General features: G+C 42.3%; 2 protein-coding genes and 1 non-coding gene across 4 annotated transcripts in view; 2 read left to right on the top strand and 1 right to left on the bottom strand.

The window, feature by feature from the left end:
- Positions 1 to 25,814: 25,814 nt before the first annotated feature.
- TRNAD-GUC (transfer RNA aspartic acid (anticodon GUC)) lies at positions 25,815 to 25,886 on the bottom strand. The gene has a single exon. It is a non-coding gene; the product is annotated as a tRNA-Asp (tRNA).
- Positions 25,887 to 26,323: 437 nt separating this feature from the next.
- LTA4H (leukotriene A4 hydrolase) lies at positions 26,324 to 54,773 on the top strand. Of its 2 annotated transcripts, XM_030856342.3 has the most exons (19): positions 26,324 to 26,563; positions 30,943 to 31,073; positions 32,506 to 32,626; positions 34,923 to 34,991; positions 37,272 to 37,376; positions 39,033 to 39,085; positions 41,758 to 41,830; positions 42,101 to 42,241; positions 43,319 to 43,342; positions 43,836 to 43,906; positions 44,361 to 44,472; positions 45,027 to 45,171; positions 46,132 to 46,235; positions 46,665 to 46,735; positions 48,734 to 48,788; positions 50,826 to 50,921; positions 52,971 to 53,053; positions 53,707 to 53,811; positions 54,484 to 54,773. In XM_030856342.3, the coding sequence occupies exons 1-19, from the start codon at positions 26,405 to 26,407 to the stop codon at positions 54,599 to 54,601; spliced, it is 1,836 nt and encodes a 611-aa protein (XP_030712202.1). In that variant the 5' UTR covers positions 26,324 to 26,404; the 3' UTR covers positions 54,602 to 54,773. The 2 variants fall into 2 exon arrangements, with proteins under 2 accessions (XP_030712202.1, XP_030712204.1); XM_030856344.2 differs by lacking the exon at positions 52,971 to 53,053 and having other exon boundaries at positions 54,484 to 54,623.
- Positions 54,774 to 58,881: 4,108 nt separating this feature from the next.
- Positions 58,882 to 71,308, top strand: part of HAL (histidine ammonia-lyase) — a 21,068-nt gene continuing 8,641 nt past the window's right edge. Inside the window, exons 1-16 of the mRNA XM_030856341.2 lie at positions 58,882 to 59,128; positions 60,018 to 60,078; positions 60,185 to 60,212; positions 60,554 to 60,628; positions 60,721 to 60,793; positions 60,886 to 60,952; positions 61,245 to 61,282; positions 62,123 to 62,248; positions 63,299 to 63,438; positions 65,342 to 65,389; positions 66,041 to 66,188; positions 66,951 to 67,046; positions 67,144 to 67,202; positions 68,070 to 68,150; positions 70,562 to 70,627; positions 70,704 to 70,869. Of these exons, the coding sequence (XP_030712201.1) occupies positions 58,882 to 59,128; positions 60,018 to 60,078; positions 60,185 to 60,212; positions 60,554 to 60,628; positions 60,721 to 60,793; positions 60,886 to 60,952; positions 61,245 to 61,282; positions 62,123 to 62,248; positions 63,299 to 63,438; positions 65,342 to 65,389; positions 66,041 to 66,188; positions 66,951 to 67,046; positions 67,144 to 67,202; positions 68,070 to 68,150; positions 70,562 to 70,627; positions 70,704 to 70,869 (1,519 nt within the window). The remainder of the gene's footprint in view (positions 59,129 to 60,017; positions 60,079 to 60,184; positions 60,213 to 60,553; positions 60,629 to 60,720; positions 60,794 to 60,885; positions 60,953 to 61,244; positions 61,283 to 62,122; positions 62,249 to 63,298; positions 63,439 to 65,341; positions 65,390 to 66,040; positions 66,189 to 66,950; positions 67,047 to 67,143; positions 67,203 to 68,069; positions 68,151 to 70,561; positions 70,628 to 70,703; positions 70,870 to 71,308) is intronic.

Below are 71,308 nucleotides of genomic sequence, written 5' to 3' on the forward strand. Positions count from 1 at the left end.
GTCAGGGGAGCGTCACCAGGCTGTGCTGAGTTCCTAACTATTTATAAGAACTTTCCAGCGTGGTTAGACTTCTTCCTGACATCACCTAGCACTCATGGCCTAAGCATAACCAAGGAGGACAAAAGCAGGAGGAGAGTGTCAAAATCCAGGGTGCCCAAGTTGCAGCAACTTTCTGGGAAGTTTTCCACCAGAAACTGGTTGGGCTAGCACAGAGGTCTTCTTAGGAGCTGCGTTGCTGCTTAGAAGTGGGTTGAGCTTGACCCCCTTCACATCCCACCTGATCACAGCTTATTTCCATTTGGGAGGTTCGTTGCTGCTGGCAGCTTCCACCTGGTGCAAATCGTAGGGGCTATTGCCGCCAGCCATTTGTTACAAATTTGAGGCTTGTGGTACTTGAAGCTGCATAATCACTGGGGAGCCTGAGCTGGTGGGGAGATTGCGTGTCCCTGGAGGAGACGGTCCATTTTCTGAACACACAGCCTGGGTCGTCTGTAATCCCATCAGTTGGACTTAGCAGATTTAGCAAATAAAACTGCAGAACGTCCCATTAAATTTGAAATTCAAATAAATAATGAGCACTTTTTTTTTTTTTAGTATAATTATGTCCCAAATACTGAACTGGAGATACTTGCACTTAAAAAGTATTTTTTCTTGACCTGAAATTCAGATTTGACGGACACCCTGTATCTTCTCTGGCAACTTGAACCAGATGCAGGATACCTCCAGAAGCTTCCACGGAAGGCAGAAGTGGAAGGCAATCCTCTCTGAATTCTGCCTTCTTATTTGATAAGCAGCCTTTAAACTCTTCTAGGGGCTGGTTCTCAGACTCCAGTGTTTGTTTATGGGATGAACGATTTAATGTAGGGAACCCTAATGGCTGGTCATCACCAACCCAAAGGGACTCTTCACAAAAAAGAAATGCTGTTGTCATTCTATAATGATGAAACCTTCAGGTAGCATTATCTCAACAGCAAGCTGATGCCTGAGGGATGAAACACGCAGCCCAGCCCAGCCCTTTCTACACCACGGGGCTATACGTATGCCTGGCAGGCAGCCGGCTGTGTTTTCTCTGCTTTCCTTGCCCTCTTAGCCTCTGCCTTGGAGCCTGAGACGGGCAAGCCCCTCTAGCTCCCCGTTCCTCCATTTACAGTATTTCCCTGAACCTGTTTGCCTGAGAATCTGGGCCAATATTTGGTGGGAAAAGCAATTTAATTTTTTATTGAGGTGAAATTCACATAACATAAAACTAGTCTTTTTTTTGTTTTGTTTTTGTTTGTTTGTTTTTGCGGTACGCGGGCCTCTCACTGTTGTGGCCTCTCCCGTTGCGGAGCACAGGCTTCAGACGCGCAGGCTCAGCGGCCATGGCTCACGGGCCCAGCCGCCCAGCCGCTCCGCGGCATGTGGGATTTTCCCAGACCGGGGCACGAACCCGTGTCCCCTGCATCGGCAGGCGGACTCTCAACCACTGCGCCACCAGGGAAGCCCAAAACTAGTCTTTTTAAAGTGTACAACTCAGTGGTATTTAGCATATTCACAATACTCTGCAACCACCACCTCTATCTGGTTCCAAAGCATTTTCATCACCCCCAAAGAAAACCCCAAACCCATTAAACAACCTTGGCAACTTACTTTTGGTCTCTTCAAAAATGGTGCGCTTCCCCCGTGAGGCTTGGGTGAGGGGAAGGAGGGAAATGCGAGAGCCGTGCACAGAACCGGCTTACGAGCCTGCTCGCACGCTTTTAATTGGCTTGCGCAATGGAAGGCTTCACAATTAAAGGGCTCTAGAGAGACAGGTGTGAGGATGAATGTGTCTCCAGGTGATGGAAGAGGCTGCACATTAGGCCAGGGCTCACCAGGTAGGAGGCAGGAGCTGCCAGGCTGTGAATCGGTCGGGAAAGGAGTCACCGGGCACCAAAGGGCGTCTTGCAAAAGGTGTAGACGTGCTTCTTGGGGAGAAGGGGAAGGGAAGGCCTCCCAGGAAGGTACCCACCTTCCGTGTTCAGTGGGAGCAAATAAATCACTCTGGGGAGGTACTGGGCCTCCCCTTGGCCAGTGACTGCTTTGAGGTTTCCTGATTTACAGAGGGAGTTAGTTCCTTCTCAAAGGAACCCTTGACTCTCCTCTCTAGAGGGACTGACCCTCTTTATTGTTTAGAAAATCTGGTGCAACTGCATTTTTGGAGACAGCTGCTATTTCCTGCAGTGACTTGCGGCAGTTTTATTTTCCAGCTGGTTCCCGCTTCCTTTATTCTTTTGCTGCCAACAGGGGTCCCCAGCTCACCGCTAAACTAGAAGCTTCCCAGCTTTGAACAGAGGTGGGAGGGTTGGCCCCTTTGTTCAAGATTTGGGGGTCAGGTGTTGAGCTAATGCCCCTTACAGTAAAGGACGCAAGAAAAAGAATGAATAAGAGGAAGATTCTCCTGAGACTGTTGGAGCTGCCAGGGTGGCACAGAGTTTAACAGTCACTCATTCAGCAAATGTGCATTGAGTGCGTGTTTGCAAGGAGGCACTGCACTAGAATGCAGGTGGTAACCGCTGAGCTTTGGGCATCGCATCCTATGTACCAGGCACTGTTTTAATGGCCTCACTTTTACTAACTCACTGAAGTACAACAGTCCTGAGATTTTATTTGTGTGAAAATGGGCTTGCCTCAGGGTGGACTTGTCTACAGTGTGGTTCATCCTGGGTCAAGGTCTAATCCACCACCCCAACTGAAGCCGAGTCCCCCCAGAACCAAGTTCCCTTACTGAGTTTATGATTAATCTCTCTATCCCAAACTTTATTCCCTTTCTTGCCCCACCCTTGTTCCCCTCAGGATTGAGAAGTATCAAAGAAAACGGGGGTTTGAAACCCAACAGGACCCTATGGGGCCTTCCTGGGTACAAAAGCACCTCCGTGTTCCCCATTTCTTGTTTTCAGAAAAAAAAGGCTTTAGTCTCCTAGGCCTTGCCTGAGTTGCAAAGAGCAGGTTCAAGCAGTTAATGATTAGGACAATAGAGTCACGGGACTCCTAATTCCTCCTGCAGGGATATAGATGACAATTGGACGCACATCTCTGAGTTGTTCTGCAGAAACTAAGACCCCCCCCCACCACCGCCCCTCAGGTGGAGGATGGTGACGACATGCTGACCACAAGCCTGTAGACCCCACACTGGTTGGAACCAGAAGGTTGATGATTGAGATTCCCGGAAACATCACCCTGTTACCTCCCCACCACCCCATCAGAAGAAGGTCCACGAATTGATCACTCATCCTAAAACTGTCTTTAAAAACCCTTGCCTGAAAGCCATCAAGAAGTTCAGGTCTTTTAAGCATGAGCTGCCCGTTCTCCGTTTGGTGCCCTGCAAATGAACCTTAACTTTGCTGCAAACACCCGCTGTCAGAGTTTGGCTTTCTGAGTCTCGGCACACGAGCCGCTGCTCTGCTCGGTAACATAACCATCAAGGGGAATTCAACCTCCCTTCACTCTTCCCCATAAACACTAATCATAGAATGCAAAGAAGTTGTGGTCGTGACAGCAGAGAAGTGGTGGAACACAAATACACTCACCGCTCTGTGCACAGAGCCCGCCCCACAGAAACCTTCACCCTCCAAACACCTCTCCATTGCCCACAGGGTCCACGGAGTTGGAGCATCTGTCCACTCGGCCCAGCCTATGCTATGGACATTTTGCTCAGGGTATCAGAGAAGACACAGCATTCAAATGGATATCCTGAACAAATACATCTACTTCAGCCATCAGGCAGATGTAAAGGTGAAAAACCCTAGTACAAATCACAAGGTTGTGTTTCCATAAACAGAACTGGCCCAGCCTGAAGGTAATCATTCATCCTGGGTTTGGGGGATGAAGGATCTCACAATGTAATTATACTCCTTTCTAATAAAGATAATTTGTTAAATTAACAATTGGTTAACTTAACAATTTGATTTTATGCTCATGAGATTTCTTTCATCCTAACAAATCCATAAATTATAAAAAAGTCTTTATTGTGTCCTGCAGTGAGGATCAGGAAATATAGGTACTGTGTTTTTCCTTTCACGCTGTACTTAAATAGAATTGTGTTCTCTTTAAATTAGAATCCATCTGAAATTATGTCTCACTTTTAAGTGCATTCTTGAATACTGCATCCTCTCACCTTGTTTCCTCTCTTGGATCAGGTTGTAAATGGGGTGTGTGTGTATGAGTGAGTGTGTGTGTGTGTGTGTGTGTGTAATGGAAGTCTTTCAAGGAAGGGTTAAAGAGTCATGTGCAAATTAGTTTCTCCCCCAGGCGGGCACTTAGAATCACAGAGTTTAGAAGAAGTGGGATAATGAGGGGGTCACTGGTTGTGACATTGCTTCCCTGAAAAGTTTCAGGAAGGGTGAGGAGACTAATTGGCTGGTCTGGCAAACAATTCGAGATGAGTCCAAAAGGAGGAGCCAGCAGCTGGCAGGAAGTGAATGGAACTTCACCTCCGCACTTGCCCTTCAGTGGTTGGTGCACAGATGGTGAAAAGCAGAACCCCTGGGGAGAGAGCAGAGGCCTTTCTCTAAATCATCTGTCCAGAGGGGAGCAAAGGGATTTGCCTTCCCCTCCAGGGAACAGCCTTTGCTCTCCTTTCAAGATCATCTAAGGAGTTTGCCCACCTCGCAAACCTGTTAGTATAAACTTAATGGCTTCAGGGAGTGTCCAGGCAGTGCAAATGAAGGGCTATGGGTGAGGCTTTAGTGGCAGCAAAGTAAATGGAAATAACTAGTTTTAGACGCTGTGTGGGCACCCTCTAATCTGGGATGACCCAAATTCTTGTTATGCCACTTATTACGTATGTAACCCTGGGCAAGTTACTTTCAACCCTCTGAGTTTCATTTTTCTTATCTATTAAGTGAAGCTATTAATACTATCCACCTCTTAGGGTTATTTTGAGGATTAAATGAGGTATACTCCTTAGCTACGCACCAAACACATAATTGTCTCTAAATAAGTGTTAGCTGTGTTACAGCAAAAAGCGCTGGACAGCGAGTCAGAAGTTTTTCATTCAAGAAACATTCGTTGCGCATATACTATGTGCCAAGCTCAGTTCTAGATACTGGGCATTCTGGAGAGTCAGATAACTAAGACATACACTCTGTCCTTAAAGGGACAAGTTGAAAGGGGTGGCCCTGGGGTGCAGTGGGGGGGAGTGGGAAGATGAATATAACCTGGGTACAAGTCCTGGTTTAAGCCTACAGTTTTCTTTTCAGCTTTTGGATCGATGCCTGGCACATAGTAGATGCTCAATAAAATATTTGTTGAATGAATGTCTCTATATAGTGAGAATAAAAATTTTGACTCACAAAAATGTTTTGAACTACAAAATCCTATGTAAATGTCAGTGAAGTCAGGAACACTGATAATCATTTGTCATTATCAAAATAATTGCTTTATATGCAAATTAACACTATCAAAGTTTCTTCAAGTGCTTGGATGCCGTTTGACTTCTTAAATAGATTGAAATCTTATTTACATTATTTTCCTACTAAACTCATTCCCCCATGGACTGGAAAAGAAAACTTTGAACCAATTAATATCCAAATCATGGCAGATATAGGTAGGCTCCAAATGAACAGGATTCCACTAGGTAATTTTTCTGTGTTTTAAATTTCTTTAAAGTTATGTTAAATTCATTGATTTCATCTACAAAAACAGAGTCAAATTTGTTAGAACTTGTTTTGGCTGAAAAAGTGGAAGCAGAGTAATAACACATGACAGTCTAACAAATTCTAAAAATTATTGGTGACAAAATTGAGTCTGTTCTCCCAATTTCCTTGTAATTATGTTATTCTGACTTTTACTATATATTTTTTTTAGAGAATCAAGCTGTTTCCACTTAAGTTACCTCTAAATCTTCAAATGTAGCTGCATTTAATATAAATCAGGGGGCAATTGAAAGTTTGAGAGAAAACAGAGGCCCAAATTAATGTCATGCTGTAGGGGAGGGCTGCAGGGACTATTATCACATGCCTTGTTTCTCTAAAATGTTTAATTTAAATCTGGGAAAATAAAAAAGTAAAGTGTTGTTGAATGCCCAAGGCCAGAAGTGGAAAAAGCAAAGGTAAGCTATACAGAGAACTAAAGTTGGCAGGAAATTGCAAGATGAGATTTGGCTTGAAAATGTAAGTTTATTTACCGAGAAGGAAACTACGAAAAGATCAAAGCACCCATTCCCCCTTGCACATTCTCCCAGTTGATTCTGGGTATGATTTGTGAGATTAGGGTAACCACTACTATATTAAAACTAGAGGAACTTTGAATTTTCCCCTTGCTACTTTGCCTGAAATATGGGTCACTGTCCCGAGGTGTACGGCAGTGCTCAGTTTATAGCTTCTGCCAATTAGATGGGTTTTTGCATGCATGGATAACTGCATTTCTTTTTTTGCCCTATGCTCCATTTATATGTTTTTTATTCCATTAAAAAGATCTGTTGAAAGAAGAAGCATAAATCGTAATCACTAAGAGTTTTTTACATATTCAAAACAAAGTAAAAGCTAGATCAAGGGTTAAAGTCACACAAATAAACAAGTCTAATGGAGTTCCTTCCTCATTAAGTCAACTGTTAACATTATCTGGTTGGGCCTCAGAGGATGAGTTAGGAATTCATTGTGAATCTCTGGGACAGAAGTCTTTTATGAGGAATTCTTCACCATCAGAGATTATTATATATAACAGAAACCTTTGGAGGATTTGCCACCCATAGCCCCACCTTTGTGGCCACAGCTTCTGTTGGGCGGCCTCTTTGTGACCCCAGCTCTCAGTGGTCTCCAGTGACACCTTGTCCTTCAGGCCTCACGATGGTACCAGCTTCCTGCTATTATTAATCCCTTAAAGCGTCCTCATCCCTTTTTTGTGCTCTTACCCCTGCCCATACCAACATAAAATATAATCTTTAAACTTTTGTTACTTAAGCCCTATATGTATGCCACTTGTTTCCAGCAGGGACTCTGACAACCACATTCCTTGTAGTATTTCCTACTGCTGTTCTAACAAATTCCCACTCTTTTGGGTTCCTGGACCCAATTTCAATGTGTGTATACCGGAGGGAGGGTCATTCTCCCACACCAACAAGCCATTCTCCAGACACCTGCTGGGTGTCCTACAATTCAACTCAATTCTGACACTATCTACCCAGAAATAGAATCAGGTCCCACAGGTTAAGGGCTCAGTCCCACAATACTGACCACCCCTCTTCAGATACCAGTGGCAAGCTCAGGTTATCACCTGTGCTTCTGACCCACCGGCTACAAATTAGAGATTCCAACGGCTCCCTTCTTGGATTTGATTAATTTGCTAGAGAGCCTCACAGAACTCAGAGAAACATTTTTCTTACTACATCACAGGTTTATTATAAAAAGATATAACATAGGAAAAGCTAGATGGAAGAGATGCATGGGGTCAGGCATGGGGAAAGGGTGTGGAACTTCCATGCCCTCTGCAAGCACACTGCCCTCCCCAGTCTCCCACGTGTTCACCAACACAGAAGCTCTCTGAATCACACCCTTTTGGATTTTTATTTTTATGGAGGCTTCATTACATAGTTGTGATTGATTAAACCATTTGCTGTTGGTGATCCATTCACCCTCCAGCTCCTCTCCCCTCCCCAGAGGTAGGGTGGGACTGAAAGTTCTCACCCTCTGATCACAGGATTGGCACCACTGGCTCATCCACAGGTAGAAAGCCGCTCATTAACACAACAAAAGACACCTTTATCGCAACACTTGGGCAATTCCTAGGGTTTGGGGAGCTGTGAGCCAGGAACTGTGGAGGAAGACCACAAGTATGTGAGAAATATATTTTGCTGATCTGAATGACCAAATATACATTTTTCTTGTAAATCTCAATATCACAACCATAAAGTTGGTGGAATTTATTATCTTACAGTTCTGGAGGTCATAAGTCCAAAATGGGTTTGACTGGGTTAAAATCAAGGTGTTTTATTCCTCTGGAGGATCTAAGGGAGAATCTATTTCCTTGCCTTTTCCAGCTTCCAGAGACTGCCCACATCCTCACCTCACGGCCCGTTCCTCCCTTTTCAAACAGCAGTGTAGCATCTTCAAATCTCTCTCCCTCTCTCTCTTGACGTCTGCCTCTGTTGTCATATTGCCTTCCCTGACTCCCATTCTTTTGCTTTCCTCTTTCCCTTATAATGTTAGGTAGCTAGTCAGACATGTGCGTGTCCTGCCCGCCCCATCCTGGATGGGGTCATCTTTCCCTCCCCCACCTGGACACTGGTGATCAGAACATGCCCAGAGATCCTCCCTCTCGTGGTCAAGGACCACCGCTAGGTTTCCAGCCGTATCAGCACCAAGCAAGATAAAACCACCAGCACAGGCTGGTGCAGGCGCATCAAGACCTAAAACGTGACTCAGAGTGACCCGGGGTTCATTATGCCATACTTATAATAAATTAGCATTGCAGTTATGTGCCTCCCACCCCCGTGGGTTTCACTTGGATGCTTATGGGTGAGCGCCTGTGCACTAGGAGAAAAGTTACGTAACTTAAAGCTGTCAATCAACTTGTCAGTCAAATGACGCAGGATACAGGGAGGGACCACCACTCTGAAAAACCCACCTCTACCCCATTGCAGGGCTACTTCTGGTTTCCAGACAGCTCACTCTCATCCTTTCTCAGGAGTGTACTTTTGCTCTGCTTAATAAAACTCTTGCTACTTAAAACTGCTCTATGTCTCTCTACTGAATTCTTTCTCTTTGAGAGGACAAGAACCAAGGAATCGCCGTTCTGCTGGTGACAATAAGGCTCACTGAGATTAGGTTGAGTCTGTCCAAATAATCCAGGATAGTCACCCCATCTCAAGATCCTTAATCTGCAAAGTCCCTTTTGTCATGTCAAGTAACATATTCACAGTCTGGGGATTAGGACATTGCCATCTTTGAGGTGGGAGCAGTATGATTCTATCTACCACACCTTCCTTCAAGGCAAAGTTTCTCTCTGTTTTCTTTCCCAGTAATCTGTTCCCCCATACTCTATTTTACCTATCTCTCTCACAGCATTCCACCAAATTTTATCTGTCCCGTGTCTTAGTGCCTCAATGAAGAGAACAATAATGGGGCTTTCAGGTAGTCAGCGAGGAGATTATACAAATGGTGTTTTAGAGCCCACTTGACTGTCCTTCAAAGCCCAACATAGGATGTTGTCTTCCTGGAGATTATGAACTTTTGCAGGAATATGACATTATTGTCCAGTTACTGGTTAGGAGTTTGGGCTCTGGATTCAAATCCTACCTGAGTTTAAATCCTTTTATTGCCACTTACTAGCTGTGTGGTCTTGGGCATGTTTCTTAACCTCTCCATATTAGTAACAATATAGGCTAAGCTGCTGTAACGAAGACACCCCAAATACATTGGTTCAAGTAAGATAGAAGGTTATTTCTCATTCACATAATAATCTAAAGGTAGCTTTAGGGTAGGCATGTGGCTTTGTCCCATAAAGTCACCCAGGGACCAGGTTCCTTTTATGCTCTTCCCAGCCTTGCTCTCATGGGCAAAGCTGGCTCACTACTGCCCCATCCTTGTCCAAGCCTGGGAACAAAGAAAAGAGGACGCAGAGAGCAACCAGCTTCTTTGAAGAATGGAACCCTAAACTCGTAAATGTCATTTCTACTCACATCCAATTGGCCAGAATTTAGTCACGTGGCCACATCAAACTGCAAGGGAGGCTGAGAAATGTGACTATTCTTGGGCAGCCCTGGACCTGGTCGAAATTCATGGGCTTCTATTATTTAAAGAAAGGAAGAGAAAATGAAAATTAGGTAACAGTTAGGAGTCTCTCCCACATTCTCTGCAGCTTAGTTTTCTCAACTACAAAATGAGAGCGTGGTTTTAATGAGTAAATGTAATACATAGAGAGGGTCTAGAACTGTGTGCAGCACATAGTAGGTGTTTAGTAAATGCTAGCTTATATCATAATACTATACACCTCCCTTCTCCCCTTCCATGCTTGGGTTCTAATGTCTGCTCCAAGGTAAGTGTAGACCATGAATGATCCAAGGATGTTGGAGGCTCATTCCATTGGGTATCGGTCTCTTGGATGTGGAAGGACTGGCTGGTTTAAAGATGCAAGGATAGGGTGCACCCTCTGGCGCTCACACAGAGCCTGGCTCCCCCAAGGTACTGAGCCAACATATGGTGTCATGAATTACATCATCTCTTTATGAACATGGAGCAGGTTCAGTAAAGGAGGAGAGAAGCCAAAGAAAGAAAGTGATGGGGAGGAAGGGAAGGAAGACAATGGAGGGAAATGAGGGAGGCCAACACTTTATGTGAATTAGAAAAACACTTCCCGGGCTTCCCTGGTGGCACAGTGGTTGAAAGTCCGCCTGCCGATGCAGGGGACGTGGGTTCGTGCCCCGGTCCGAGAAGATCCTACATGCCGCGGAGCGGCTGCGCCTGTGAGCCATGGCCACTGAGCCTGCGCATCTGGAGCCTGTGTTCCGCAACAGGAGAGGCCACAACAGTGAGAGGCCCGTGTACCGCAAAAAAAAAAAAAGAAAAAGACTTCCCTTCGTCAAGACATGTTACTGCCATTTGTCTCAGCACGGTCATAATATACGAATATATGCTGAGTATGATATGAATGGTGCCCCCCAGAGCTGTTCAGTTTACAACCTGTACAACCAATCCTAGAAAAGCCATACAAAGGTTGAGGGATGGGGATGAGGATAGGAAATAAGAAAGAAAAGTCACATTGGTAAGAAGTACAAAAATAGAGATTAGAAATAAACATAATGTTATGGACTGAACTGTGTCCCCCCCCAAAATTCACATGTTGACTGTATTTGGGGACATAAGGAGATATGGCCCTTAGGGAGGTAATTAAAGTTAAATCAGGTCATAAATGTAGGGGCCAAATCTAATATGACTGGTGACTTTATAAGAAGAGGAAAGATACCAAGGATCTCTCCCTGTGTGCATGCACAGAGAAGAGACCATCTACAAGCCAAGAAGGAGGCCCCACTGGAAACCAACCCTGTAGACACCTCGATCTTGAACTTGTGTCCTCTAGAACCATGAGAAAATAGACGTCTGTCACTTAAGCTACCTAGTCTTTTGTTATGGTAGCCCGAGCGGAGTAATACAGAAGGAAAAAGAGAAAAGGTTCATCACAGTAGAGACAGAGCAGAGATTAGAGAAAAAGGAGGGGCAGGAGAAAGAAGAAGTTCAGTTCTTTTCTTCATACTGTGCATCTGGGACTTCCGGAGGGAGTTTCAATGAAATCTCTCCAAGCACAGTCCCTGGGTTTTGGTTCAATCCCTATTAGTGAGGTACTACTGCCACCTGGTGGCAACATACTTAATCCAGTCATTCATTCACTCAGCAAATGTCTATTGAACACCTGCTCCGTGCAAGGAAGGGTGATAAGCAAAGCGAATATTAGTAAATACTGATTAACACCTACTATGTGCCAAGCTCTGTCTCATTGCTTTACACAGAAAAATGATTTAAACTTCATTACAACCCTCAGGGTATTGTTATCTCTGTTTCACAGAGGAGGAAACTGAAGTACTGAGAAATTCGGTAACTTGCCCAAGAACCTACAGCTAATAAGTGAGACAGTCATCTTGAACAAGGGAGTCTGGCTCCAGAACTCTTTACAGACATGTTCTCTGCCCGTACAGTTTCTTCTTAGTAAGAGATAAACAACCAGTTTAAAGGAGTTGTGTAATATACTAATAATTTAAAATGTCAGCATATTGTTTTATTACAGATTCTGTTTTTGATTCACCATCAAGAATCCTCTTCACTAAAAGAGGTGACATTTAACTGACTCATTGTACATCCACTGGTTTAGGGCACTGGCCCAGACTGGAAGGGTTTTAAAAAATAGAAAGTCCACATTCCACAGGAGCTATTTTAGCAAGAGGGAGACGGATGGGCCGGAATATAAGTAGAAGTGAGAGAGAGAGAGAGAAAGAAACTAGAGAGCTGAATTATCCAACAGGGCAGCCACTAGTCACTGCTTAAATTTTAACTAATTAAATTAGACTGAATTAAAAATTCAGTTCTTCACCTGCACTAATCACGTCTCAGGTGCTCAGTAGACACATGTGGCTGACGCTGCCATAAAGAACTGCATAAATATAGAGCATTTCCATCATCACAGAAAGTTCCCATTGGACAGTTCTGCTGTAGCTCCCTTGTCCTGGAAAGTGGGGTCTTCCCCATGGCCGATCCATGCATGGGTCACAAAAAGACCTCACAGCTGGGAGTCTGCAGATCAGTGACAAAGTCGGAGAGCAGAAGTGCAATAATCCCAAAGCAAAACAGACAGTGCCTCTGCATCCTGCTGACCTGTCCCAGGGTTGGGCTGAAAGTGAAGATGTTGAGTCTCTATAGGATTCAGCTCCCTTTTTTTTTCCCCAATATCTTTATTGGAGTATAATTGCTTTACAATGGTGTATTAGTTTCTGCTGTATAACAAAGTGAATCAGCTATATGTACACATATATCCCCATATCCCCTCCCTCTTGAGCCTCCCTCCCACCTTCCCTATCCCACCCCTCTAGGTGGTCACAAAACACCGAGCTGATCTCCCGGTGCTATGCAGCAGCTTCCCACTAGCCATCCATTTTACATTTGGTAGTGTATATATGTCAATGCTACTCTCTCCCTTCGTCCCAGCTTCCTCTCCCCCCACCCCTGTGTCCTCAAGTCCGTTCTCTATGTCTGCATCTTTATTCCTGCCCTGCCGCTACATTTATCAGTACTGTTTTTTTAGATTCCATATATGTACATTAGCATACGGTATGTTTTTCTCTTTCTGACTTACTTCACTCTGTATGACAGACTCTAGGTCCATCCACCTCATTACAAGTAACTCAGTTTCATTCCTTTTTACGGCTGAGTAATATTCCATTGTATATATGTGCCACATCTTCTTTATCCATTCATCTGTTGATGGACATTTAGGTTGCTTCCATGTCCTGGCTATTGTAAATAGTGCTGCAATGAACATTGCAGTACATGTATCTTTTTGAATTATGGTTTTCTCAGGGTGTATTCAGCTCCTTTTTAAGGTGATGGGATAGAAGAAAAGGGGCCTTGTTCCTCCTTTCCACTGGATCCTGGAGGTGGTTGGAGGGTGTTGTTATTCATAGCTTTCATGGGTCTCCTTCTTGGCTGGTGGATAGAGAAAGCAAGGGCAACCTCACCTCCCAATCTCCATTTCACTCAGGGCCTTTGCTTGTAGTTGATGCTCCATTAAATTGTCCAGGAGCTGCCTGTCACTGCAAACTGAGTTCTGCAGGCCTCTGAGCTCCTGGCCCTGCCTTTATGAAGACCTGAAGGTGTCTGTTTAGTAAAAGCTCTTTTTTTGTGACCATCAGGCTTATTTGCTCATAAGCGAGCCTCTGATTCTCCAACATTTATTTTTCCACTTGCGATAAACTGGCAGAGATGCGTGCTTTAGACAGGCTAGTAAAACTCAATGTTAATTTAGGCCAGAAAAAAGCTTACTAAAACAACACAGACACAAACACACCAAATGGGGTAGCACCTAAGCTAACTATTGTTCCACCCCACTCTGTATCATTGCCTTGAGAATTCCTTATCTAGTATCTGTCCCTTCCCTTTCAATCCCACTCCAACCTGACTGAGTCCCTTGATCACATCTTGCACCAAGTTCCTTATCCTCCCTAAAGACGTCCATGCTCTTGGGCTTCCCTGGTGGCGTAGTCGTTAAGAATACGCCTGCCAGTGCAGGGGACACGGGTTAGAGCCCTGAGCTGGGAAGATCCCATATGCCGTGGAGCAACTAAGCCCGCGCTCCACAACAAGAGAAGCCAACGCAATGAGAAGTCCGCACACTGCAGTGAAGAGTAGCCCCCGCTCGCCGCAACTAGAGAAAGCCCGCACGCAGCAACAAAGACCCAATATAGCCAAAAATCGATTAATTAATTATTTTTTTAAAAAACGATGTCCCTGCTCTAGAACTATATTCAATATCTTGTAAGAGCCTATAACGGAAAGGAATCTGAAAAAGAATATATATATTCAGTTATATGTATATAATTGAATCACTTTGCTGTACACCTGAATCATTGTAAATCAACTACACTTCACTTAAAAGAAAAAAAGATGTCCCTGCTCTAGGCTCAGTCCCCTTCAAAACACTCTTCACTAAATTCATTCAACAAATACTCATTGAGCATCTACTGCCCTCAAAGAATTATGGTCAAGTAGGGAGACATATTGATATAATGAAATAGATATGAACATATAGATATATAGTGGAATATATCTGTTGGTTAGTATTCCTTTGGTTGCAAATGACAGAAAACTCCAATTGGCATAAGCTGAAAAGGGGAATTCATTGGCTCAGTAGACTCCCACTCTCTCATTTCTTTCTCGCTCTCTTTATTTTGGTGTCATTCTCAAGCACAGCATGACGACAAGAAGGCGGCCAGCAGCCTCAGGCTTACGGTGGGAATGTGTAATGCAGCACAAATTTGGTTTAAAAAAGATCACAACAAAAGAACGACAAAACTTTATCTTTCACGTGATCATTTATACAGGTGACATTATATATTGTATATAATCCCATTCCTTCTCATATAAGAATTGGCCTCTATCCAGTCATACTGTTTGTCAAAGCTGTTATCCCACGGTTCCGCATTTTATAGGAAATGTAGTTTCTCTTTCCGGCTTTTGTTTCCTAAGGTCTAATCTTACAGACTTTTTTAAGCAAAATGTTGCTCAGTTGAGCCCACCCAGCCACATGAGACAACAATCTAACCCAAACAACCATGAAGAAAAGGAGTTTAACAGAATGTACACACAACCGACTTTCTGCCTGTATACGTTTTGTAAATGATAGGGTCTGAAATTGGGCCAATGATCTTGTTATTTGTCGTCTGTGTGTTACATCTTCTTAATTAATTAATAAATGTGTACACATTAGTGACTTTGGCCAGATGTTTTCATTATATTTCATTCTTTGGAAACCCTCCAACCTCCACCCTGAAGAAACAATGACTTTCAAAATGGTCTAAGCAAAAGGAAATATACCTTATTCCCAAGGTTTGATGCAGTGGGGGAAAGAAAGGAAGTTAGAAAAAGGCTTGTGGTGAGGCCAGAGTATTGGGTTGTGCTCAAAAAAGGATGTGCTCTGGGGTCACACTGCCTGGGTTTGAACCCCAGCTCTGCCTGTTGCAAACTGAGTGACTCGAGCAAATTATTTATCAGAGCCTCGGTTTCCTCCTCCATAAACTGAGGGTGATAATAATGCCAACCTCATGGTAGTAGCCAGCCCCCAAAAAGGCCTGCAACAATCCCCACCTCCTAGTATTTGTGGCTTTCTGTAGTTCCTTCCTATTGTATCAGGGGTTTTCTATGTGACCAACAGAACATTGCAAAGTGGTGGTATGTCACTTTCAAGGCTCAACGATGCTAGCTTAAAGCGGGAAAGATAGCTTTCCAGTGGCCGCTAACTTCTCCTCTTCTAGGACACAGGAAACCTCAATGAATCCCTGCCCTGATCACCAAGACAGGGTGGAGTGGACAGTCCCAGGGCACATAGTCATCTCGTGTAAAATGCAGTGGAGCTATCCTTTGGAAATACATCTGGAGGTTGAAGAAGTGTGTTATTTTTCTGAATTTGCCTTTGGTATCTGACTTTCCTCTTAATCATAAACCTTACTGGGAGTACTTTCCCTTTCAATTACCCATCCAAACTTTACACATTCATCCAGAAAGGGTTTCCAGAGTGGGCTGAACACATACACACGGCAATCATTTGGGTGTGGGCAGAAAATATTAAATCTCTAATATTATTTATGTCTCTGCTCTGTTTCATAAGCATGACTTCTGAGATGTAATCATATGCAACAACATTCTGTTCTTCTACTGTTTCTTTAACTTCTCTCAGTGGGTAATGTCTCCCCTGCCTCTGGTTAAAACCTCCTGCAGACTCCTGACTCTTCTGGATACTCAGGTCACTCAAAGTTCTAAGGTCACGTTTCACAAATTGCAGACTCAAAGCAGAAGATAGAATGTAGCATAAATGAGCCACAAGAAAATGACAGAACTAAAGATTCTCCTACTCCAAGATGAAGTAGGCACATTGACTTAAGGAACAAAACAAAACAATGATGATCAAAATCAGATCTGACAAGAAGGTATCCAACCCCCCCTGCCAAATCAAGATGGTTATTTAAAATAAATGTTGATATTCATGATCCCTGACAATGAACTTTGCCCTCAGTGTATTTTGTGCCTTAGTCATTAATTATATTAACCCATGTAGAGAAGTTATAAATGAGCAAACATGTATTAAGGGTGTGCCCCAAATTTTTACTGATATTAATTATCAATTAAAAAATTTAGAGACCCCTGCGTTATGGTTCAATGCAAGCCTCACTGCTTCCAGGAAGATGCCCACTGATCTCTCTGTTGAATTCCTACAGCATTTGCAGACTGTTCCACCTGCATGCCCGTTAATTATTCAGTCTCCCACACTGATCTTTAGCGGTTTCACTTCATGGTCTCCATTTTCCCAATAGGTTTATGAACTTCCCAGGGACAAGCAGGCATCCATGCTGCTTGGTGCCCACGAAAGGTGTCTTATGTTGCTGCCAAGTTGTGGTTATGCCTGCCGTGAATACCTAAGTTTGGAAGTTCTGTGGTTCTCTCTCTCCAAGTGAAGACCAAGGTTGGGGGGCGGCGCGGGGGGGCAGGGAGGTGAGGAGAAGGAAAATAGAAAAACTCAAAAGAATCTGGAAGATTTGCTCTGTTTGATTCCTTCAAGAACAGAAATAAAAGTCAAATCTATCACAAAATATCACTTAATTTCCAATTTTATATTATTCTAGTTTAATGACTCTGCTCAGAAATAAAGAGGAAGCATTTGAGGACTGAGAGACTGAGAAATTCTGGGGACCCAAAGCGTCTTAGACAAAGCAATAACTTCAGCTTCCTTGATTAGGGCTTTTCTTTCTGTCCTTCTCCTTCCTTTGTTCCTCCCCCCCTCCCCTCCCTTCTGTTTCTCCTTCCACATCCACTGAGGACCCACCACGTTGTTTGTACTGAGCTGGGTGCTGTGAGACAGTTAAGGTAGACTTGGAAGAAGCCTACCAGCTAACCCCTCTGGGAACAGAGGAAGAGAAGTTGAAACAAACAAATGCAAACTAGGGCTTCCCTGGTGGCGCAGTGGTTGAGAGTCAGCCTGCCGATGCGAGGAACACGGGTTCGTGCCCCGGTCCGGGAGGATCCCACATGCCGCGGAGCAGCTGGGCCCGTGAGCCATGGACGCTGAGCCTGCGCGTCTGGAGCCTGTGCTCCGCAACGGGAAAGACCACAGCAGTGAGAGGCCCGCGCACCGCAAAAACAAAACAAAACAAAACAAATACAAACTAACTGAACTACGAGAAGTATATACAGCTGATTGATTCTCCTTATCTGTAGCAATTATGTTTCATAAAGTCACCTTGAACACTGGATTAGTGAATTCTGAACCATGGCTCCCTGGGGAAATACAGCAGGTTCCTGAGAGCCTCTGATCATAACATTTTCATCAGCCAGTGAATATATACCCTTGTTTCATGTGTGTTTCTGTCTAAAGTCACTACTATACAGTTGATTCATTAACATTGAACTCACGGCCAACAGCACTTGAACTCACACCTGAACAAAGTTCATCTATAACACACGTGCGTCCCCCATGGGGCACATCGCAGCCTTCTCGCGCTTAGGAACACGAGACAGCACTCCAGCATTGGCTTGGAGGATATTTTAAAAAGCGAAATCACCCACAATAAGCGCGAAAATGTGAAAAACGTGAGACTAAATAAACCACAAAAATGACAAGTATTCACAGTATAAGAAGCAGAAAGAAGAAAGCTGAGCTCAACCTCAGCTGTGCAAGTCGAAATTTTTACAGCTCTGTTTGTGTGCACAGATGACCGCAAGTATTGATTTGGGGGCAGAAAAGAAATTTTAGCAAGTAGGCAAACTCACAAATACGAAGTCTGCGACCAATGAGGGTTGACGTGTGTGTGTGTGTGTGTGTGTGTGTGTGTGTGTGTAACATTTGCACCGAGAAAATTTAAGGACCCAAAGGGAAAGGAAAATACATTAGGAAAATATTCATGGAGAAAGGGGGCGGTGAACAGAGGTGAGAGAAGGGGGTCTTCTAGCAGGGACCTGGACGAGTACAGCTGAGCACGGTGAGGTGTGTCTGTGGGAAAGGAAGTGGGGTTTGACTGGAGAAGTTGGCTGCGCTTGGGAGCCAAGAGGAAGCAGCTTGGAAGGGTGGTGGGAACCAGGTGGAAGAGGAAGAATGTGCCTCAGCTTGAGAAATACCGAGACACGTCTGCGGGAGAAGGTGAAGACGGTCAAAACTGTGAGCTTCTTACACGAGTTGCTCAACTCCAAATACTAAGTAAGAGGGGCCTTTGATAAGAAATGACAGAATAATAGTTAGTTCCTCAAACACGGATTTGTAGATGAGAAGACTGTTTAGGAGGAAAGCCATTGGGGCGGGGGGGTCTTTGCTGAAAACATATTTCACCAGCAAGTAGTAATAACAGGCTCTGTTGGCAAAACAAGAGAAATTGGGCTCAAAGCCATCCAATGTCAGACAGAAATTTTGCTTTTGAAAACGCAACCTTGTAGACACTTGTCAAATCCAACTCATGCTTTAGAACAAAAGGTGAAAGTACCTGTTCTGATGAAGTACCACTGGCCTCTTTGTAGGAAAAATGTAAGTAGAGCTGGAATCTCTGAGTCAGGAAAAAAACCCGGTAGAGCTAAACCTTGAAATCGGTCGCACCTAGAAAAGAAACAAGTGACTGAGGGGGAAATAAAGTATGATCTAAACCAGTACTTGCGAAGAATTTTATTCTTATAACTTGAAAACAACTTCCCTCCCTGCCTGATCCACCTTCACAAGTTGGAGGGTTGTTGGGTTTGCGTCCATGACTAGAGATCCTGTGTTACCCCAGTGACTGATTTTTTGCTTGGTGCAGGGGTCCCACGGGAAATTTCCTGGAAAAACGCTGTCCAAACTTCAAAGCAGCACATCAAAACCTGGCTACAATATGTTCACCAAAGACATGTTCTGGAATGTCCATAGCAGTGTTATTCCCAGAACTGAAAATCACTCTGATGTCCATCCACAGCAGAATGGATAAATAAATTGTGGTCTGTCCACACGTGTCATACTACACAGCAATGAGAATGCACAACCTGGAACTGCACACAACAGTATGGAGGGTCCACAGACGTCACGAGCTAAAGAAGTCAGGCACGAGTGGACCTCCTGCACGTTTCCATTTATATAAAGGAAATATAAAGAGCAGGACAGGTAGAAGTAATAAGTTACTGCAAGTCAGGCAGCAGTTACCCCTAGGGAGTGAGATTTATAGAGACTGGAAGGGAATTTGACGGGGCATCTACTGGGGTGGTGGTCATGTTCTGTGTCTCATCTGGCTACTGCTTGCACCGGTGTGTTCAATTCATAAAGTTCAGAGAGTTATACACTTATGTTAGGTGCAATTTTATGAATGGATAGTTTGCTTCAAGAAAAATGTTTTTAAAGTGTATACCATTAGCAAGAGGGTGGTAAGCGCATTCCCTGTTGCAAGCAAACGTATTGCCTGGTGACATCAGAGGACAAGGAAGTGCTCAGAGGGTAGTTTTCTCTCTGCCCCATAGTCAACACAGAGCAACGCACCAAGTAGAAGGAAGCCTGGAACCTCATATGAAATCTCATTCATTCATTTACACATTTGTTCATTCATACTACAAACATGCTGTGAGAGAGAAAATATACGTCTGGGACTTATATTTACTGACAGTTGTGCACAGTGCGGTGGAGTGCTGTGCTGGGGATGGCATTAAGGTGTTATGGGCGTACTGATTTGAGGGTCCAGGGCTGTGAACTCCAAGAGAAGGAGTCCTGCCAAGTCTGATTAACTCTGGAACTGAATTTCCTCCAACTACCAAAGTATCCTTTGAGCCTATAAGGCCGTGGTTTAGTTTAATGTGCCCATGAATCACCTGGGGATCTTGTTAGAATGCAGACTGTGATCCCCTAGGTCCGGGATGGGGGCGGGGCTGACAGCTGCTGGTGCTGGAACCACTCTGTGTGGGTTACCAGAGACTGTCACGTGACCAGAGTGATTCTTGGGCTCGAACCCAGGAGAGCTTGACAATCTCTCTTGTTCAGGCTGGTCTCTCCCGAGGGCACAGACAGAGAAACAAGACAGGCCGTGGTGGGAGACCAGGTAACTGATGAGGCTCTCCTGACCCTGCCTGCTTCCAACCGTGTGAGGGACAGAGAGAGAGGCGGTGCAAGGAGAGGGGGCAGGTGGAGGGGCAGGTGTTTTACGAAACTGGAAGGACTTTGTCTCGTGTTCCTTTCATTTCTGCCTCCCCAGCTGCCCAAACCTTTTCTTGACAGGAAGAACAGACTGGAGATGTGAATGTAAATCTAAAATTCTTACAGAAGGCTGAGCAAGCAAAACCAGATTTGACAGAAAAATGCAGAAACGAGTCAGGGCTGCCTCAACCCTTTGGGGAGCTAAATATAAAAAGAGGTGGCTGAAACCTTCTGTTTTCTCACCCACTGGAAGGAGGTTGTGAAGGGCATCACATATACCTCATTCCATTAGGGAAAGAGATCCTACTAGACTCCCACCCAGACCCAGGCTGGAGGGAAGGGAGGAATCGTCCTGAGAAGGCAGGGGAGGGCCCTGCTGTGGAGCAGCGGGGTGCCGGGCAGCGTGAAGAGGCTTCCAGATCAAGGGAGAGCAAGGGAGAGCAGAGATCTCGGGCAAGTTGTGTTCAGCACGGCTGAAGCGCGGCAGGTGGAGCTGACCGCAGGGCTCCAGAGCCAGGGAGCTTCACGTAAATAAGAAGTCACAGATGGCTGTTTTGGGTTCTGCTTGCAGGTTTTGGGTCTGGTGACATTATTTTTTTTAAATATCCACAAATCACTTTTTTTGAATAGGTAATATGTTCACATACATCAAAATTCAAAAGGCTTAACAGGTTACTTGGTTGAAATATCTCCCACTCACCTCTGCTTCTTAGCCACGTCACTTCCCCTCCCCACAGGCAAACCATACCATGAGTTTTTTGAGTTTCCTTCCGGAATATTTTACATAGGTATGAGCAAACTTTACATATATTCTCCTTCTCCCTTTTATATAAAAATAGGCAGTCATCCATAATCTTATTCTGTCGGACTCCCTGACCACACACAAGCCCTTATCTTTCCAGTTATGGACCCTGATTCCAACCGTCCTCTGGCCCGCCAGGAACTCTAATCCGCTGCCTCTACCTCTTCATGGTCTCTCACACCTCTGGTGTCTGCACCTTGCCACGCTTCACTAAACCACCCCTAGGCAGCCACGTCTACCCAAAAGGTAGAGAATATCTAGTGCAGATTAGATTAGAAAGAATGCTCTAGCAGAAAACACAAGAGAGGGGGAAGAAAGCCAATCTGATAACCTTTTCCAAATTTATGCAATAGTCCACAATAAAGTGGTGACAAATGGATGGACAAAAGTAAGTATCTCGGGCAAAACTGGTAAACCCATCCAACAGAGAGACCAGGTGTCCTGGTAAAGACTGAGTTCCCAGGAGATGATAGAAAACCCAAAATAACTGTCTTAAACCGAGTGGAAGTTATTTCTCTCTTAAGGAGAGGAAATCCAGTCCACAGGGGCCTTCCACAATCACCAGAGACCTGGCTACCTCCAGCCCATAGCTCCTTCTATGCTGCTACTTCACCATCCTCGCAATGGTTCCAACCTCATGATACAATGTGATAGTTAGAGCTTTAGCCATCAAGTCCGCATTCCAGATAGCAGAATAGGCAAAGCATTTATTAAAGAAATCCCTGTTAAGGACACTTCCTAAAAGTCATAACTGACAATTCTGCCTACCTTCCATTGGCCAGAACTTAGTTATATGGCCATAACTTCAAAGAAGTCTGGGAAACGTAGTCTTCTGGGAGGCCACGTATCCAGCTAAACATTGAAGGTTTTACTACTAAAAATGAAAAGAAATATATCCATTGGGGAACAGCTAATGGTCTCTATCATGTCAGATGTATTACCTGGATTTTAGATTCTCTACCCCCAGAATTGTTCTTTCCCAAACACATCTCTGCTTTTTGCCCCATGACTTGATTCTTTTTTTAAATTAATTAATTAATTAATTTTTGGCTGCGTTGGGTCTTCGTTGTTGCGTGCGGGCTTTCTCTAGTTGCGGCGAGAGGGGGCTATTCTTCGTTGCGGTGCGCGGGCTTCTCATTGCCGTGTCTCCTCTTGTTGCGGAGCACGGGCTCTAAGAGTGTGGGCTTCGGTAGTTGAGGCGCGAGGGCCATGCCTTGATTCTTGCTACTATTTCTACCTGGAAAGCTGCCCACCTCCCATTCCCCATGCTCAATCCTACAGCCCTTACCACTTTTCCTATTAAAATCCTGCTTGTCCTTCAAGCCTCATCTCAAATGCTACACCATCCATGTTGTTATTCTTGACCTTCCCTAAAGGGAAAGAACCTGTCCCTCTAGAACTTCATTTATAGTTCTCCTTGGGCCTTGGCCTTCATCTCAACATCATGCTATCTTAGGTCATTGGCATAGCTTATAACAGAGTGTAAATTATCCAGCAGGTAGGACAGAAACTCCCCTCACTCTATTCTAGGTAACCCAGTGTAGTAGAACACACTTAATATCTGCAAACTGTACTGACTATTTAAAGAAGGGAAAGGTCTATGTGAAGTAAGGGGGAAAAGAAATGAGAAGTCTTTATACCCTTTTAAGGAACGTGTTAATGCACCAATTGCAATTCCCTGAATTTCCTGAATGTAAATGCATTTCAAAACATATGATCATTGCTAATGTTGCAGACTCTTTTTAGAGGCCTAATTTAGTGTGATTTGCTTCTCATTTCCCAGGTCTTCCTAAAAACTCATGCTAACAAAACAAGGGGAAAATACGTATTAAAATTATCAAAATAGACAAAATAAAAGCCAGCCGAAATAATGGTACTAGCTAACACATAACAAAGGATTATTCTAGGCCAAGCACAGTGCTGAGCATTTCACAGACATGATCTCATTTCATCCTTTCAACAACCCCATAAGGCAGAGGTATCTCAATTGTCCTGAGGGGACTGAGGCCTAGAGGGATTAAGTAACTTTTCAAGGTAGAGTCGCAGGGCAATAGAGCTGAAATACCTCCTGCTCATATGGCTCTGTAAATACATGTGCATTTCTTTTCAGAAAACTTTATGTAACTCATCTTTTTCATCCTTAATAAAATCTCCTTTTGATGGGAGTTTGGGATTAGCAGAGGCAAACTATTATATACAGGATGGACAAACAACAAAGTCCTACTGTATAGCACAGGGAACTATATTCAGTATCCTGTGACAAACCGTAATGGAAAAGAATATGAAAAAGAATATATATATAAAACTAAGTCACTTTGCTGTACAGAAGAAATTAACACAACATTGTAAATCAACTATACTTCTATAAAGTTAAAATCTCCTTTTCTAAATACACCCTGATATTATCTTTATTTTATAGAAGCATGGAAAGCTTCATTTTAAAAACTCAACCCACCATTGGATATGAATAACCCTCCTGTTGTGAGTGAATTGTCAATTTTGTACCCTCTATATTTGGGAGTCAGTGGCATCTTAGAAAACAATTCCTATTGCATATCTATCTTTTGATTCATCTATTAATCAGTTTGAGGAATTCATTTGTGGTTGTCTGTGGATATCTCTTCTGGAACACAGAGGCGTAAACTCTGTTGGTTACTGGTAATCAATAATGGAAGATGATGATATTGACATTCTTTTATTAAAACAAACAAACTATACTTTCTCCAGTAGGAAGATAATTTGATTGTGTATTCTTCTACTAAATCAATTCTACTGCATATTTGTCACCCTAGATTTGGTGACACCAGGAACACTTTTAGGCCTCAAAAAGTGTTTGCTAACGTCAATCATGCCACGGATTCTTAGGTCCTATGGAATTAGGATTTATGCACGTGTAAGGTATTCCATGTCATAATTTAGGATGTTTTTATTTTGTTTTCCTCTGGCTTACAGGGGCCACCACAAGGATACCCAAATGTATAGCCTCTCTTTCTGTTGCTGAGGTCAAATTTAATTGTTAGATCACTTTTATATAGAATGGAGTGACGCAGCACTTTCCAACTGCTCAATTCATCTTCTCTAGAAATCTTTCACCTCTAAACATGTTCAAGTTTCCCTCTCCCTAAAAACATAAAAAATGCTTTCTCAGCACCATACTCCTCCCTATTCCTCTTTTTTTCTTCCCTTCTCACACTGGCCACACGTCTTGAGAGAACAGCCTCTGCCCTATTTCCTCTCTGCTCTTTTATTGCTCAGTCACTGTTCTGTGGCGCCCACCTTCAACTCAACCACAAAAGTCAACAAAACCACCATCTTCCCACCTCCATCCCACTGCCAAATCCAAGGAAGACTTTTTACTTCTTATTGTAATAGCCCTCTAGGCTGTATTTGACATTGCTGCTTGGTTCTTTCTAGTTTATTTCATGAGTTCCTCTTACTCTAGCACCACCCACCCCCCTTTTAAATAAAATTTCAGCTTTACTGCGGTATAAATGACAAATAAAATGTTAAGATATTTACAGTGCGCGTCGTGGTGACTTGTTATACGTATACATTGTGAAAGGATTTTTCCCATCCTCTAGCCTTTTTTTTCTTAAATTCTGGTGTTCTCCCAGCTTCCCACCTGTTTTCACTGCTCTTTTTACACACTGTCCTTGGGCTGAGTTTACCCACTGTCATAGTTTCACCCACCACATTATGTGATACTCTCATATCTACCTGAAACTTCCCCAGAGCTACTGACTTAAATACCCAAGTGTCTCGAGGACATCTCCACTCTGACTCCCATACATTCTCAAACTCCATTTGTCCCAAATTAAACTTAGAGCTTTCCCACCTAAATCTGTCCTCTTCACGTAGTCTCTTCCTTTGTTTAATGATTATCCAGCCACTGAAGCCAAGAATCTGAGAAATCATCTTAGGCTCCTTCTTAATGTGAAATCACTTATCTCTTAAGTATTCCCTCCATTCCTTCCTCTCTATCTGTACTTATTACATATTACATATTACCTATGTCAGGCCCCCTTCAGCATCTTCTTCCTGGACTATTTTAACAGTGGTTTCCCAACTCTCCTGTCTCTGGTTTTGATACCTCATACCCATTCTCTGAACACTACCACTGTTCCTTTGATAACATGAATCTGACCACGTCACTCCCCTGCTTAAAATTCTTCAATGAGTCCCCCATTCATGCATTCAAGATTAAAGGTCCAGCGGTTTAAGGTCCTTTGACACGCGTGCTTTTCCAATTTTGCCAGTTTCAACTCTGAGGTCCCATGTTTTAGGCAAGTCGTCCTTCAACCCTTCCTCACTTCCAGGATGTCCCAGCTCTGCACTCCCCTTGCGGCCACTGCACACTCATATCATAGAATTCTCTCATTACAGTATGCTGAGGTAATCCTTCTAAGTTTCTAAGGCGGGAATGTGGCTGATTTCCATTTTAGATCTCCAGGGCCTGGAAATGTACATAATGAGCACTAAATAAATACTTGTTGAATGACAGAACTGAGCTCACTTGTACTGGGTTGCCAACATGGAAGCAGTAACAAAACAGCTTTAAAATCTAAATCTTGACGTTGACTCTTTCTTTCACAATTGCTTTTGAAATGTTTGTATGAACATTTTCGTTTTATTAGCGAGGGGGAAAAAGAAAAAAACACTCCGGTGCCTCCCCGTCGGGGAATCGAACCCCGGTCTCCCGCGTGACAGGCGGGGATACTCACCACTATACTAACGAGGAACTGCACGAACGCTGGTTTTCTGGGAGGCCTCTTATCTCTTTTCACCCCGCCCCTTCCTTGCCATTTGCAACTACCAGTAGGCCTGATATTCTTCTATTGCTATTGCAATTTCCAGAGAAGTTGAATGGAACTAAAATGGAAGCGTTCAGTTTGATCTCCCCGCCGCACTTAATTCCATCGGCTTACCCTTCCTCTAACTTCTACTCCCTTCCTTTTCCTCCCCCTCCTCTTCCTCCCCCTTCGGGAGCAATATCAACCCACCTCTGCACCCCTCAACACACACACTCCCAGAGAACAAAGCGCACGCCTTGTCGCGCTGCGCCACGGGACTTGTAGTTCCATCCATGCCGTACGGCACTCTCCTCCGACTTTAAAGAACTTCCTTTCCCGGCGGGCGCCGCGAACCCCTCCTCCTCTGCTTTACCTCCCTCCCGCCTTCTCTCGCTCTCAGTCGAGTAGTCAGTCTGGCAGCTGAGTGTTGGGGTGCTGATCGCGTGCAGCGGGACTCCGCACAGCCATGCCCGAGGTAGTGGATACGTGCTCCTTGGCCTCCCCGGCGTCCGTCTGCCGGACCAAGCACCTGCACCTGCGCTGCAGCGTCGATTTTACTCGCCGGGTACTGACCGGGACCGCCGCACTCACCGTCCAGTCCCAGGAGGACAATCTGCGCAGCCTGGTACGGTGGGACAGGCTCCCAGTGCCCGCCTCTCCCCGGCCACCTGCCTCTCGTCTCTCACCCCGCTTCGGCCCCTTCCCGGTCCCACACCCCCGCCTGCTTTGCGCATCCCTCGGTGCTCCTCCGCAGCCCGCAACCCGTGTTCTGCACCTCCTCTTCAGCCCACACTCATTTCTCAGCGTCCCCTTCTTCAGCCCCCACGCACCCCATATCGATCCCTCCCAACCCAACTTGAGTCTCTGCAGTCCTTCCTCACCCACTACGTATACCTGCCTTCTCCTCCACCCCTTCCCCCAAAGCCTCCTTCCCAGTCCCTGGACACATCCCAGGGCCCATTCCACGCCCCGCTTCTCACCCAGCGCTCAAGTTTCATTTTAGCACGAATCCCTCTTCCCCCGCTAATCCTAGTTCCCAGCGCTAATGCCCCCTGTGGTCTCCCCATATCCTCGGCCTGCAGCTCAGAACTCCCTCCTCAGGCCCCAGAATTCTTCCAGTCCCCAGTGCACCTTCCTCAGTCCACAGTCTCAGCTAAGTCTCGGGCCCTATATCCTGCCGATTCTCAGTCCCACCTTTCCCTCCCAGGCCCCTTTATTTCAACCCTCAGGTCTGCCGGATACGACCGATCACCGACTCCCTGCCAGTTCTCAACCGCCCTAGAGAATTCCCAGCCCTGCTTTGATACTTGCAGTCTCTACTTTCTAACTCCAGATGCACCTCTCTCCGGGTTCATGGTCCTTCCTACCTTTGATTCTTATCACTCTTCTCTTCTAATAATTTAAGCTCTTCAACCTTCCTAAGGATGTCTCAATACAATTTATTAATAGTTGGTTCCCAGAAGCAAATAATATTGCGCTTCTTAGAAAATGACTTCTACAAGCTCTCTAGCCACTTGAATGACGAAAGACTTGTTTAGATTTGTGGAATGTTATTAAATTATTTTATCTGTACAACATAACCTGTTTTCAGTGTTCTTACTCAAATTGTCTGATAGTATTTGGATTGTACCTATCACCTGAAGAATTTCATAGATAAGTATTTTAGAAATAAGAGGAACAAGAAAAGGCCAGTCACAGTGTATTTTGCATAGAGTAGTATGGCGATAGCTACCAAAGCCCAGCAATAAGCAATCAGATAAGGTATGTTGTAGACTTGATGGAGGGAAATGAATAGAGTCAGTTAATTGGGCATAATAAGTTTAGATAAGAGTTGGTGGTTTTCATGATTTATTCCTGCTTGAGACATAGGCCTGTATTTTGAGTTCATTAATATGAACTAATATAGCATGTGAACTTTCTTACTTTGTGATTTAGCAATTTGCTAGACTAATTATGATTTGAAAAATAGGTTGACTCCTCTATGTATTGATTTGCAGTCACCACAAGTACTATAAGGAAAATAAATAATTAAAGCATTATAAGCAAGATGATAACTATTTCCCTATAGGCTGTACTTTGGTCTGCTTCAAGTGCCAGGCTATCGTTTATTGCAGACAGCTTTGCCCAGGCAGGATCAGCTGGACTGAAGTCCTGTTTCAAGGCAATATTTCTTTTTATTACAAGAAAGTGAATTTTGATAGTTTATCACTGCTTAATATGACCTTGCACTCTCACTTATTTATAAAAGTAAAACCTTTACCTCTGTTCCATGAGTAAGCAAGAGTCAGGGCGCTTAAATTTTGAAAAGAATGTCCCTTCAGTGTCCCAGTCTAAAAACCTGCCTGTTTTTGCATTCCCCAAATCTCAAGAGAAGATTTTTAAATTACTAATTCCAACTTGTCAACTATCCAGTTTCCTTTGTTTTTCTTTCTTATTACTATTATTGATCAATTGCTTAATAACATTTATCAGTGAAATTTGCAGGGAAATTTCTTAAGTAATTTGGGAGTGATAGCTGAGGTCAGGACTTGAGATATACAGCTTAAACATTGCATCTTCTATTTTCTCTGGGTCCAGGACTTGCTTCATGCATTACTTGGCACGTGCTGTTTCTCCGGCACTGTGTTAAACCCTGGGAATGCAAGCCTAAGTAACTTTTTAAGTAACTTTTTAAGAACCCTCAGTCTAATGGAGAAATAAATCATTATAATGTGGTACAGTAAGTGCTCCTGGAGAGGGTCGGGCCAACTGCTATAACAAACACAGAGAATATGAAAATGGTTTCACAAAAAATAGGTATAGTAGTCTTCTGATTCAGAACAGATTTTAAAAGTTTAGGAAATACAGAAAATAGGATGTGTTCCACTGGGAAATGACCCAAATAATTCACCCTTATGGTTATGAGTAGTATAAACGTAAGTAGTTTATATACATAAGATACTCGAAGTTTTTACAACAAATCAGATATTCAGAAATAGGTGCCAAAATATAACAAAGGAGTAACTTATTCTTAAGCTATAAAATCTAATATTTCTGAATATGCAAATGCAGGAAGATATATCAGTCTAATGTAGAGTAAGGGCAACAGTTGAGGGACCCCCAAAAAAGAGAGTACCCCAAAAGAAATAATTGCCCATTGGGAGGGAAACAGATGATACTCATAACAAATTTGGCTGCTCTTAAAAAAAAGAAAGGGAAAGAATAATACAAGCAGGATGGAAATTTCTTCCCAACCAAAAATTGTTGCCTCTAGAGAGATAATAAAATTGTTAAAATTTCCTGAGCTTATCGCCACAGTTAACTGATACAAAAGAAAGGTGACTGGAAAGTGGCTGTTTCTTGGCAGTCTAACTCCTCATGCTATTCCAGGCCAGATTTCAAGGGAAAGATGCCAGAGGTAGGAAGGTTAGTGAGCAGTTCTAATAGTCCGGGCCTGACCTGGGGTGGTGATAGAAGAAAAGAAAAAGCATGAGGACAGTGTAAAAAACTTGTTAACTGGCTATGCAAGATTGGGAAGTGGGATCAGTTGTGGATTAGTTGAATGTTTCAAACCTCAGGTAAGTTGAGGAGTTCCATCAACAAAATAGAGAAATCAGCAGAGAGAGCAAACTTAGGGGACACAGTGGTGGCTTTGTTTTTAGAATTTCTAGAAGCCTATTAAATATGAGATGACATTTCCCATGGAAATGTCAAGCAGGCAGTTAGAGATATCTGCTGAAGTCCTGGGCAGGGGATGAAGCTATGAAATAGATGGGTAGTCATCTGCACAGAGGTTCTAGGTGAAGATGTGGGCATGAGTGAGAACTAGGGAATGAAGAATACGGTAAGAAAACCAAAAGGCCAAGGCTAGCGCATAGGGACGTATCCATATTTAGGAGTTAGAAAGGAGGGGGAGGGAAAAAGCATTAGACAAGGAGGAGAACCATTGATGTGTAAAGTCAAAGCAGCCAAGGAGAGTGCTTCAAACAGATGCTGCGGTCCATTAGGGCTATGAGCGGCAGAGGTCAAGGTTACTGAACAGAAAAGACCTGTTGTTCAGGAGGACTTCCCTTTCTGTGGCAGAGGAGCTAGAAGACAGATTGAAGAGGGGGAAGGGAGGAGAGATTGATGAGGAATTGGAAGTAGCAACCACGGATTGCCCTTGAAGATTAAGAAAGGAAGGAGAAAAATAGAATAATTAGAGTGACAGAAGGATTGAGTGAAGTTTTAAAAATAATGTGGAAGGCTGGTTTAGGTTGATTGGAAACAGTCTTGTGGTGTAGGAAGATTGAAGATTCTAGAAAAGTAGTTGAGAGATAATGAAAGGGTATGGTTTCTAGGGCACAGATAGAGGATTATTGGGATGGAAAATCCTCAGACACTTGCTGACCCTCCCTTCCTGCCCAGAGCAGTTGTCTTTAATCGGCCATAGCAAGTAGATGTGCTCTCCCACTCCTCTATAGGGTCATTTGGTTAGAGTTGCCATACCAAGTTGGGCTTTTTCTAGATACACAACAGCAGTGAGGTACAGTCTACTTATTTGCCTAACAGGTTCCAACGTTTGTTTTAATTTGGGGATATATGAAAGTAGTACAGAGCAGTAGGACTATATGAATTCCAGGTAGAAATATACGGTAAGGTATATTGAGGAGTCATGATGAAAGAAACAAGTTATAGATGGATTTTTTCCTAGTAGAGAAGTTAAGTTTTAGGAGACAGAAGCAAAGGCGTTTTAATTTAGATCTGACTTTTACTTAAAGCTGGAAATGTGTGACTGTCCCAGAATTACCTAACGATATATATGCAAATCTTAGAGCCTCCCAAAAATTTAAGGAAGTTTAAAGTCCCATGAATTGGGACCTATGCTAACTTTCAACTCCTTTAATTTCCTGTCTTTCACTATCTTACTCTCCCTAAGCAACTAGTTCTACTCTGTAGTCATTGCATTAGCCTATATGCTATATTAGTTTTCTCTGGTGCCTAAAACGATATTCTTATCATATAAAAATATTAATTTAATTCTAGACTCTGGATACAAAGGACCTTACAATAGAAAAAGTGGTCATCAATGGACAAGAAGTCAAATATGCTCTTGGAGAAAGACAAAGTTACAAAGGATCACCAATGGAAATCTCTCTTCCTATTGCTCTGTGCAAGTACGAATGTTCTCATCTTTCTCTTTTATAGCTAAATAAGGGGGATACATATTTTTATTTAATTTAGATTTTTTTTCATTTCCTATTTTCAGTTTGTGTGTATGTAGTAACTGATACACCACTCCTACCAATCTGCTGTTCTGATTGAAGCTTATAGTGAAAATTATATGTTCTTAAGATATTAAAGAAATTCATCGTATAAGATACTCCAGAATAGGACTTTTGATAACTGTTAACTTCTTTACTCATCATTTTAGTGATACCTAGAGTGATGGTGGGAGCATGCCACCTAAGGAGGCATTTCAGGGTCACCTGGGAAGCTTTACAAGCTGCACACTTTTCACCTTCTCCCAGAGGCCAGCCACTTTTATTAGTGGAATAACAACAGTGGCAAACATAGAACCATTTCTATGTACTTAAAAAGTGCTGGAAATGTATTCTTTCATCTAATCCTTACAGTAACCCTTTGTGGTATGATCTGCATTTTATAGACGGGGAAAGGGAACCTCAGAGAGAGAAGGTAACTTATTTAAGAAAGTGGTAGCCAGAGCTGTCATATTGGGAGTATATCCCACTCCAAGATATACTGGGGAGGGAGAAAAGGGTGGGAAACCATTGGCCTAGAACAAGGTCAATCTACCCCATCTTTCAGCGGTCAGTGTTTTCATGCATTCTCTTCCCATTTAAGAAAAAGAAAGGAAACTCTCACACATAATTTGTGAGATCTATCATTAACCATATTGTACAGATGAAGCAACTACCGCATAGGGAGGTCAAATAATTTGTCTAAATTCACAGCACCAGTTAGTGGTAGATTCAAGCACAGGCACAGCCCCTCCAGGGCTCTTGCTGTTTCCTCGTTAACAGTGCCGCCCAATCTATCTGGGGTGAAGGACCAGTTTTTGTTAGTTCCAGTCCGCCACAGGCTGATACTTTTGTGAAATGCAATAAGAATGAATTCCTAGGAAGAAGAGATTAAATACAAACACATACATCTTACTATAAGTTCAACAGACATAAGAATTTATTCTCAAGTTCTTGACTTAACTTGTCCAGTAACAGTTTTCAGACTAGCACTGCCCTGTGTTATGCTCTGGCACCCACCACGGTGGTAGCTGAAGTTCCAAAATTATTTCTTCTACCTTCCCGCCACTATAAAAGATTACATGATATCACAGAAAAAAAGTTGGGGTATTCAACTAATATTAGTTCCTGTTACATCTTCATAAGCAGTTACCATGTAGAGAAAAGAACCCACAGGCTGGCATTCAGGTAGGAATATGTGAGGCAAACATTCCTAAAACTTACTCTCAATCAGTGATGAGACCTCATAAAATATTATTTATATTATTTGTGTTATTTATGTACTATGAATTCAAATTTTAGTTAGATTGAATTGTACTCTACTAATGTATTTGTTCCTTTCATACAGAAATCAAGAAATTGTTATAGAAATTTCTTTTGAGACATCTCCAAAATCTTCTGCTCTTCAGTGGCTCACTCCTGAACAAACTTCTGGGAAGGAGCACCCCTATCTCTTTAGTCAGTGCCAGGTAAAAAGGACGTGGAATGATTTATTATCCCCAGTTCATGCAGTTGAATGAAGCAAAGTAGACAGTGGTCTTATGGATACATGGGTCTTACCTAAGATAGTACTTTATTTTATCTTATATTATTAAAACTACATATATTTTCATTTATACCTGTCATTATTGACACATTCATATATTACTTTTAAAAAGAAACTTCCTTCAAATTTGAAAACATGTCTACCTAGATTGGACCATCTAGGTCATATTTATATTCACATCCTCAGCACCTAGCATAGAACTTGGCATAGAGTGAGAACTCAATAAATGGTCATAAAATGAAAGGAAAACACTGTTAAACAAAGTAGGTACCGGTTATGAAAATTGCTAACAATAAAGAAGGGGAAAGGGAAAGATCAGATTTCCCATTCCTCTCCAATCACCATTGCCCAGAGGTAACCATTGAGTTGGCGTGTAGCCTTTCCAGATTTTTCTTATACATTTACAAGTGTACATATTATGTAAATATATTGAATGTACCTTTAAAATATGATATGATTTAGACTACATCTGCCTTCTGTTTAACAACTAAGAATAAAGAACCACATAGAGACAATCTGTCACAAGGATAATAAGTATCAAACTTTCTTCTGAAAAAAAAGACTAATTCTTTTAGTAATCAAATAGTTTACAATTAAAGGAACTCGCTTCATTAAACATTGACTGTATTTCCAAGCACTGTATAAGGTACTTCACATGTTTAATCCTTTTAATATTCCTCTGTGATAGATACTATGGTAGGCTCACATTTGAAAACAAGTCCATCAAAAAGGAAGCAATGTTGACACCTGTATAGACGTGTTTACTTTCTATTGCCAATTGAATTTTTTTTTTTCTAAGAAACTCATAGTTCGCTAATCTGGAAGAGATATCATGTTCTAGGCAAGAATGTACCAATTATGTAGTCTCTGTCTCTTATCTGATTTTCATCAGTAATTCGTATGGAATGTCCGTTGGCAAGAAATGCAAGATTTGTGAGTCAGAAGAATGTGAATTTTGAACATACTATTCCATTTCTTGTTGGACACAGTTTTTGAAACAGAGATTTCAGTTAAATGAAGAAATTACTATAGTTGATAGGAAGCAGGTAGACATGATTTTGTGTGATGAGTTTGCTTACAGCCGTTCTCTATGCATATTTTTCTGGGTTTGGTCTTATCGAGTGAAATACATATAAACCCCACCCCTGGCATTGCTGAGCCACATAACCAGGGACCTTTAAGGAACCCTAAAGGCATATGGTCTTGGAAACTTATTTTGGGAGAGAGAACCAGGTGGTTCTTCTAGTTCTACTTAATCCATCTAGAGGTCGTTTGGGATTTCCTATCTATGAAGAATCTATTAGATTTGAAGTGAAAAGTGCTGGAGTTTGAGGATAGAAGGAAGTTTGCAGAGGCGTGAAGTAGGTCTGGGATTTGTAACAACTTCAGAGAGAGATGTTAGTATCAGTGTTCCTTTAAGCTCAGTAGACCATCTCAGTGAGGCTGGGATTCCTTTGCTCACCAGCAACAGATGCAGACTTATCTGTAAACAGGCCAGGGTATAAAATCATAGGTACTCTGGTCATTCTTAATGGAACTGATCTTTATGACAGATTGATACGGAAGCAAAGAAACACTCTACATATTATGTGAATGAATATGTCTAGATGGTATTGAAAGAGACTTTTCTTTCGCCTTCCTTGTCTTCCTAGTGTTTACTTTCAAAGTTTGCTGCAAGATCAAAATGTCAAGACTCTAACCACATTTCCCAAGCAGAGTTCCTTACAACACTGGCACCCGATTAGACGTTAATAATTAACCAGAGGAAAATAGGTTTTGTGTTGAAATAAGTATGAGAATTCGAACAGGTTTCCTTATTATCGGTCTTTTCAGAACCTTCAGGAGGCTAATGTTCCTAGTGACTCTCCCAGGCGTGCAATGTGCCATGGTTCTCAAATTTACTTCACCAAAGAGCCCTTTTTTGTCAGGGTTCCTAACAGCTTCTCACTGGGCACTACTGTTACTCAGGAATCACTGCCTAACATTGCTTCATGCGTCAGCTGAAACGTGAAGGTTGACCGTTACATTAAAAGGGAAAACCAGATTTTTTTAATCCACAGATCTACTTTTGCTACTTTAAAAGAGCTGAAGAAATGTGAGACATTTTGATCTTTAAAAAGAATGTGTCTAAGAACAATGCTACAATTGTAATGATTTCTTAATGACTTGATTTATGAGACAGGGAAATAGCTGTTTCTTTTATTTCCTCCCTCTCCCAGGCAATCCATTGTAGAGCAGTTCTTCCCTGCCAGGACACTCCTTCTGTGAAATTAACCTACAGTTCAGAGGTAAACATCACTGAAATTATTCACTGAATTAAATGATCCATACAATTATTTTAATAGGGATTACATTAAATCTGTGGATTTCTTTGGGTAGTATGGACATTTTAACAATATTAATTCTTCCAATCCATGAACACGGGATATCTTTCCAAAATGATCCATATAAGTAAATGTGGTATAAATGAGAAGCAGAGATAAGAATTGAATTTTTTTTTTTTTTTGCGGTACGCGGGCGTCTCACTGTTGTGGCCTCTCCCGTTGTGGAGCACAGGCTCCGGACGCGCAGGCTCAGCGGCCATGGCTTATGGGCCCAGCCGCTCTGCGGCATGTGGGATCTTCCCGGACCGGGGCACAAACCCGTGTCCCCTGCATTGGCAGGCGGACTTTCAACCACTGCGCCACCAGGGAAGCCCAGAATTGAATTTTTATAGCTAGAAATACTTTACTTAATTAAATTCTACCTGAAATATGTTAGAAAAAGGCTATGGATCCCATTTTGAATCTCTGTTTTAAAGGCAGTTGCAAACATAAGTATAAAAAAAAGGGGTGTCAGGGACTTCCCTGGCGGTCCAATGGTTAGGACTCCACAGCCGGGGGTGCAGGTTTGATTCCTGGTCGGGGAACTGAGATCCCACATGGTGTATGGCGCAGCCAAAAGATGAAATGAAGTAAATAAATCATTCTGATTTTAAAAGGAATTCAGAATTCTGGACCTAAGAACAAGAATTTGGGAGCAACTTCTTTTAACTTAAAAAAATTGACACTTGTAGGATTAAAGTTTCTATAAATGTACTTTACATTCTTGTAAATATCTATCTAGGTATCCTAATGGGCATATATTGCAGACTTATCTGTATACATTTCCAACTTAATCTTGTTGTAGGTACTGCTAATCCTTTTAGGAAAAGGTAGACTATAATTAATAAATAAATACTATCCCAGAGGCTAGACTTACTTAGACCAGGCAAATAGAATTGAGGACCAACCTGTATTTATGGGGCCTTCTTGATTCCCATAATCGTTCCACAACCAAACCACCCCTAGCATAGTGCTGCAGAAAACTTTACTTGGAGGCCAAGAATCCCTGGACTCTGGTGCTTTGTGACCACCTAGAGGGGTGGGATAGGGAGGGTGGGAGGGAGACGCAAGAGGGAGGGGATATGGGGATATATGTATATGTATAGCTGATTCACTTTGTTATAGAGCAGAAACTAACACACCATTGTAAAGCAATTATACGCCAATAAAGATGTTAAAAAAATTTTTTTTAAAAAAGAATCCCTGGACTCTTCTCCACCACTTAATAACTGCATGACCTTGGGCAAGTCTTATGACCTCACAACCTCAGTTGTCTCATCTGTATAACCTATCACTGCCTAAATGAAGGGAGGAAGCAGAACCAAGGTACTTCCTGAATAGTTTTTAGCTCTAGGATCTATGGTTGTTGCAGCACTGATTCTGGAGGTCCTGATTCTGTGCCTGCCTCAGTAATAGCCTTGAGGACTGGGCCGTGCAGGAAGAACATGAAAGCCTAGCCTTGTTGGAATGGATGTTTGCTAGATCATTAATACTCAGGTGATGGTCCTTTATTCTGGCATTCATTAGAAGTAAGACTTGGAGAATCATGGAGATACGGTACACACTTAAGTGACCATACAGTTTGCCCCGTAAGGACCTTTTCCATACAAACTTCCAGAGAAAATTATTTCACATTTCTCAGCAATAAGTTTAAAAGCTTCTCACACTCGTGACCCTTAAAAAGTAGAATTTGTAACTCCAAGTTTATGTTTTAAATATTAAATTTTTCAGAATTGTATTCTCTGATCTAAAGTGAGTATAGCATCCTTTTGAATCTCTTCTGAGGGTGTGGAGGGGAGCAGGGCCGGTGGCTACCATTGCCAGGCACGGTGCTGAGCTCTTCGTTTATATTATTTATTCCTTGCAACAGTCCTATGAAGTATTACCCTCATTTGATGGGGGAAACTGAGGCTCGGGGAAGTTATTTGCCCAAGTGCATGAAGTTAGTAAGTGCAGAGCTGGGCTTTTAACCTAGTTTCTACCAAATGCTCTTAATATGGATGGATGGATGGATAGGTAGATATGTCACCAACATTTTTAAAGAAGCCAGTTTTACGTATTGCCAATTCTAGTTATAAAAGTGATACAGAGGAATGTATTGGGTTCATAGTCTATTGTATCGATAGTCAAAAAGCGGGGGGAAAGGTTATTTTACATAGAACTTTTCATGTATATCTTTATTTATATCTTTTCCTTCTCAATTAGGTGTCTGTCCCTAAAGAACTGGTTGCACTTATGAGTGCCATTCGTGATGGAGAAGCACCTGACCCAGAAGACGCGAGCAGGAAGATATACAGATTCAGCCAAAAAGTAAGATCTTAGGGTCTAGATTTTGTTTTAGGTGGTGGTGAACTACACATAGCTTTTACCCATCCAGAGAGCAAAATGGCTTTTGAAATATTCCAGAATTTAGAAAGCAGCTCCTGCTTTTTGTTTTCTTCATTTCTTTTTCTTTTGTGCTTTTAAAATCTTTGGTTCTGCTCGCAGCGTTGTACTGAAGTAGGAGGGTGCTGGATAGGCACGGCAGGGGGCGTGCCTGATCCCATTTCCCTGCATCCCAGTCAGTAGCAGGTTTCCTGTTTCTAAGTTACACTTTGACCTGCCCTGGTACCAGAGCTCGGGCGTGTGGTGGTGTATTGTTTACAGATGGAAGAGCTGTCTTAGACCAGAAAGCACTCTGTTACAGTACTTTTAAGTTAAAATTTCTAAGTAGCTGGTAGTTTGACTTGTATCTTTGACCTTTAATGAAGTGTGTGTGTGTGTGTGTGTGTGTGTTTATTGATGCTTTTTATTTTTTTATATATTTTTATTGGAGTGTAATTGCTTTACAATGTTGTGTTAGTTTCTACTGTACAACAAAGTGAATCAGCTATATGTATACATATATCCCCATATCACCTCCCTCTTGAGCGTTCCTCACACCCTCCCTATCCCACCCCTCTAGGTCATCACAAAGCATCGAGCTGATCTCCCTGTGCCATGTAGCTGCTTCCCACTAGCTATTTGACATTTGGTAGTGTTTATATGTCAGTGCTCCTCTCTCACTTCGTCCCAGCTTACCCTTCCCCCTCCCCGTGTCCTCAAGTCCATTCTCTAGTAGGTCTGCATCGTTATTCCAATCTTGCCCCTAGGTTCTTCAGGACCTTTTTTTTTTTTAGATTCCATACATATGTGTTAGCATACCGTATTTGTTTTTCTCTTTCTGACTTACTTCGCTCTGTATGACAGACTCTAGGTCCATCCACCTCACTACAAATAACTTAATTTCGTTCCTTTCTATGGCTGAGTAATATTCCATTGTATATATGTGCCCCATCTTCTTTATCCATTCATCTGTTGATGGACATCTAGGTTGCTTCCATGTCCTGGCTATTGTAAATAGAGCTGCGGTGAACATTGGGGTGCATGACTCTTCTTGAATTATGGTTTTCTTTCGTCCTCCTTAGCAGAACAGGTAACTAAGCCACAGTGGACAATTTTGCCCCTATCCCAGCTTCTGGGATTCCAAAACCTTCAGCACCCTCTCGTTGCTGGATTGCTTTGTATGTCTCTCAAATATACCAGGAGTGGTTTTAAGAAGGAATTTAAAACAAAGTTTTTTAATTCAAGAGAAAATGACAAGAAACTTAAAAGCATAGTTGCCTTTTTATATGTTAATTTTTGTGAAATGCTTAAAATGTACCTTGTAATACTATGTGCAACCATGTTTTTTCACATTTCAGAGTCTTCCCTTGCTAATGGGATAAAAGGGAAATAGACGTTTTGAAATGTCTTTACATCGCAGTTTTGAACTACTTGACCCCCTCAAAAATGAGAACCATTTGAGAAGTACAAAAGGAAAGTAATCCACACTAACGTTTGGAGATTTGAAAGGAAATTGACTGACTTCTGAATACGAACTGTCTTATTCTGTAATATTTTTAAACACTAATTCGAGCATTTGGTGTGTTTTTTTGCCACCTTTAGGTTCCGATCCCCTGCTACTTGATCGCTTTGGTTGTTGGAGCTTTAGAAAGCAGGTGAGCCTTTGAACACATTTTGAAGTTTATGAAAAGATTAAACCTTAGGTGTCTTGAACCTCTGTCAGGATTAATTGGTAGATCATTTTTGTATTTCTCAAGATATCAAGCCAACAGCTCTAGAAACATTCAAATCTAATCATGAAATGTAAGCAACAAATTAATTTTAAATCAAAAAAATCTTTACCACTCACCCCTTAGATTTTCCAAGTATTATAGAATGAGCATGGTCTTACCTACCTTTATAGATCTGGAATCTAAGTTTGAACAAGTCACTTCTCATAACCTCCATTTCCTCATCCTTAAAATAATAATATCCCCTTTCCTACTTCATTGGGTGGTTATGTGCAACAAATGAGATAAATTATTTTAAAGCACTTGGAAACCTATAAATATCACAGAAATATAAGATATTTTGTTAAAATTTTACCAGCAGCTAGAGTGCCCTTCTTTCTTAATTTCTTGTTTGTTCTTATTTCTAAACAACTGAAAATTAAGAATGGCTATAGTAATCACATTCTTTAAATTGCCAGGGATGTGGACACAGTGGACAAATCAGGCAAATATAGATTCCAGGGCTTCCCTGGTGGTGCAGTGGTTGAGAGTCCGCCTGCCGATGCAGGGGACACGGGTTCGTGCCCCGGTCTGGGAAGATCCCACATGCCACGGAGCGGCTGGGCCCGTGAGCCATGGCCGCTGAGCCTGCGCATCCGGAGCCTGTGCTCCGCAACGGGAGAGGCCACAACAGTGAGAGGCCCGTGTACCGCAAAAAAAAAAAAAATATATATATATATATATGTAGATAGATAGATAGATAGATATAGATATAGATTCCAGTTCCAGCTGTAGCAGTTAACTATCTACATCCTTGGGCAACTCACCTCTCTGAGTTTAACCTTCTTCGCCTAAAAACTGGAAATAATCATGTTTACTTCAAGGGATTTTTGTGAGGATTAACAGACCTAACATATGTAAAGGTCCTGGCCTATAGGAGGCACTCAAAAATGATAATTATAATCATTGTCACAGCAGCTGACAGTTATCGGGTCTCATTAGGTACCAACTCCAAGGCATTATGCCCTTGAATTCTCACAACTCTGTAGAATGGATACAATTACTCTTTCTCATTTTACCAATAAAGAAACTGATGTGTGGTGAGTTTAAATAGCTGGCTCAGAGTCACAGAGCTAGGAAATGTCAGAGCCGGGACCCGTCCTAGACCATCTGACTTTAGAGCCCATGCAGCATAGCACTCTGCTGTCTGGAGTGGCAGCCACTAACCGCATAAGGCTTGAGATGTGCTGGAAGTGTAAAATACACACCGGATTTCTAAAGACTTCATATGAAAAAAAAGAATGCAAAATATTGCATTAATAATCTTTCATGCTGATTACATGTCAAAATGATACTATTTTGGATATATTGGTTTAAACAAAATATATTATTAAAATTAATTTCATCTGCTGCACTTTGCCTTTTTTAAAAAATGTGGCTACTGGACAATTTATAATTACACACGTGGCTCACATCTGTGGCTCTCATTCATTTATATTGGCTAGCACTGGCCACCACTGCTACTCACTGTGGTCTACAAACCAATAGCTTTGGCATCACCTGGGAGCTGGTTAGAAATGAAAGTCCTTGGGTCCTACCCCAGATCTACTGAATCAAAATTTGTATCTGAACAACCTCCCCAGGTAGTTTGTATACACACTGAAGTCTGAGAGGCCCTGCCCTAGAATCCACTGCCTCTCTGGGCCAGGATATCAAGGCAAAGACTTATTGTTTGGGGTTTGGCACTGCATAACAGTTTTAAGATGAAATTTACATGAAAAAAATATTTTTGAGTTCTAGTCCTATACAAGTGATATATAGTTCTATTTGTTTCTTCTTTTTTTTATTGTGGTTAAAAAAACCCCACAAAATTTACTGTCTCAACCAGTTTTAAATGTATAGTTCAGTAGTCACTAGTGTTAAGTATATTCATGTTGTTGTGAAACAGATCTCCAGAACTTTTTCATCCTGGAAAACTGAAACTCTGTACCCTTTAAACAACAACTCCCATTTCCACCTCCCTCCAGTCCCTGGTAACCATTGTTCTATTTTCTGTCTCTCTGGGTTTGACTATTATATACCTCGTAAGTGGAATCGTAGAGTACTTGTTCTTCTGTAACTGCCTTATTTCACTTAGCATAATGTCCTTAAGTTTCTTCCATGTTACAGCATGTGACAGGATTTCCGTCTCTCTCTGTTTGTTTCTTCTTATTTAAAAGTGTTCAACCTTTAAGTACATAACAGAGTTTACATCCACCCCCTTCTGGAATAATCTCTCACTGAGCCGTGACTGGGTTTCTATAGTTGTAAGATTGAGGGAAGAAACTAGATCCCTACAGGTCTTACCAGAGCCAGTAAGCTAACCTTTGGGGGCGCTTCACATCAAGTTTTCATGTGGCCCAGACTGCACCCCCTTATAGACATGCAGACTTATTACCTCATTTACAACAGGAGGTTTGCACCTCAGAGAAGCCGCTTAGCCTCACCTCCTCCCCATAAGCACGTAGTACATCACACTGCTTCTGTAAGGATTTGTGTACAACAGTTTAAATCGTTCCTAGAACCAGGTGAGTAATTTGCTTTGAATTTCATTTTTATTAAGCTCTTCCATTTTGCAGGCAGATTGGCCCAAGGACATTGGTGTGGTCTGAGAAAGAGCAGGTGGAAAAGTCTGCTTATGAATTTTCTGAGGTTCGTCATAAAGTTACCCTTTTTAATAACTGTGGTAGATGGTAGATTTAAGATTTTGAGTATGAAATGCGATGATTTTAAGTAATGTGGTAAAAGAATCAAATAGTATATCTTATTTTAGGTGTTTGCAGTTGATGCATTTTTGGGTATCATTTTCATTTAAAATAAGCATCATTAATTCATAGCCTTCACAGAAAGCAATGTACACTTTAAAGAAATTTATTATGGCAATTTGTAAGACATACAAATATATATACATTAATTTTCCAGACTGAATCTATGCTTAAAATTGCAGAAGATCTGGGAGGCCCATATATTTGGGGGCAGTATGACCTATTGGTCCTGCCGCCATCCTTCCCTTATGGCGGCATGGAACATCCTTGCCTCACTTTTGTAACTCCTACTCTGCTGGTAAGTGTAAAGTTTTCTTCATTTGAAGTTGACTTTTCCTCAAACATAAACCTAGATATGAAGAGCCTTAGACTCCTAATAATAAAGACTTTTTTAAATAATAAAAGTCTTTTATTTATGTAACCCTTGTTTCTTATTTGACACTTATTGTGGTTATTATCATCACCTCAACTTTCTAAAGAAAATAATTTGGCCATTTGGGAGGAAAGAACATAGTGTTCAAGGTGCTTTAGCATGCTGGGGGAGGAGGGCTATGTAACAACAGTCTATTGATGAATTGTGTGTCCAAAGAAACTATACCATTTACACTTGGCATATAGGTACTGGTTAAAAAACAAAGCAAAACTCAGTTTACCGTAACTAGGAAAGAATTAGCCCACAGTATATAGCTATATTTTATATGCCTTTGTTCGCTACTTTAAACCCTTCCTAGAACCAAGTGAGTAATGGATTAGCAACTAAATAAGTAAAACACACTATAGGACACTACAGACTTTTCTTAAATATACTGCAGGTAATAAGGAGTGAATGAAGGTACCTAAGAGTGAATAAGAGCGGATATAAAAAAGTAGAAGAGGAGGGCTTCCCTGGTGGCGCAGTGGTTGAGAGTCCGCCTACCAATGCAGGGGACGCAGGTTCGTGCCCCGGTCTGGGAAGATCCCACATGCCGTGGAGCGGCTGGGCCCCGTGAGCCATGGCTGCTGAGCCTGCGCGTCTGGAGCTTGTGCTCCGCAATGGGAGAGGCCACAACACTGAGAGGCCCGCGTACCGCAAAAAAAAAAAAAAAAAAATAGAAGAGAAGAAATGTTTCCTGCAAGTTAATTAGAGACAGGTATACTGGCTCCTGTGGTATTGGAAAAATTCCCAAGATTAGGGAGAGAAAGAATAATGCTATGTTTTAATCCTGCATTTTAAAAAATTTCTTCAGTACATGTTGCTTTTGAACTCTTTGGAGTGCCACAGCAGAAGTACAGTGGACCATAAATGCTGGAATACTATGTCTTGACATAGGCAGTCTTTTAAATATAGTCTGTAATTTGATTTCTGAAATATTAAGGTAATCTTCTTCTTTTTTAGGCAGGTGACAAGTCACTCTCCAACGTAAGTTAAAATTTATTATCATGGTCTTATCCTCAAGAAGTATTAAGTCAAGTGATTTTAAAATATCCATTGTGTCATTATATTGAAGACATGATTATAAAAGATAACTTGGGGATTCTAGTTGCAAGACATTACTACATAATCAGTAGGATTTAACAGATTTAAGAACATTTTATGGTTTGATCTCTTCATATGTTTATGAAATATTTTTTAATGGAGTGATGTATCCATTTATTATTTTCTAAATAATATTTTGTTTCTAATTTTGTAAACTATACTATACTTTTTTTTATCTTTGGCTAAATTGTGATTTTTTTTTTGCTGAACTGAATAATTCCTTGAATATCTCAGCTAATGTTAAAAAAACTTGAACAATGTGGAAAAAAATAAATTGAACAACGTGGAACTGGAAGAACTAGAATGCTTACATAATGAGTTATTTTAGGTTAAGATAATCAATTTCACCATTAATCACTTCTACTATTTCCTTTAGGTTATTGCACATGAAATATCTCATAGTTGGACAGGAAATCTAGTGACCAACAAAACTTGGGATCACTTTTGGTAAGATTTATTATTATTATTTCTTTATTGGTTCTTGTTATTGATTTCTTTCCCTGCCTTCCACCACCTTGAATTGGTTTGTGTGTATACCTTTGTTATCATCTCTTTGGTAGACAGGGATTTTTAAAAAATTCTGTAATACTTATCACAATGTCAGGTAGAATAGAGGTTTTCAGTTGATGCTGTTTAGTTCCTGGTATGGTCACATTTTAATACATGGACACATAAAACCAGAGCCCTGGCTTCATTTGCCCTGCTTCCATCTTCTGGGCTGGGCTTCCCATTGTTCTGAACTGAATGCAAGGAAGCCACGCAGAGCAGTCTGCTTAGACCTGAGTATTCATACTTTACAATTGCTTTGCTCTGTAGAAACACCAAAAAGAAAATATCTTGTTGATTGCAGTGCCTTTTTCTCTCAGCTGTGTCAGTGTTTTTATTTTTCAATTATTTTCAGGTTAAATGAAGGACATACTGTATACTTGGAACGCCACATTTGTGGACGGTTGTTTGGTGAAAAGTTCAGACATTTTCATGCTCTGGGAGGATGGGGAGAACTCCAGAATTCGGTAAATGAGTCATACTTTTAAAAGCATTCATCCCAAGTTGTGTAGGTGTTCAAAAATTCAGTTTGTAAAGCAGCTTTACTAAGTAGCAGTAAGAAAGTCATTTTTACCAGTGTGGGAAATCAAGCAGATACTGGTATGATGTTCTGTTGTTACCTGTTAGTCATTATCCTGTGTAAGGTCATGTTCATGACCAGTAGGACCTCACTGGGGCTTTGCAATAATATAGTTGGTGACTCTGTTTGAATTTTATTTGGTGTATTTATGTCATTTTTAAATGCTCTCTCCTGAGAGCTGAATTTGCTAACCAGGCATTAAAACATTTTTCTAGTCTTTTATTAAGCAAGAAATATCACGGAACCTTGCGCTAGTAGGCATTCCATTAATAGACTTCCAGAAATGTATACTAACATATCCTACAGTTTCCAGTCTCTAGTTTAAGTTCTCAATTCCCCTAAAGTTATGCCATGGAGTGTAGTAACACTTCTTAGTAGCTTGTGTACATGGTGGTAACCAGACTTCATATTTGAACATTCCTCTAATTTTGCGTCTCACAGATAAAGACTTTTGGAGAGACACATCCTTTCACCAAACTTGTGGTTGATCTGACGAACGTAGACCCTGATGTGGCTTATTCTTCAGTTCCCTATGAGAAGGGCTTTGCTTTACTCTTTTACCTTGAACAGCTTCTTGGAGGACCAGGCAAGCAGTTGGCATTTTCTGATTTTTTTGTTTTGAGGGTAACAAAGAATTTAACTGTTGCTTTTGCTCCATTTTATTCTTCCCGTTCATTTTTTATGTAGCCGCTAAAGAAATCTGTATCGTTTTCTAATGTCGCCTCTCTACTTAAAACCTTGACTAACCTCTGCATTCTAAATTATGCTGCTTGACTTATAAAAAGCTCGTCAGTATTTTAAAAACTAGGAAACTAATAAGTGCTCATTGAAAAAAATTGTGTGTGGTACAGAAATTTGTAAGAGTCATAAGTGAGAGTCCTTCAGTTTGGTGTGTATGGCTCCAGATCTTTTTCAAAGTGGAAGTGGACAGACATATATAGATATATATACATATAGTTACTTTAATTACAGAAAATGGATCATACTATATATTTCTTCTACATTTATTTTTTAATTCAACAATATTTTACATACATCCTTCCATGTCAGAATTTATAAATCTATCTTGTGCTTTTTAATGCCATCATAGTATTTCATTATACATGTGTGCTGAGTTTACGTAACTGTCACCATTGATGGGCATTTAAAAGTACTCTCCTTAGTCAATGGACTTTGAATGCCCTCCCTCGTCTGGATCCATTCTGTCTGTCCAATCTTATTTTCCTCTTTTCAAGTTATACAAAGGTCGTTGGTCTTGGAACTTGTGTTGTGTATTCCTTTTTTGTGTCTTGTGTCATCCCCTTACCTCTAATTAGGATTTCTCTTCTGCCTTCCAACAAATTACGTATGTTCTTCAAGGTACAACTTAAGTCCTACCTCTGTTTTTGAACATTCTTTTACTCTTAAAGTCCTCATTGGTTTCCCTATTTTCTGAATGTTCTCTGTTCTCCGTGGTTTGGTACAATGCAAAGCACCAAAAAATGTGTTAATTACCTTTCTATTAATTGACTTCTTTTTTCTTTTCTTCTTTTTGAAAAACTCTTAGAGGTTTTCCTAGGATTCTTAAAGGCTTATGTTGAGAAATTTTCCTACAAGAGCATAACCACTGATGACTGGAAGGATTTCCTGTATTCCCACTTTAAGGATAAGGTTGGATTCTAAAACCTTTCTTATTGTGCATGTTCAATATATCTTTATTTAATGGCTATTTGTTAGGTTGATTTGAATTACTTAATAGTAGTATTAGTTTAGAATTTAAGATTCAATCTTTCATTCAGTGTTTTCCTGTTTAAATGTGATCTCACCAGTATGAACTAATGTGTAGAATTTTCCTATTTCAGAGCAATCTACAGCGGTATGTTTCAGAAATTTGTGTGTGTACTTAATTTTCCTATTTTATTTAAAAGAACATTACTGATTAACATAAATTTATTTTAGAAAAGAGACTTAGAAATTATCTTGACATGTCAGTGTAGACAAAGTTATAGATTTGAGGTCCTAAAAGTCAGTTTTAGATTTTTTTTTTTTTCAAGAGAAAAGATTGTTCTGTAGCAAACTGGGTGTTCCTTCTGTTCTCAGGTTGATATTCTAAATCAAGTTGATTGGAACGCCTGGCTGTACTCTCCTGGACTGCCCCCTGTGAAGCCCAAGTCAGTACTTACCTACTAATGCTTTTCCTTCTCATTCTCCTAAATCCTAGAGCTCCTCAAAATATCTGAAAGGGTTTTATGCCTTCCTTAAGCTATTACTAGTTTGTGATGAGAGTTGAGTTCATAGGAGTTAGAACCTTAACGCTGAGGTCCAAAAAGTCATTTCCATGATATTATAAATATAAATTAGTTCAGTTCATTGCAGGTAATTATTGAGTGCCTCCTTTCTGCACAAGGATGGTGAGAAATACAGAAAAGAAAAAGATATTGCCCTTTCCTTGAAAACGTTTGCAGTAAGAAAAATAACATAGAAGCATCATGTCCCTCATTACAACAGTGTCATAAGTTACCACCCTCACTTCCAGAGGAGGCACATGAGGCTTAGCTAGGGTAACGTGTCTTGCTGAACGCTGCGCAGCAAGTCATGAGAGTTGAGATTCAAATCCTCGTCATCGTAAGCGCTCCATTACACTGTCTTTTAAACGAAACACCTTCCTCAAATCAGGGACCTGAACCCTGGTCTTCCAAGAATCATATTAGGAGATGCTAACTACTCCATGTTGCAGCCAGGGACTTGCTGTTCCCTCCACCCTGAGTACTCTTTACCCACTTAATTCCAATCACAACTCAAGAACCACTTCCTCACGAAAGCATTCCTTGACCTCTCTAACTAGGCCAAGTCTCCCGTTTCGGGTTTCTCGGTGCTGTGTGTCGCCTCTTCACAGCTCCACAGTCGTAATCTGAGATTTGTGTGAGTGAGTATTAAGTCTTTCTCCTTCACTACATTGAAGCACTATGAGAAACAGGGCTCATACCTGATTCACTGATAACTTTTCTTAGGACCCTGCCCTAAGTAAGGGTTGCTTCCCCTTCCCTGGGCTAATCCTTATTTAACTGTTTTCATTACAATGAGAAGGAAGTTTCAGGCACGAAGAAACAGACCAGCCAAAGGTCTTTTTTTTACTCTCCTGGTGTTCCTTATGAGATCAGTGCTGTCATGTTCTAATTGAAGGTGAGGAACTGCCTGCACAGTCAAGGACCTCTGGTCCCACTTGGTCTTGAGGGCAAACAAAAGGGCTTGCCTACTGTCCACAGCCCACTTCATGAAGATAAACTGGAAGCTGATTCAAAGAAGGTCACTGCTTTGACCCCTTTATTATCTCCCCCAGGGCACAAACTCTCTGAAAGCAAGTTCAGTGGTCACTTCTAATCAAAACTTACCTCATTTAGGCCCTGCAGGGCAGGTACCCCTCTGTTCTCTAACAGTAACGTTTCACAGCAAGTAAGCATGACTTATGGACAAAGAAGGATGTTTTACAAGAATTTTGCACACATTACATGGTCTCTTCCATTGCTGCAAAATGTATGACTTGTTTTCCAAGTTGAGAACACATAAACCTTAGCACAGCTTGCTTTGCTTAATGGTCAGAGTTCGTGAATTCTGCTTTCTTCTGAAAAGAGAGGATCAAAATCACATGATTTCGGAGTCTCCCAAGGGTGTCACCCTTATTTCCCCATTGTCTAGAACAGTGCCTTGTCACACAGCAGTTGCTCGCAGATCTGTTGGATGTTTAGATGGTTGGAACGACAGAAAGGAAAAGGCACGAGAGCAAGGACTTTGTGGTGTTTACCACGTTGTCCTGAGTGCCTGGAACTGTTCCTACTATCGGGGAAACAATACGCTCAACTCAGCCCCAGCCCCTTCAGCATACACTGCAGAAGCATGTGACGGTCTCTGCTGAGATGTTTTGGCATTCTCTCCAAAGAGTAATCCAGGGTTTCATTAATTTGATATCCAGTTGGATTTCTGTGTTCTTAGAGGAGACCAGTAATCTTTAAGTCAGGTAGAAGATTTCCTATTTCCATCACTCTGGAGTTGTTTATCTTTATTTTCAAAGAACTTTGAAATTTAAGTATGTTCTGTAAGTTCAAAATGGCATTGATGCAAAAGCATGTGCTTTTATAAAATGTAACCTCTAATATTCTGAATCTTTGCAGTTATGATATGACTCTGACAAATGCTTGTATTGCCTTAAGTCAAAGATGGATTACTGTGAGTAGTAATGTATGATTTTTGACTCCTTTTTGAATTGTACAAATGTCTCTACTCAGTGAAGTGGGGGAGTGGTGCTTTACTTATGAACTCATGTATTTGGAGTTACTATTCCTAAGTCAAGTTTATCCAAGATGATATTATACCAGCCCTCAACGTGCAAAGTTAAGTTTGAGGGGGAAAACAAATGGATGTTGATGGTATTAGTTCTGATTTTTCTTGCTCTTAAAAGGGAAAGGGGTGGGGGAATATAGGCCTCTTAGAGGAGAGTAAGTGATTTTTAGGAAAGATGAATGGGCTCTTAGAAGAATAGATAGGGAGGTATGATAGTTTGCACCAAAGTTTGTCTGGGTGTGGAGAATAAGAGAGAGGAGTAGAAAGCTCCAGGTATTGGGAGACACATTAAGGGTCAGAGGAAGGAAGAGAAACCAACTCAGGAGTAAGGCAAATCGGGAAAATGGAACAAGAAACCATGGCAAAAAATACCCTAATTTTAAATAAAATATAAACATCTTTTTGGAGATTCTCATAACATCATAACAAAGTTAGAGCATTACTGACTTTTTAGATCTAAGTTCAAGATTTTTTTGTAAGCAAATATAAAATCTAACAACTTCTGGGCTTCCCTGGTGGAGCAGCAGTTGAGAATCTGCCTGCCAATGCAGGGGACACGGGTTCGAGCCCTGGTCTGGGAAGATCCCACATGCCGCGGAGCAACTAGGCCCGTGAGCCACAACTACTGAGCCTGCGCGTCTGGAGCCTGTGCTCCGCAACAAGAGAGTCCGCGATAGTGAGAGGCCCGCGTACCGCGATGAAGAGTGGCCCCCGCTTGCCACAACTAGAGAAAGCCCTCGCACAGAAACAAAGACCCAACACAGCAAAAATAAATTAATAAATTAATAAACTCCTACCCCCAACATCTAAAAAAAAAAAAATTCTAACAACTTATCAGAGCAGTAGGCTGGTTGTACACATATGTACCTCCTCTGTCAATACTTTGCCCTCCCCATCTCATCCTTCTCTCTACCCACCTTGCCCTGCCATGTAACCATGACCATGAATTTTGGTTTATCATTCCCCTGCTCTTTGTTTTTACCACTAATAAATATATCTTCAATAGGTAGTTTAAATTTGCATGTTTTTGAGCAGAGAATGAGATCTGTAAGTTCTAATATTTAGGTGAGGTTCTAAAGAGGGAGGAAGTTCTGATATTAAGGGTGTTTTGAAGGGGGAGGAAGATGTAAAATAATGATTCTTTACAAGGATGTATATGCATACATTAAATTTTCTGGAAGGATATACATATTAATATAGGTTCCTGAGAAGTGGGACTTGGAGACAGGGAGCAAAAGCAAAGGAATTTTTCATTTGGTCCTATTTGATTTTTTTTTAACCTTTGCATGTATTTCTTTTAAAGTTAAAAGAAACCCTAGTTTAAAACTATTTTAAAAGATTTTTAAAATACTTATTTTGATAAGCTTTTTTTAATGCTCCTCAATCATTTCCTCAAAGATAATTCGCAGTGAATCCTAAATTGAAAAGTACAGACCCACTTTTTTTTTCCTTAAATGATTTCCAAGATTAAGTGGGGAAAATAGAATGTGTGAAGATGAAGGGAAAGATCTGTTTGTGGCCTTACGAGTTCATTAGTGTGATATTTAAAAGAATATGCAATTTGATTATTTACCCACATTTTCAAATTGGCCTATAAACAGTTGACATGCTTTTCTGTAGCATTTCTTTGCTTTGGAAATCTATATATCGTGAATTGTACAGACGTTGTCAAAAGTTTCCTCCACTGTTACTATTAATAGTCTAATTTGTCTTAAGTAATATAGATTTAGGAGTCATATCAGCTCTTTAAGTTATAGTTACGCCATCTCAGAATGATTAAAATAGCTAACGTTCAAATTTATTTTTTATAATCTTATACATCCTTGTATTTCTATTTCTTAACTTTTACTTTTATGTCAGATAAACCAATACATATTATTGAATCGTACACGAATGGCAGTAATCAGGCAACATTTATTTCAGGGCAAAGAAGATGATTTAAATTCATTCAGCTCAGCAGACCTAAAAGACTTCTCTTCTCATCAGGTGAATGAATTTTTAGCACAGATGCTCCAGAAAGTAAGTACTAGCTCAAAATATTAGAAATTAAAATGGGCATAAAGCACAGCATTCATGGTTGAACCCCACTTGGAAAAAATATCCATGTGGAAACTAACAGAAAAAATGGTTTGGTAAAATCCATTCGTTTACTTAAAAACATTTGTTGAATGCCTGCTATGTTTAGCATTGTGCTGAATATAAAAATACGTAAGAAAGAAATATGCCAGGTTCTCAAAAAGTTTATAATCTAGTAGGAAAGGTCTCAAGTGCAAAATTTAGCAACAAAAGGAGGGATTTTAGGTGTCATTTGAGAAAAAAGCGAAGAAGGACTCCCTTCCAACTGGGGTAATCAGGAAGAATTTCGGAGGAGTGGGGCTTGATTTGAGAAGAGCAGAGTCAGCAGGGAGATAGAAGGAGCAGCAAGTGACAGAGTGTGGCAGGAGGAGGAAATCGTGGCCCTGGGAAAGAGGTTAATGAAGAGAACGCTAGAAACACTGCTGGGATCTGATGTGCTGTGTCTTGAATGCCAAGCTAAGAATGTTAGATTTGATTCCAGGCAGTCGCAGAGCATTTAACATTTTTAAAAAGAGAGTCATCTGATGAAATGGTGGATTATGAAGACCATTCCTCTGGTGTTGCGGAGGCTGGATTGACATGAGGAACGCTGGGGGTGAAGTTAGTTGGGAGACTCAGAGGAGTACAGGACAGGCTGGAGGGAGCTGGCGGGAAGGGAAAGAGCAGGACAGTGAGAGGGAGAACACACAGGATGGAGCATGGGGTTTGGGGACTGACTGGGTTGGGGGTTAACAGGAGGGAGTCCAAGCAGATTTGAAGGTTTCAAAGCCAGGTGACTAAAAGAATATGGGAAGCTGAGAGGAGATGCTGTATGTTGAGAGGGAGATAGTGATGGGGTCTTTACTATTACATGACAGGGAGCTCTTAGGTCTAAAGACCTTGAGAGGGATGGAAGAAGACTTTGAACAGAATATCCTATGGAACTGATGCAAAATGAGGAACAGGAATTTAAAGCAACGGGAGTCTTAGAGAACCCATTAGTGCATGAAGCCATCTCCGCGGTTTCACACATTTCTGTAGCCCCGCCTGCCGTGTGGCCTGGAGCCACGAAGAGAGAAAGCATGATGCGCCGACTGGCGAGCAGGCACAGCAAACAGGGGAAAGCAACGAGGTGACCTAGGAGGTGACCTTAACCAGCCGGCCTACGCGGCTGGACTTGGAGATTGGTTGAAACGAAACAATCTGGGAAGGGTCCAAGCAGTCAGTGAGAGCCGAGTGTGGGTGAGCGTCCTGTAAGACGCGGAAGCGGCTGGAGCGGGAGGTTTCCATCTACCTCCGATTCCTCCGCCTGCATCCCGGGGGCACCGCCGACGCTCCGCCTGCCCAAACTGAGCGCTGCTTTCTCTCCTTCACCCAAGCTTGTGCTCCCTGTAGCGCGGGTCAACCTGGGCACGGGAGTTTATGAACCCCCTGAAACTGTACATACAACTTGGTGTTTATACGGTAAATGCATCCCACCCGCCTCAGGAAAGGGTCCGTATTAGTCATTAGATTCTGAAAAGGGTCTGTAATATAAAAGTTTAAAAACTGCTATTTTGTAGGGGTATAGATCATTCAAAAGGGATTTCGGAGGAAACATACAAAGATAAAGCTGGGGGGAATCAGTGAGGAAAAAAATTAACTGTGATTGAATCTGGAGAACAGAATAAATTTAAGATATTTCAGGTATAAGGAAGAACTTGAAAGACTCTGGGGAGGTTCGGAAAGTTAGTGCTTACATATACCAGAAAGTCTGAACAGAGTACTTCTCATTTACCTCTCCACGTACCTCGCAAATTAAATTATCCCTTGGCTCCTAGTAGAATATCCTTATTCAGAATAAATTTGCACAAAATTTATTTTAGTGTGCATTTGTTTCTTTTATTTTTATCTAACTTATTTCTATTTTATAAAATATTGAGGGTTTTAATCTGGCTAAGAATTTCTCTCCAGCTCCTTTCTTCCAAGGAATCCTGTTGAAATGATACGTTATACTTCTTTATTTTGCTCTAGGCACCTCTTCCATTGGGGCACATAAAGCGAATGCAAGAGGTGTACAACTTCAATGCCATTAACAATTCTGAAATACGATTCAGGTACATCATTTTAACTTGTCTCTGTGGAAGAAAGTGGAAAACTAGTTTCAAAAGTGGAGAAAGGGAAAGCAGCGTATGAGACATACATGAGTCTTGAAAAATCCTTTTCAAATTTACTGCATCTATATACATAATTATAATGGTCTTTAAGGAGTAGTTGCAATATCTGTAAGATGATAGTACTAATTTTTTTGTTAGAATTTATTCTAAGCTTCTCTTGCCTTTAAAAAAATTAGAATTAAAGAATCATTGGTAAATAGGCATTCTTCCTCTTGGGCTCTGAAATGGGAATAGTTAGAAATCTTTGATTCTGTTCATCTTTTTAAATTCAAATTTGTAGCGTGAGCTTAAATCAAAGTTTTATTCCTTCCGAAATTGCATATGTAAGGTCTATAGGCACCTACATAATCCAAACCCTTTAAAACGTATGATCTTTTTCAAGAACCAACTATTCTTCTTTCTCTTCTCCAATTATTGAATGGTATGTATAAGGATTTGAGATTCTCAGAATAAAGACATAACATAAAGTGGTGTACAGTGTAAGTATAATGGGATTATTCATCATTACAAAAGTAATTTTCAGATATACCTGTCATATCCTGCTTCTTTCTCCTCATTTCCTACCCCATACCCCCTAAAAACCCTCCTTTTAGATGGTTACGACTCTGCATTCAATCGAAATGGGAGGAAGCAATTCCTTTGGCTCTAAAAATGGCGACTGAACAAGGAAGAATGAAGTTTACACGACCTTTATTCAAGTAAGAACCAAGTCTCACTATGCTTTGACTTTATATAAGGAATGGGGAAGAAAAATCTTAAACAGATGTTTTTGATGTTGCTAAAATACTTTGAAAAAATGCAAACTAAAAATAATATTTTTAAATTTGTTAAGGATTATAGATACAATTTTAGAATAGGAATTAACACTTCTAAATATTTAAAGTTTGAGATGATTTCATTAGTTTTTTAGAAGGATTATATATGGATTACCTATTATGGGCCAAATAGGGTTAGACCCTGGTGAAAAGGAAATAAATCGAAGATAATCTTATATACACAAAAAGATCTTTAAAAGCAAGTAGAAGATGAGTAGGGAAGGATAAGAAAAAAGTGTCTGAAGTTAAATGCAAGAAGGATCAAACAGGTAAAGCCAAACCTTTTTGATTCAAGTGTTGCAATAAGGTAGACTAGGTTGCTTGACATATATTAAAGGAATGCTTGATAAAAGTGAAAAAAGTTGTATCTTGGTAACAAGATACAATTTAAGAATATCTCAGTGAAGTTGTTTTGACTATGAATTTGGCAGGAATTCTGAAAAAAATATAACCAAGACATAAATATCTATTATTAATCTGTTTGCAAGTATAATAAAATTTGCCGAAGTAAGTCAAGTCATTATCCATCTTTCTTTTTTTTTTTTTTTAATGCAGGGACCTTGCTGCCTTTGACAAATCCCACGATCAAGCCATCCGTACCTACCAAGAGCACAAGGCGTGTATGCACCCCGTGACTGCCATGCTTGTGGGGAAAGATTTAAAAGTGGATTAAGGACCTGTCCATTGCTGATTTCAGACATTTCTCTTTTTAAAATTGAATTCATAAAGAAATACAAAATTTCAGCTCACATTGTAACTAAAAATGTCTTTTTAGTTTTGGCTTTTTATTGTTTGGTCAGTGATTTTTTTTTTTTTCATAAATAAAGCTGATCTATCTCCCCTCCCACCCCTGGTGGCATGTTCTTTGTAAAGAGAATTTTAGCAAAGTTTAACCTTTTGATTTATAAATGTTGATTTTTTCATTAATTTCATATTCATTTTCTCCCACTATGGTCACAAGATATGTCAACATATTATTTACCTCTTATTTTAAGCTCTTTAATTTGCATCCGTTGCACACCAAAAATTCAACATAATTAGGATTTTGCTTTTTAAATAACCTTAAAGATAAATACTTGGTTAGATTTGCTCATCACCCAGCTGGTGGACATAGGATGAATTCCCTTAGCAAAATGTATAAACTAGTGGGAGCGCTCTGCTTCTCATACCCGGATCTACCTGCTGTCCTGTTTTCCTGACCGTTAGGGTCAGATGGCCAACCTGAATACCACTGCTTCTCCCCTCAGTTCTACCTGACAGTCTCTTCAACCAGCCTCATCTCCTTAGTGGTCAGCAAACTTTCTCCATCCATAAACAGCATACAGCACAGAGAAAGAAAGAGTTAAAAATAACAACAACTTTATCCAAGTGAGAGAGTAACAAAGAACCCCTATGAGTGTAACGCAGTGCCCCAGCACACAGTTTGGGAACCACTGTTGTATTAGTTAGGATTCTTTGATGGTAAGTGACAGCAACCCCAATGACTAGAAGTCAGAAAGGGAAAAGGAGGATTATACTAAGGATACAGGGGAGGGGGAGGTTACCAGAATCAGGACAGACAGAAGGGAACTGACACCAGGACAGCAGAGACATCCATACTCTTATCTCCCATTTCTGTCTCTCTGGTCTACATTGTATAGTCTGGCTACCCCAGCTTTACTGTTGCCAATAGTTCTTACCACATGGAGAGACTGTCTCAATTCCAAACTCCCAAAGGTGAGGCTCTGACCTAGCTTTGGTCCACCCCTGGCCAAATAAACTCTAGCAAAGAGAAATAGTGTCTTAGAGCATAAATGTGGGTGGGGGCATATCATCGCTAAATACCCTCCAGAAGTGCTAATGTAGTATTTAAAAAAAAAAAAAGTCTTAAATAGGAGGAAACACTCTGGCCTTCCTGTAATCCTGACTTCTCCCCTGTTCTCACTCTCCCAAATGGTTCTCTCCTTTTGGACATGTTTCTACACTGCAGTGTGCTTCTATTTCTCAGGCTCTGCTCTCACTTGTCTCCATGCCAGGAATATCAGAGGAGAGAGTGCAGCTCAAATCCCTGGTATATAATCACAGTCGAAGTGACTAGACTTTAGCAAATCCATGGACCCAGATGATGCTTTTGGAGGCTTCCCCCCCCCCATAAGTGTGCCCCATACTCCAAGCTAATGTCATTTTTCAGTTACACTGATTAGTGATACTGAAAGTGAATTGGGGCAAGGGATGCTTGAGGGTGGTCTTGAAGGACGCTATGAAGGAGGAGGAAGGCGCTACAGACAAATGTTTGTAGGAATTCACCTGGGGGCCACTAGAGTCTACACTTACTTCAGCTAAGGAGCATATGTTGAATGGCTTTGTACCAAGCTGGATATACACATAATTTCTGGGTGAACAAAAATAAGTAATTTATACATAATGCTAAAGAAAAAGCACCCCAGAGACGGGCCACTTACCCCAATTGAAGCATTTAGGGAATGCTTCCTGGAGAAGAGAAGGCCTAAACTGAGTCTTAAGGAATAAGAAATATCTAGCCAAGCAAAGAAAGTTGGAAGTGTGTTCCATCTGGATGAAGAAAGAATAACATAAGTAAAGGTATTGACTTATGGGTTTTTTGTGTCATGAATTTGGACAGAGCCAGTGGAAATAGCTTGTCTCTGCTCCACGGTGTCTAGGGCCGGAGCTGGGAATCCTCAAACAGCTGGGCATGACTCAAATTGCTGGGGGCTGGTATGATCAGGTGGCTTCTTCCCTCACATGTCTGATGTCTGGCCTGGGATTACTCAAACTGGGCTCAGCTGGGGCCAGCAACTGGCGTGCCCAAGTAGTTTGGGTTTTCTCATAGCACAGGGGATAGTTGGACTTCTTACTAACCTTTATACATCTGCATTCATCACCAGAGAGTAAGCACCATGAAGGTGGAAGATGTATCTTATTTGTTTCATTCCCGGCACCTAGCATAGTGCTTGGGACGTAACAGGCATTCAAGAATTATGTGTTGGATGAGGTAATGGAGGAGGACAGAAAGTTAAGGTGCTTCACATCTAAGGGCCTCAGTTTTCGGAGACGTAGTTGGTAAGGGCTTCCTCTGAGAATTAGAGGAGGTAGCTATTGAGAAGGTCCTTGAGGAGGGGGATGACTGTTTGGGGAACTCTCTAAGGGGGAGGGGCATTAGGAGGCAGGGCCACCATCTACCCATCGCAAGACTCTGTAGCAGAGCCTGCCTCTCCGGGTGAACACAGATGGAAGTTTGTTGCGATAACCCCGGGGGTGGGGGATGGGTGGCGGTTTATTCAGAGTGTAGGAATAGGGTTAGGGTAATAAAGGAATTTCAAAGTGCTGAAGAAAGTGGTCCAGGTGAGTAACTAGGGGACCAGCTTCCAAGGAAAGTAAGGGAGAAAGCCAGTGGGAAGTGCAGAGAAGAAGGCACTGACCGGAAGCCAGGTTCAAGGTCGGAGATGACTGATGTAAGGGGAGAACGGGAAGGCGAGGAGGCTGTGGTCAGAAGGTGGGGTACCGGAATTTAAGATTTCTTATGTGGATGAAATTCAGGTGATGACGAATTCCAGAGTGCGGTCAGGGTGTAGGTGGCTGAAGCGCAAGTTTTAATGAAGCTCAAGGAGGGGCAGCTCTTTCTTTGTACACTTCCCCGGGAGGGTTTCAGAGAAGGACGTTCTGGGTGTGGGTGTTTTCTGTGATATCACAACTGTGTCTCTATTCCCAACAGAAGTCTGTTTTAGTGGAAACAGATTTTTCAGGATTTTTCCACTGGAATAACCCAATCTCTAGACACTGGCTTACTGCCAAAATGCTGCCTAGTTAAAACAGTGCCAACACTTCCTTGATTCCCTTTTCATGCTTTTCAGAGTTCCTTAATACTACTATAATGAATCGGGTGCAGGGAGCAGTAATCTGTGTTGAAGAAGCTTACCTGGATTAGGGATATCCATTCGGGATACCATGATGAAAGAACATTTATAAAGCAACATAGGTATATATTAAAGTCCAAACAACAGTCATCACAAACCCTTCCATAGCATTTCCATTGCACCAGGTGCTGCTCTAAGGGCTTTACATATACGAACTCACTTAATCCTCCCAAAAGCCCTTTGAAATAGGTACTATTATCATCCCCATTTTGTAGGTGAAGAAACAGAGGCCCAGAGAAGTCAAGTAACTTGCCCAAATGTCACACAGCTGGGAAATGGCAGGACCAGGATCTGATCCCAGGTAGATACTGCAAACACTGCAGTGAGGAAATTAGCCCCTTTGCCTTTTGATGAGGAAACAGAGGCTAATCAATAACTTACTGCTCCAGGCTAATAAGCAGTGGAGCTGGAGTCCAAGCGCGGTGGCTGTCACCAAAATGGTGACCTTTAGTTGTGAAAATGATCTCTGGCCTTGCCCTCTCCCTTTGTGGAGGGACAGCTTCAGAAAACCTTCATAGTGGTAAGGGCGGAGTTGCTCAACACGTATTTGGGAATAAACAAATGCATGAAGATTGCCACACTCCCTGGTGTCACAGTTGGCCAGTGAAGAGCATTTTACAGTTGAGTAATTCCAGATAAAGACAGGAACATGGTGTTTATAAGCTGCCCTTAATGGAGGAGAACGCAGACAGAAACCAGGGGAGGGAGGAATCAGGGCCCCTGCGGAGACAGGGCCAGCAGCAGGGTCGGCAGGCTCTAGGACCCGAGGGCGGGAGAACCCAGGCCTTGCTGGCAGCAGACCTGGAGGGCAGGTGGAAAGGCGGCCTGCATCCCACCCTCCTGCCCCTCGCTCAGCTGCAAAAAAATCAAAGGGACACCGTGGGGCGCTCAATAAATATTTGTCCAATGCGTGAATGAGTAAAGGCAAAGAAGGGGGCGTGTTTTGAAAGCCCATCCCACTTCTCCCTATCAACCACACCTCGGTAGTCATTCCCGGATAAAACTCTCCCCTCCCAGTGACTGTCGCCAGCGGACGACCATGCCCAGGTATACGGTGCACGTGCGCGGAGAGTGGCTGGTGGTGCCCTGCCAGGATGCGCAGCTCACGGTGGGCTGGCTGGGCCGGGAGGCCGTGCGGAGGTACATCAAGAACAAGCCAGACAATGGTGGCTTCGCCTCGGTGGACAATGTGAGCTTCCTCGTGCGCCGCTGCAAGGGCCTGGGCCTGCTGGACCACGAGGACCCGCTGGAGGTGGCCCTGGAGGACAACGAGTTCGTGGAAGTGGGTGAGTGGCCGGAAGGAAGGGGTGCGAATCACTCGGCCGGGAGGGACGGTCCCTTGTCCTCCCCAGTCGTTGGGGGGGCGGGGACGGGGAAGGGATTCTCGCACACCCCTGCGAGGAAGGCAGGAGTCTTATCCACCTTTTACAACGAGGCAGCCGACTCGGAAAGGAGGAGACTTCTTACTAGTAGCAAAGACTAGATTTGAACTCAAGACCGCAGGGCTGAAGCCTTTTGCAGTTACCGAATCATTTTGAAAATCCCTTTGCCCTTCAAAAGAACCTCACCAGACTGGAGACCAGTAGCATAGATTTAAAACAAAATTAAATCTATTTTGTTTAATGAAACTATCAAACAAAAGTTTGATAGCTTCCATGGTGGCGCAGTGGTTGAGAGTCCGCCTGCCGATGCAGGGGACACGGCTTCGTGCCCCGGTCCGGGAGGATCCCACATGCCGCGGAGCGGCTGGACCCGTGAGCCATGGCTGCTGAGCCTGCGCGTCCGGAGCCTGTGCTCCGCAACGGGAGAGGCCACAACAGTGAGAGGCCCGCATACCGCAAAACAAAAACAAAAAAAACCCCATAGATTTAAATATTAAATATATTTTAAATATTAAAACAATAGATTTAAAACAAAATAAAGCCGGTGATGGGGATGGAGGTGGGGCTGGATCTTGAACTTTCATTTAAACCCTTTCATGCATGCCTGGCGCCTACATCTCTGCCTTTTGCTCTCCTCCTTTGTAAATTTTAAAGCATGAGAAGTCGTTTTAAAGCAGCCATTTCTGTAGAATTCCGAAGGCAGTTGAAGAGCCCTTTGCTTGGTTTACCAGTAACGCCAAAAGTGGCTCTCCACTGTGATCCCTAAGGGGTCTCTCTTGCATTCTTGTTTCAGTTATAGAAGGGGATGCCATGTCTTCCGACTTCATTCCATCGCAACCAGAAGGAGTTTACCTGTATCCTTTCCTGCAGGCTTGTTGGTCTGCTCTGGGGGCTACTGCTACCAATGATGGGGCTGGGGCTTTTCCACACTACCCAGCATTTTCCTTTACCTGGCTACAGATACAGCAAATACCGGGAACCCGAAAAGGTAAGTTTCAAACCACTTCCTTTTTTTTAAGAAAATGAAGTCCCCCCACCCCTCATTTAAGGAGGGGGAGGGCTAGCAAAATTTATGACCAAGCACCATCAGTGAGGACAGGGCTTTATCCAGCTCTGTGTAATAGGGAAAGGCATTACGCTTTTCCACTTCTCATTTTCCTTCCTCAACCTCCTCTTCAGCAAGCTGTCTTTGTAACTAGCACATGAGTGTTTGACAGCAGTGATAAAATCTCTGACGGGTCAGAGCTTAATTCTGCTTCAGGCTTCCCTACTCTTTTGTTTGAGCGACTAAGCTGTTTGCACTCACGGAGATTCCCTTCTTTTGTGCAGTACATTGCCTTAGATGGGGACAGCCTGACCACAGAGGATCTGGTCAACTTGGGCAAGGGACGCTACAAAATCAAGGTATGCTGGAGGGAGGGGAAGGACATCCTCTGACCTTTTCCGCGGCACGTGTAAATCTTTGACGTGTTCAGCTCTCACCAATGTTTTCCTAGCTCACCCCCACTGCTGAAAAGAAGGTGCAGAACTCCAGGGAAGTCATAGAAAGCATCGTGAAAGAAAAAACTGGTATCCTTTTCTCTTTGTATTACGCAGTTCTTTTTATAGGCTTAAAAGATGCCGCCTGTGTCTAACTGTATAACGTCTGGTTTTTATTCTAGTTGTTTACGGCATTACTACAGGTTTTGGGAAATTTGCCAGAACTGTAATTCCTGTCAGTAAACTAGAGTAAGTTTGATTCCTCCCCACCAAACACACACACAGTCACATGCCACTTATTCTCATTTTGGAGATTTCTTTCAACAACAGAAATAATTAGCATTTGCCCCAATTTACAGATAAGGAGGGTGAGGCTCGGATTAACTCACACATGAGTTGATAAAGAAAACACAGACTTGCTGGTTTCTTCCAGTGCCCCATCATGGCTATTCTGTCCCTCCAAAGACTTAACTATGTTCCCAGCTGAGGGAACATTTTCACCGTGAGGTATCTAAGAGGGTTTTTTCTCTTTCTCTTCCAGGGAGCTCCAGGTCAACCTAGTACGTTCACATTCTTCAGGTAACTCACTCCAAACATTCAGTGCCTCCCAGATCTTGTTTGATTTGAATGAAGTGCAGTCGGTCCTCGGTATCTCCAGGTTCTGCATTCCCAGATTCAACCAGCCTGGGATGTTGGCTGAATCCACAGATTAGGAACCCGGAGATCCTGAGGGCCGACTGTACTACTACATCACTTTATATAAGGGACTTGAACATCCGGGGATTTTGGTATCTGCAGGGGGGTTGGGTTGGGGGCCCTGGAACCAATACCCGGACGACTGCGTAGCACAGTGCCAGGCATCCTTTAACAGCGTCCAGAAGCTAGCGGATTCCAAGGAGTAGGTGCCAATTCTGCTGCCGGGGTGGGGCAGAGAGGGGGGAAGCAGAAAGCATCACACAAGACCACCTTTCAACTGAATCTCAGAAAAAGGAATGGGCCAGGTGAAAGGATGGGGTTGGCATGGGAGCGTGGATACCGTCGTGCCAAGAGAGTGATGCAGTCAGGGGACGAAATTAAGGCTGGAACTCAGGGAGGGGTTGTTCGGGACAGGTGAGACGGGAAAGTCTGTCAAGAATCCCATCAGACTGCAAGAGAGCTTGTGCTGAGGAGTCCAGACACTATTCTAAGGGTATTGAGGAGGGCGGGGCGTTCACTGCCGCTTCCAAGAAGGGCAAGTGAGAAGGCAGAACTGGATTCTCATATCTGTCTGGAAGATGAGACTTGAAGAAGCAAGAGAATCAGGAGAGAAAGTAGTGCAAGTATCTGAGCCAAGACGTGGCGAGAAATCTGAGATGGAGACAGCTGGGAGAAGGAAAAAATTTTGTTTTTCTTGGAGAAAACATCAATTCTGTTTTGTAGGTGTTGGGAAGCCACTAATCCCTGAGAGATGTCGGATGCTCTTGGCTTTAAGGATCAATGTCTTAGCCAAAGGATACAGTGGCATTTCCCTGGAGACTCTCAAACAAGTTATCGAAGTATTTAATGGTAATGCAACAGATACCCAACTGACCCTCCGATGAGGCTGTGTGTGTACCACAGGTAGACTTGATTGATGGGGTGGTGAGAAATTGGTGAGAAAAGAAGACATAAACTAATGCAGATGAGTGGGAAATGAGCTTGGCAAGAAGGAGGTTAGCTAGATGGGGGTGCAAGGTAGGAGTGAGGCAGAGACTCTTTCTCCTGTGGACTTTCACCCATTCTCTATCAGCCTTCACTTAGCATTTGGCATCTTTAAGACTAGAATAAGCCCCTTAAGTCTGGCCTTAAGTTCAGGGCTGGAGGCTCACGGGCCCAGCCGCTCCGCGGCATGTGGGATCTTCCCAGACTGGGGCACGAACCCATGTCCCCCGCATCGGCAGGCGGACTCTCAACCACTGAGCCACCAGGGAAGCCCTCCAATAGTTTTTAATGGCTACATACACCAATCAGTCCTATGAAAGTCTCTTAATTCCTACTTGGATCATTTTAAACGTTATGTTCTTAGAAATAAGGCAGCAAAGAATAACAGCTAGCTCCTGATACATCTTTAAGATACACTGCTAGAATTTCTAGAAATTTCTAGGTCAGATTAGAACATGCACAGTAACAGTAAACGAAGGGGCAGAGGACCAAGGAGAAGGAAGAAGTTAAGGGCAGAGGTAGTCATTATGGGGGTGCGGGTTCCAGATCACCTTTCCTCCATGCAGTTTGATCTTAATTCTTTATGTACAGTGTTCTCCCAACCCCTTCACACAGCACATCCGAGCATGTCCTGGCTAAAACCTGTAACGCTTCCCGTTGTCCTTAGGATAAAGTCTAAACTTAAAGTGGCTTCCAGAGAAAGCTTTGCTCCCGGGAGGGTCCTCCTTCCTTCCCTCCTTTCCTTCTCTCTTCCCTGCCTTTCTTTCTCTCTTTCTCCCCCTCTCCTTTTTCTTTCTATAGCAGTTCAGCCAGGTCCCTTAAGCATTAGTTGTGCTTGAGGAATTGTCTTTCCCTAAAGCGAGGATGGCCAGAATGAAGTACTCTTGAAGTAACCGGTGCCTCTTTCTCTCCCAGCCTCCTGCCTGCCCTATGTTCCAGAGAAAGGAACCGTTGGTGCCAGTGGAGACCTGGCCCCACTCTCTCATCTTGCTCTCGGGCTAATTGGGGAAGGGAAGATGTGGTCTCCGAAGAGTGGCTGGGCTGACGCTAAATACGTAAGATTTTAATAACAGCTTCCACCTGCAGTAATTTCCCGAGGCTGGACACCAGGTGTACTTGCATGCTTTCCAGCACTCCATCCTTACAGCAGCCCGACAAGGGAGCCAATGTTATCCCTATACTATGGCTGTGACAGCCGAAGTTTAGAAGTGTGGACAGTCAGGAGCTCAGCCTTTGCGCAGTACAGATGTCAAATAGGCAAGGCTCTTAGCTTCCATGTGCAACTGTCAACCTTCTGGACTTGGTGATCACCTTGGTAAAAAGGTACAGCAGCCAGTGTTAATTGCGGGAATTTATTCTGCATCTAAAACATTTCCAGTGCCTGTCCAGGAGGCCACATGTTGTTGCAGGTTTATTTACTTGCTGGTCTAATAGGTACAGAGCTGCGGATCATAGCACTGACTTATAACCTCTGGAAAGGAGGCTCCACTCCCCCTTCCACCCCAAACTCTCATCTGGTGGCCAATCAGAAAGGCTTGTTTTTGATAAAGCTTTAACGTTTTCTTCATTCATCTCCAAATTCATCAGAGCAGCCCAAAGAATTTTTTGAAGTGTCGTCTCTGATCTCTTGCTGGGAGGTCCCCTAACAGTAACTGAAGGGGCAGAGGACCAAGGAGGAAGAAGTTAAGGGAACAGATAGTCCTTCGGGGGTTTGGGTTCTAGATCACCTTCCTTCTATGCAGACTGGTCTTCATTACTTCTCTATGTACAGTGTTCCCACAACCACCTTCAATCAGCAAACCCAAACGTGTCCTGGCCAAAACGTGCAATGCTTCTCACTGCCCTCAGGGCGATGTCTAAAATTAAAGTGGCTTACAAGAGTCTTGCTTGTCATATCCACACGCCCCAGCCAAATCCTTCCCCAGCAACATTGTACATCACAGAAGCGAGAGGTGGCCTGCGGCTGGAGTGCCCTGTGTCCTAGGCAGAGGGACGAGCCATGTCCCTTCTTCTCTTCCTGCTTCTGATAAGTCCTCTGAGAAACTTCCCTCTCTGCTCTTCTGGTTCTTTTCCCGATAGGCCCACCCCGTCAAGTCCCTTTTGCCCCTCCTTTGTGCCCTCCCAGCATCTTATGTGATTATTTTCCACGGAACCCTACCCACTTCCTACCTCCAGTTACACTTAACATACTATGACTGTGTTTGCCCTTGAGCTTGTCTGTCTCCATTTTTCCTACCCTCAGCCCCACTCCTGGGACAGAGTTAATCATGTGTTAGATATTCTAATAAGCTTGTGAAATTGACGGAGTCAGTGGTCCTGCCTCTGTGTCTTCCTTCTCCCCTAGAGGGACCTTAACCTAGTGATTGCTTTCACTTCTTTTATTTCAGGGGAAGATCATTCTGCCCATTTCCCCTCAGGATTCTGTGTCCATCTCTTGGGCCCATAAGTCCCTCTTCACTGGTGCTCACACATTTGCCATACAAGTGAGAAGCCCTGCTCTGAGGCTCTGCTAGTGTTCAGACAAGTAGGACGAGGGTGGAGGACTTTTTAGGTCAAGCTCTGGAGGCCAGGGAACGTGGACAGAGTTTGGAGCTCAGCCTTAGCGCACATGCATCTGGATGTGCATCTGCTCAGGAAGCAGCAGTAAAAAAAAAAAGTGAATCACTAAAGTGGAAACTGAATGCAAAGGACCTAGAAACCAACATTCAGGGTTGATTTTGTAGACACTAGCCCCTGATGTAGGTACAAAAATTACTTGAAAGCTAGGTCTGCTTGCAGACTAAAGAACGGAACTAGAGGATAGACCAGCGAAGATAAACAGAACCAATTCACGTAGGTCTAATCTTTTATAAGACAGACCTTTGGGCTTAAAAAGCCTTTTATTGGATTCCACATGAAATTAGAAATATGCTGGTATTTCATTTGATACCCATTTTTACCTTTTAAATCATTCTACAGGTCCTGGCAGCTCATGGATTGAAACCAATTGTTTTGAAGCCAAAAGAGGTAAGGAGACTAAGGAAAATTTGTTCGCTTTAACAAATCTTTACTTAATAGCTATTTTCAGTCTTAATATCAGCCTCACTGGTATCTTAAAATAAACATAGCTCCCATGTTTGCTTAAGTTGGGCACTGAAGAAAGGGCTCTGCCTTAAGCACTGAAAAGACTCTTCAGGCCACAGATGCCTAGGGGTTCTTTTACAGAAGAACTTAAACTTCAAATCAGGATCTCTAAGGACCCCTAAGAGATGCTGTAAGCCAACGTCCCTTGGGATGCTCTAAGCCAAGAGTCTCGGACCAGAAATTGTTCAAGGTGTCTTGTCTATAATGATGAGAAGTTGAAGAAGAAATGCAGCATAATTAAGAGCTAAAGATTTGATATGCCATCTACATTGGAGCACCACTGCTGCCTTAATGACGGGGACACTTAACAGCTATTCCATTTGCTAGATTTACACTAATGATTTCACACATGTTAGCACTTCATCCTTGCATCCTTCAATAAGCATTACTGCCCCACACTTTAGAAACCATGGATCAACGTCATTCAACCGACAGGCTAACTTTTCTCTTATGAAAGCAAAAGATAGGAAATCAACTTGCACATACACCTGTTACAACAAACAGCGTTTGGAAACTCTCTCCCCTTCCACAAAGGGTCTGGCGCTCATCAACGGGACGCAGATGATCACCTCCCTGGGCTGTGAAGCTGTGGAGAGGGCCAGCACCATTGCTCGGCAGGCTGACATAGTGGCGTCCTTGACCCTCGAGGTGTTGAAGGGCACCACCAAAGCCTTCGATACTGGTCAGCATGGCTCTTCCGTTGGTTTGCTATTCATTCAGGCAGAGCTCGGGTGCAGGGGGGAGGGGAGGCTGGTCAAGGTGTTCAGACGCGGGAGTGGTGGGGGTAGACGGTCGGGAAGAAGAAAATCCAAGTGCCTGTGCCTTCGTAGGACTGCTGCAGCTTCATCTAAGTTACGCCACACTTGACCCTTGAAACGACCGTGTTTCACAGACAAATGCTGACCCAGAGGGTTAAGTGACCTGCCCCAGATCACCAGCTCTGACTCCCATCAAACTACATGTTGTCTTAAGAATCTATGGGCAGGATTTGAGAGCTAGAGTAGGATTAGCACTGATCCCCACTTGAAAATCGGGAGAGAAAAATTGTAGAAGTGGTAGCTTTTCTAGAAAATAATGACTTGGAAAGACTCCCTACTCTTATATGTAGTAGGACCAAAAAAACTATCTAAAAATGACCTAGTTAAATTAGGCCACTATTGAGCTTCCTTCCATTATGAGCCTAAATCTTTTTAGGGTAGGCCCAGTGTCTTGAGTTGAATTCCCAGAGATCTCGACACATAGTTTGCACTCAGATATTTAAAGTAGAAAGAATAAAGTCCATAAGGAAAATCTTGCTTTGGAGTTAAGTTTCTAATCCGGAGTGATGGTCAAGGACCCCTGGACTTTTGAGGGCTGTGTCAGCACAGTGGATGGTTCTGTTCCAGCGATGGTAGTTCATTCAATATAAGAATTGCTCAGACTTTTCCTCTTTCATCAATTCTAGACATTCACGCTGTTCGCCCTCATCGTGGGCAAGTTGAAGTCGCTTTTCGGTTTCGGTCCCTCTTGGACTCAGATCACCACCCATCTGAAATAGCAGGTCTGGGCATGCCTATGTGAGTGAGCTTATTTGCTTTTGGAAATTATTGGAAAGAACTGCTAACATGCCCCCTGCCATCCCTGTATCTTTTCCACAGAAAGTCACAGGTTCTGTGATCGTGTTCAGGACGCTTACACCTTGCGCTGCTGTCCACAGGTAAACAAAAAAGCTAACAAGTTTCTATTCTTTCCCCCAGTTTGTCAGGGTGGGGAATAGAAAGAGAGGAAGGTGTTAGAAAGTCATGTAATGGTCAGTGGTAGTCCAGATTTCATTACTGCCTCTATTAAAAATGATGTCTATGTAATAATTCGACTTTCCAATTATCGTAAAGTTTCTGTTCTATATGGTAAGCTGCTTGTTTCCCTTTGAATTACTTTGTTCAACCCCCGTGTAGAGAAGTCTGACGGACAGCTTGTTGTTTTGGTTTAGTGCCCTAACTTTAAAAAATTCTTAGTAATAGCATCATCCTAACCAGTTAATGGAGTTTTACTGGCTCTACCTGTTAGACAGAACTAGAACCAGTCTGCCAGGAACGTTCATGGGGAAATCTAACCACAATTCAAGGGCATATCCATGGTTAGATCTTATCTGCATTTAATAGGCAGACATAAACCATTATAAATGAATCTGTGAGTCATAACTTTAAATATAAAATGCAGATGACCTGGGTTGGCATGAGGCAACCTACACTGCAGATGTTCCAACTCATTTGCAAATGGCAGTTAAGTGACAGACTAACATGCATCTCAAGAGTGAAACAATATTTCAGGTTGTACCAAGTTCCAATCTGTAGGGTACTAAAGAGTCCTCCCTAGCATAAATACCCTCTTCTCCTTGTTCTCAGCAAGTTCTGTTCTAGCTTAGATTTAAAATGTCTATGGGGAAGAATTGCCAAATTAGCTCCACAGTAAGAAGAAATCCCAGTTTAAATGTTCTTGCTATTCTAATAAGAATATCAGACTATGTGACAGGGACCATTATCAGTGTCTTCCATGTATTAGCTCATTTGATCTTGTCTTCTAGATCCACGGTGTGGTGAACGACACAATAGCATTTGTGAAGAACATCATTACCACAGAAATTAACAGTGCAACAGATAATCCTGTATCTTTTGATGGTTTACTAAGCTGTGATTATAGAATTCCAGCTGGTCATTTTAAGATCTAAGTGATCATTTTGTGTAGCCTCTCTGTTGCTCCGTTTCATAGACTATGTACTTGGGCTCCGAGGTTAAATGCCTTGCTCTAGAGCCAAGCTGGTAAGTGTCAGAGGCAGATCTGTGAACCTAGTCTCAGGTTCGGAGTCTAACGTGCTGTGCTTCCAAAACTGACAGATGAAAGATTAAAGGGGGTATTTCCAACATTGGCTGCAGAGTTTCACGAAGACCTCTGCCCTAAAACCCACTGCTGAGGTTGTTGGTAGAAGGATGAAGATCTACATCACAAGTGTGATTGTAGAGACCCTGGGTAGGATGGCATTTATGTGAGCCTTCCTAGGGCTAGTGATACCATGGTGCACTAAACAGAGGCAACCTTTTAACACTTACCTAAGTATTGATCAAAGAGTTATAGCTTTCCTCATCCTGAGTTTATTTCTGACATGGAGTTTATTCAAATCAGCGTTGTTCCCATATTTGTACAAAGAAGAGTAACAATGCTTCCGTCTCTCAAGGATGGAGCCCTTCTTTCCCTTCACGGTGTGGGTATCTCAGCGTCATCTTGTTTTTGCTATGGAAGGTCCTGTGATGGCTTAGTTCCCCCAGAAGTCAATGTGATCGGTCAGGAGGCACACAGGCAAAGTCTTCACAGAGACAATACTTCCTTTGAAGACCATCCAACCCCTTAGGAATCTATTTCTCCTACCCCACATCTGCCTCAGTTCTTAACACTGGAGAAAGTAAGCCCTAAAAGCCTTGCACAGCCCGGGCTGGCAGAGAGCAGCTGTATAAGGTTTCTCACTAGACCTTTTCAATGTGGCTTCTCTGACAAGCTTACTTCAGGAGGTGCGTTTTATGTCCTCTCAGGTTGTTTTACAGTTAAGTCAGACCCAAGCTAAATACCCCTCAACTCACTAACCCTTCTCAACACCATCCACCCCCAAATGGAGAAGTAGTCTTCATGAACTCCGTGCATTCTTCTCTCATCTCTTATTTCTTGCACTGTAGAGCAGAGGTATCCATTCTACACTTACATAATTTAGACTTGAAAGGGTATCTTACGGAGTAATAAAAAGCAAAACAAATAAACAAAAATACCATTAAATTACTGGCCAAGGGAGGGAGGATCATTCCCTGCTAAATTCTTCCCCCACCACTTGCCTCAGCAGAAATTTCAGCCAAAAGTCCTTTACTTTCTCAGTGAAAGATTCTTAATTGTTGATGAATTTCCAGTTGGCTAATATTTGGGAGTTCTCCAGCAATACTGGTGTTACCCAAAAGAATATTTTTCTCAATCTTCTGTTGCATATGTAGACCATCTATTACATAGTTTATAGGAGTTAACTTCTAATTGCTATAACCTAGTAGCCAACAAACAAATTTGGAACAACTAGAGAACAATAGATGTTGCTTAAGTTGTAAATTGGTGCAGAGATCACTTGCTCTGAGGATTCAGAGAAAACCAAGGCCTGTGGTTGGGGGCGGGTCCATGGAAAAGGGCAGGAGCTAGGTCTAAGAGGCTCACAGTCATATGCACAGAAAAGGGTAATTCCAAACTTGTTAAGTAACACATGCACCTCTACCTCTTTGGAAGTCAGAACCTTTCCTACACAGAGTGAGTTCCTAGTTAGTAGGTTGTGAATAGTCTTTAGTCCAGTAGGTGAAAATTAGCTCTTTGGAAAGTCTTTTGCTGCCTCTGTCAGGGTTCCTGTTGACTTAAGTAAAATACACGATGGAGTGGAATGATCCCTGAGAGTCTTAATGTTCGGTGAGTCCAAAGTTGCCACTGACTTCAGTGGGTTTGCAGTGACCTCTTGGCCGTCATTTGCTGTGAACACTGGCACAGGATCAGTGAGTAGAAGGTTTGAAAGTTTTCTCAGAATTGATCGTTCCAACGATTTGGTGGTTGCTCATCTGCAAAATCTTCCATTCAGCAGGTTCTTCGATGGAGCACAAGCTCGCAGTGCCCATTGAGGAAACAGAATTTGCTTTTAAACGGGTGTCCTGATCTCTGTTCTTAGTTTCAGGTTATAAACTTTTTGAGGGCAAGTACAGACCACCAGATTAGTAATGTTATGGTGCTTGAGGATCTCTCATCCCAAGAGAAAACATCATTTCATGCTTCATGTTTCTTTGACCCCCAGCTGGGTGGAAACAATCATCTTTAAGGTTTTTGTTTTGTTCTGTTTACCTTTGTACCCCTTCATGTCAACACCTGCCTGTGGAAAGACTCTCCTTCTCTCCACCCTACCTTTGTACAAGGGCTACCACCTCAATGTTAGAAATGAGCAACTGGGGAAAGAGTTATACTTGAAGTGATCACCAAGTGTTATGTGAAAGCCTTAACCTATTTTGAAAGATGGTCTTCGCCAGCAGGGGAGAGACTGTTTCTGGAGGAAACTTCCATGGTGAATATCCAGCCAAAGTAAGCTATTTAGAATTGCTCCTGACCCTGAAAGCATATTCTAATACAGGCCGACTGAATCGAGACACTCTTTCAGGCCCTGGACTATTTGGCCATTGGCGTCCATGAACTTGCTGCAATTAGTGAAAGAAGAATTGAAAGGCTCTGCAACCCCTCCCTCAGCGAGCTGCCTGCCTTCCTGGTGGCTGAAGGTGGTCTGAACTCTGGATTCATGATAGCCCACTGCACGGCTGCAGCCCTGGGTAAGGACACTGCACTTTGCCCAGAATGCAAGGCTAGTCGCCTAAAGGCCTTTCCATTTTACCTAAAGTGTCACATTTTGTCTTTGAGATCTAACGTTTTCACCACCTTCATCACGTGCATCCTCAATACAAATGCAGCAGGTTTAGGGGAAAAAAATATAAAATAAAACCTAGGCAACATTATACTGAAACATAATAACACACTAATGAGGTTGTAAATAAGGAGGTTTCCACGATTTCTCTGTAGGAAGCAATGTGACTTCACATGTGAACTTCATCTATGTAGTTTTTTCACTAATCTCAATTTGAAGATTATCAGAAAGAAAAAAGCAAAAGATGTTTATAGCTACTGGTGAAACTTGAACTGATCCAAATGATTAAAGTTTGGATACATTCCGTAAGACATACCAACCACTAAAAACGTAAGGATGTGATGACA

Source organism: Globicephala melas, chromosome 10 (genome assembly GCF_963455315.2).
Source record: "Globicephala melas chromosome 10, mGloMel1.2, whole genome shotgun sequence".
Classification (NCBI taxonomy): Eukaryota; Metazoa; Chordata; class Mammalia; order Artiodactyla; family Delphinidae; genus Globicephala; species Globicephala melas.

Coding starts and splice junctions, on each gene's coding strand:
- LTA4H (XM_030856342.3), top strand. CDS start 26,405: ATGCCCGAGGTAGTGGATACGTGCTCCTTGGCCTCCCCGGCGTCCGTC. Junction 42,242..43,318: donor TTGTAACTCCTACTCTGCTG/GTAAGTGTAAAG, acceptor CTTCTTTTTTAG/GCAGGTGACAAGTCACTCTC. Junction 53,812..54,483: donor TTTACACGACCTTTATTCAA/GTAAGAACCAAG, acceptor TTTTTAATGCAG/GGACCTTGCTGCCTTTGACA.